Source organism: Panicum virgatum, chromosome 5N (assembly GCF_016808335.1).
Source record: "Panicum virgatum strain AP13 chromosome 5N, P.virgatum_v5, whole genome shotgun sequence".
NCBI lineage: Eukaryota > Viridiplantae > Streptophyta > Magnoliopsida > Poales > Poaceae > Panicum > Panicum virgatum.
The window spans coordinates 55,019,693-55,088,777 of record NC_053149.1 but is presented as its reverse complement, the minus strand read 5'-3'; the positions used below and the strand labels follow the sequence as shown (position 1 = coordinate 55,088,777).

Below are 69,085 nucleotides of genomic sequence, written 5' to 3'. Positions count from 1 at the left end.
GTGGCAAATGTGCATTGACTTCACAATTTTGAACAAGGTGTGCCCGAAGGACGAATACCCACTACCACGAATTGACACCCTGGTCGATGCAGCAGCTTGCTCGGAGATGCTCAGTATGTTGGATTGTTTCTCAGGTTATCACTAGATATTCATGAACAAGGCAGATGAAGAGAAGACCAGTTTCACCACCCCCTTCGGGACATATTGCTACGTGAGAATGCCGGAGGGCCTCCGCAATGCCGGATGCACTTTTAACAGAATCATCAAGAAGGTACTGTGAGATCAACTGGGGAGGAACATCTCCGCATATGTCGACGATGTCGTTGTCCAAAGCAAGAGGAAGGAGGATCATATCCAAGACCTTCGCGAAACATTCGCGAACCTTCGCCATCATGGTTTGAAGCTGAACCCGGAGAAATGCATCTTCGGAGTCCGAAGAGGCAAATTATTGGGATGCATAATAACCGAAAGGGGAATTGACGCAAATCCGGAGAAGATAGAAGCCATCAGGCGGATGAAGCCGCCAACTACAAGAAAGGGGGTGCAAAAGTTAACAGGCAGGTTGGCTTCGCTTAACCGATTCATATCAACATCTGCGGAGAAGTGCCTTCCATTCTTCAAGGCGCTGAAAGGCTCAGTCAACTTAGAATGGGGCGAAGAGCAGGCGAAGGCCTTCGAAGTCCTCAAGCAGTACATTGAGAAATTGGCAGTCATGTCCAGCCCTTCGGAGAAGGCGGAGTTGTTGTTATGCATCTCCACATCAGGCGCAGCCGTCAGCACCGCTCTCGTCGAAGAGCGCATGGTCGAAGGGGCATTAACCCAGGCGCCCATATACTTCGTCTCCGAAGCCTTGAACAGATCGAAATTGCTGTACTCAGAGATGGAGAAAATGGCATACGCGGTAGTCATGGTAGCTCGCAAACTTCGTTACTACTTCCAGAGCCACAAAATCAAGGTTTCAACCTCTTTCCGACTCCGGGACATGTTTGAAAACAGAGAAGCCTCCGGCAGGATAGGCAAATGGGCTACACAGTTAGCCGAGCACACTATTGACTTCGTCTCCAGATCAGCTATCAAGTCACAGGTCTTGGCAGATTTCATCGCAGATTGGACTCCAGCCACACCTTCGCAAGAACAGCCGAAGATAGAAGCAATATGGCAACTTGAGTGCGATGGGGCTTATCAGAGAGACGGAGCAGGAGCTTCGGCTGTATTGACAACACCCTCGGGCACACAACTGAAGTACGCGGTAAGACTTGATTTCAATGGGTGCACAAACAATGTCGCAGAGTACGAAGGCCTTCTCTTGGGTCTTCGCAAAGCAAGAGCGCTGGGCGCGCGAAGATTAACGATCAGGTCTAATTCAGAGTTGATCACAGGTCAAATAAACAAGTCAAACAGGGCTCTCAAGCCAGATTTGGCGAAGTACCTGGCAGCAGTGCGAAGCATGGAGAAATACTTCCTCGGGTTTAGTATCCACAGTTTCTCCATAACGAAGAATAAGCAAGCCGATCAACTAGCGAAGGCAGCAGCACAGTTCGATCCATTACCTCCAGATGTGTTCTTCGAAACTTTAAAGCAGGCCTCCGTCAATTGTGCCGAAGAACCAGCCAAATTCGTCAATGCCATAACCAGTGAAGACTGGAGGGCCACCATAATGGCCTACCTTCGCGGACACTTCGTCCCGGAGGATGAGAAGGAAGAAAAGAGGATGGCGCTCCGGGCCAGGAATTACAGAATCATAGGCGAAGAGTTATACCGAGGGGGAGTCTGCACACCACTCCTAAAGTGCATCTCACGAGAAGAAGGCAAACAGCTGCTTGAAGAGATACAAGCAGGGATGTGTTCTTCGCACATCGCAACGAGGGCCCTGGTTGGCAAAGCTTTCCGTGAAGGATTTCATTGGCCCTCGGCGGTGGCGGACGCTCACGATGTGGTTCGCACATGTCCAAATTGCCAGAGGCATGCCCCATATAGCAAATTCCCACCCGACGAGGTGCAGCTACTTCCTCCGGTATGGCCCCTCGCACGGTGGGGCATTGATATTGTTGGACCATTGCATACAGCTCCAGGAAACTACAAGTACGCTGCTGTGGCGATAGAGTACTTCTCCAAATGGGTCAAGGCCAAAGCACTCAGGGACATCACAGCAGGAGCCCTACAAAAATTGTTTTGGCAAAACATCGTATGTCGCTTCGGGGTCCCGAAGGAGGTTACAGTGGACAATGGCAAGCAGTTTGACTTCGCAACTTTCCGGGAGTTCACCACTCAACTTGGCACCAACTTACGCTTCGCGTCGGTCTACCACCCGCAGTCCAACGGCGCGGTGGAAAGGGCCAACGGTATCATCTTCGCAGGCATCAAGAAAAACATCACTGAGCTGCTGAAGGGGAAATGGGCGGATGAGCTACCGAGGGTCATATGGTCTCATAACATAACAGAGTCCAGGACCACGAAGTTCACCCCGTTCAAGCTACTATATGGCGAAGAAGCCGTAACACCTGAGGAACTCAAACTCAAATCATGGAGAACAGCCGAAGGGGCAGAAAACGCCGAAGAGGACATCAAGCCCTCAATCGACACAATTGAAGCTGGCAAGATTCAAGCAGCAATCAACTTGGGAAAATACCAAGAAGAAACGCGAAGGTGGAAGAATAAGAAAGTGAAGCCCAGAGACAGCAAAGAGGGGGACTTGGTGCTTCGAAGAATACCGAAGGCCAAGCAAAAGGGCAAGATGCACAGCAAGTGGGAAGGCTCATTTATTGTCGAATCTATGGCAAGGCCAGAGGCCTGCAGGCTCCGCACGCTAGAAGGCACCGAAGATCCTTATTCATGGAACAAGGACATGCTACAGAAGTACTACGTGTAGGAAGTGTGTAGAAGCCACCGGAGGGAAATAACAGAAGGGGCTTGTAGGGCAAATTTTTTCTTTTTGCATCTTTCCTTTTTCTCATGTGTAAATCCACACAATATACCGAAGGGCCCGTACTCTTTTCCTCACGGGGGAAGCTTTCGAGTGTCCACTCGGGCGCCAAAGGTGTGAGGTTTTTAATGAGGCGGAACCCTATGTAACCCCTTGTGAAATATAAACAAGGCCCCCACAAAAGAGTCTCGAAGGAACAGGCACGCTGCAAAGGCGCCGAAGCGTCTATCCCTCTTCGTCAAGGCGAAGAGTGGAGTCATCGGCGCGAAGTACAAGCCATAACACTTGAAAGAAGTAAGCACGAGGCGCAACCCCGATCAGGGGCTTCGGTCCTCTTAGCTTCACTTCCAAAGAAATTAACAAAAATCCCATCGCATGAAAGCGAAGGGTGGAAAGTCCTGTCGCGCAAAAGCCGAAGGCTAGGCGCGACCTCTCCAGCTAAAGAGCCGAAGGTCCCCAAACAAAGTCCTTACGTGCGAAAGCCTAAGGCGGAAAGTCCTGTCACGTGAAAACCGAAGGCTGGGCGTGACCTCTTCGGCTAAAGAGCCGAAGGTCCCCTAACAAAGTCCTTACGTGCGAAAGCCTAAGGCGGAAAGTACTGTCACGTGAAAGCCGAAGGCACGGCGCGACCTCTACGGCTAAAGAGCCAAAGAACATTGTGAAAGTCCTTACGAGCAACGCCGCAGGCAAGGCGTGCATAGTTAAAACAAGAGGCCGGAGGGGCTAAAACCCCCTAACAGTCATCCTCCCCGCCAGTCGAGCGAAGAGGGGGGTGGCGCTTCGCAAAACAGATACACACACGACGCCGATGACGATGAACGAACCAAAACGCATTTGCGACCTCGCCCGCGCAAAAGGGGGGGTGGCGCTTCGCAACAGTACATCCATGCATAGCCGAAAGACAAACGGGAAACCGGCATGCATCCATTACAAACAAGAAACTTTGATTACATCTGTAACATTGTTACAATAAGGCACCTCGCGAAAAAACGAGAAGACCAATAAGTCACATTGTTACATCCGAGTTTTCTTCCTCGAAGACCATGCGGTCCACCTCAGATATAACTTCGCGGACCGCAGCATCCATTATTTCTTCGTCTGTCCGTCGAAGAAACGCCTCGAAGTCGTCGCCTGAAATCGAGGGCAATGCAAATTAACTAGAACTCTCGTCGAAGATGCCTTTGCGACGATACATGAATTCATGTGGCGACATGTAACACCCTAATTTAAATTTCGGTATTTATTAATAAATTAATTGGCTTTAGTTAATTTTTCTAAGGTTTATTGTGTTTAGTTGGCATTTAATCTAATTTTTGTTCCTAATTAATTAAAATTTATCATAGGTTTAAATTTTTGTTGCATTCATGCTGGTGCATAATTTTATTTGAGTGTGGTTTGAATTCAAATACAAATTTGAATTCAAACTTTGTTTGAATTAGATTAAGAAATGAGAAGAATAGGAAATAGGAAAGGAAGCCCAAAACCCAAGACCCAAAACCCTCAACCAAACCCAAACCTCACTCTAACCCGGCCCAAGAACCCACCAGCCCAAGCCCAGTCAAACCCAGCCAAACCCGGCCCGTTCCTCCCTCTCCCTTCCCGCGGCCCAAACCCAGCGAGGCCCAGCGCGCCCCGCTCGGCCCCGTTGCCCGCTCAGCAGCTTCGGCCCAGCCCGCACGCTGCGGCCTGCCTCCGCCCGTTCCCCGCGCGGCCCAGTGCCCCACCCTCTCACCCGCGTCACCCCGCTCGCCAGCGCCCGGCCCGCATCGCGCGCGCCTCGCCCGCCCGACCTGCCGGTCCCACCCGCCAGCGGCACCCCGCTCGCGCTCGCCCCGTCTCGCTGCGCCGGGACCCCACCGGTCAGCCCCGTCTCCTTCCTCCCGCATCTCCCGTGCGCCCGTCACGCCGAGATCCCCGGCGGGCGTTCCCTCTGGGCACGCACGCCTAGGATCCCCCCCCGGCCCTTTAAATCACGCCGCGCCGCACCCTCCTAACCCTAACCCACCAGACGCCATCTCTAAACCTAGCCGCCGCCGCCCTCCGAGCTCCGAGCGGAGCAGAGCCCCGTGCCACCGCGACCACGCCGCTCCGCCGCACCGGAGTACCGGCCAAGTCGCGCAGGAGCATCGCCGTGAGACCAGGGTCGTCCCCGAGCCTTTCTTCTCCGCCCTCGGCCCCGCTGCGCCCGTGAATCCTCGTGGAGAAGCGCCGCCGGTCCACGCCGCGCCGCCGTACCCCGCCTCCAACCCCGCTGCGCCACTTTCCCGTCCAATTCAGGGCACGGTGAGCACCAACCCGTTTTCCCCGCCCCTTTTGCACGCAGTTCCGTAGACCGTAGCCCTCTGTAGCGGCCGGTGCACCCCACGCCGGCGAGCTCTGTTGCGCAGAGCCGCCTCCACCGCCGCGCCCCCCTCCCTGTACCCCGCAGCGCCCCGCCGAGTGCCCCAGAGGCTTACGCGTGCCACGGGCATGCTCCACGGCCAAACCCCGGCCCAAACCAGTCCTAGAATCCCCGAAACGCCGAAGTCCGGCGGGCTCCCAAGCCGCGCCGCCGCGGGAAAAGTCTCCCCGGCGAGCTCCGCCGCCGCCCCTCACGCGGATCAGATCTGGGCCGTCAGATCTGGGGGGAACGGTCCAGATTAGATCCAACATACCTCTTCGTCCTGGGCCTTTAGATCTAGATCCAACGGTTTCGATCTGTCCTTACCGCTTCAGCCCGGCTCTTTTTCTAAAGAGACCCTCCTCTGTCCTAAATTCAACCCGCAGTCCTGCTCAGTGTTAAAGTATTCCCAAAAAGGCCCAGAATTTTACACGAAGCCCCCTGGTTTTTCTAGAAATAGAACCCGCCGTCCAACACTTGACTTTTTGCGTGTTAGCCCCTGAGTCTATGGGTTAATTGCGCATAAGTCCCCGGTTTTTGCCCAGAAACCCCCTGGAACTTCAGTTTTCTTACAAATAAGCCCCTGAACCTTGTTTTTGGCCTAGTTTACGCGTTTTAGCTCCGTTTTTAGCGTTCTTTATATCCACGCGATCGTTGTAACGTATAGAATAGTTCTAGAATAGTTTTGTGCGCTGTTTTTATGTATTGATATACTGTTTCTTAGTTTTTTGTTAATGTTTGCTTGTATGCTTATTTTTGTGCAATGTTTTGGCCATGTGTTCGTGAGTAGACGTTGATCCATCTGAGGAGCCTCAGTACCAGTACCCGGAGCAGCCGTCTTCGGATCAGTTTGAGCAGCAGCAGGAGCAGTACGAGGAAGGCAAGTATAACATGAACAACCTATCACCTTTAAATACATTTTCATACTGCATTTTAATACTATATGCCTATAAGGATTTCCTAGCCACTTTATATCCTTTATATATACCTTTGGGTTGCATTTTGGTTAGTTGTGCTAGGTTGCTGCGCTATAACACACTCTGGTCCTTTTTAATTAATTTGATTAATGGTTTACTTGAACTTAATTCTGAGAGTGGCACTCTGTGTGGCTTGAGTGGCTCACTTCTCGTTAAAAGATGTTTTTTTTTAGAAACATGGTTTAGGGGGCCAGCACGGTGCTTACTGCCTGGTTGGCCACTCTCCATAAGGACCGGTTCATAGAGCGACAACCTGGGACAACAGCGCTACCACAAGGCTAGAATGGGATAGACTTGGCGTAATAATTAGATCTTTTTGGTTTGGAGTAACTTACCTGCGGGGCAAGAGTAGTAAGCTTCAATGGTCCCTGCTCCTCCGGCTTGGTCTGTGCTTGGATTGCGCTCCTGTGCTTGTACCCCCGGAGGTGGGCCCCATCGTCGCCGACCTAACTCTCGCGGTTACGCCTTACCAACGAGATTCTTTTTAAAGGCCTCGTAGTGAGTCGCTGGCCATCTCACCTAAGGAAGTGTGATGAACAACTGGCGTAGCTCACGACTTGTGGGTAAAGATGTGCAACCTCTGCAGAGTGTAAAACTGGTATACTAGCCGTGCTCACGGTTATGAGCGGCCCAGATCCTCCTTTTGATTAGTGAAGTTATCTCCTTCCGACGAGGGAGGTGCTTCTCGGGGTTACCTTGGTGGCTTGGTTTTTGGTTTGGTTCTCAGTAGTAGTATAATTAATTCTGATTAATTACTATGTAACTGGGTTAATGGTAATTCATCAACTCGTAGTAAATAGCTTTAATAAAATTTTGCCAACACTTAAAAGCTAATGCAGTTGAGTCAGCCAGCCTAGAGCCTCATAGTTTGTGTTATACTTGTTGAGTACAAGTTGTGTACTCACTCTTGCCTCTTCTCTACTTTTTCCTCTTGGCTACGCTACTGCTGCTCAGTTCCTGCCGACACGAGGGAGTTCGTCCAGCGCTACCAGGACTACGAGGACTTCTAGGTGCTTCGTCTCCCAGTCGACGTCCCTGTGGCGCCCTGCTTCAGCTTCGGAGAGCTTTATTCGTATTTTGTACTTCGCTCCCGCTGTATCAGACATTTTGTCATTATTGTAATAAATAAACATTCGTATTCGCTTTATTATGTCTTTTTACGTGATATGTGCTATGATATACTGTTCATTCTGTTGTATATACGTGTGACTTGATCCTGGCACGTATATGATTGCTCGGTTTATGCTCTTTTATAAACCGGGTGTTACAGAGTGGTATCAGAGCCATATCGACTGTAGGACGAAGCCTAGATAGAACTGGTCGAGTTTTAGGACTTCTTCTCTCCAATCCTTGACTGCTGAAACTATTTTACTATTATACCCCTTGACTTCTATGACTTTTTACCCGTCTTGCCTTGATTTCTCTCTCTGAAGAATAGTTTCGTAGATTTTGGCCTGAATCAGTCATCTGACCACCATGAGCATAGCTAGGTGACCTTTTTAATAATAATACGATAGCACGTTCTGCGACGCGTTGTGTTAGTCGAGTCTTTTGCTAAACTCGGCTAAGTCGTGAAAATTGTCTGCTTGTTATTATGATACATGCTTGATTTGGATTTTTGAATGATTGCATAGTTTTGTAGTATAAATTTGTTTAAAGAAAATCACTCAGATGTTAAAGTTAACTAATTAATAAAATGAGTTAGATCGTTGGGGGTAAAACAGTCAACTCTATCCTGTCTACTTTATCATGGCTGAGTCTTTTTCCGCAAAGAGTTATCATATCCATCTGAGTTTATTCCTGCAATATCCTTACTCGTGAAATCTTTTGTTCAAATCAGATGGTGAACACCAGGAGCACCGGTTCAGGTTCTGGCCAGCAGCAGGGTCAGAACAACCAGGGTACTGGGATCCCGATGCCGCCGCCTTTGACTCCGGAGCAGTACTTCCAGCTCCTATTGCAAAGCGGCCCTACCGTATGGCACCTATAGAGCATGAAGAAGTTAAGAAGACTATTGATGAGTTGCTAGCCAAGGGCTATATCCGTCGCAGCTTCTCTCCTTGGGCTTTTCCGTTGTTGCTGGTAGATAAGAAGGATGGCTCGAAGAGGATGTGTGTGGATTATCGTGAGCTGAATGCAGTCACTATCAAGAACAAGCATCCACTGCCCCGTATTGAGGATCTCTTCGATTTGCTTCGAGGTGCTCGTATATTCTCGAAGATTGATCTTCGTTCGGGATATTTTCAGCTGAGGATCCGTCCTGGGGATATTCCGAAGACGGCATTCACCTGCAAGTACGGGCTATATGAGTATACAGTCATGTCCTTCGGCTTGACTAATGCCCCGGCTTTCTTCATGCATCTGATGAACATGGTCTTCATGGATTATCTGGATGTCTTTGTGGTGATTTTCATTGATGATATTCTGATCTTCTCCAAGACAGAAGAAGAGCACGAGGAGCATCTGAGGCTCGTGTTGCAGAGATTGAGAGAGCATCAGCTGTATGCCAAGTTCAGCAAGTGCGAGTTCTGGATTGACGAGGTTCCATTCCTCGGTCATGTTATCTCTCAGGGAGGCATTGCTGTTGATCCGAGCAAGGTGAAGGATGTGCTCGAGTGGGAGACACCGCAGACAGTGAAGGAAGTCAGATCTTTCTTGGGCTTAGCAGGATATTATCGGAGGTTCATTGAGAATTTCTCCAAGATCGCGAAGCCTTTGACTTCTTTGCTAGAGAAGAATGTGGCTTTCGTATGGACTGATGAGCGTCAGATGGCCTTTGATGAGCTGAAGAAAAGGTTGACTACGGCACCAGTCCTGACTCTGCCAGACCAGACGAAGAGGTTCACGGTATATTGTGATGCTTCGAAGGATGGTCTTGGGTGTGTTCTGATGCAGGAGGGCAGAGTGATAGCTTATGCTTCACGGCAGTTACGCCGGCATGAGCTGAACTATCCTACTCATGATCTTGAGCTAGCCGCAGTTGTGCATGCTCTGAAGATCTGGAGGCATTACTTGTATGGGCAGCGGTGTGATATCTACACTGATCACAAGAGCCTCAAGTACATTTTCACGCAGAATGAGCTGAACATGCGGCAGAGGAGATGGTTAGAGTTGGTCAAGGACTATGATCTGGAGATTCACTATCATCCGGGCAAGGCCAATGTTGTAGCAGATGCTCTGAGCAGAAGAAGTTATGTCAACATGGCCGTGGCTTTCCAGATGTCTCCAGAGTTATGCGAGGAGTTCGAGCAGTTGAGTCTGGGCTTCTTGCATCATACTTCCAGTGCAGCGTTTGAGGCAGTACCGACTCTAGAGTCAGAGATCAGGCAGCATCAGAAAGATGATGAGAAGCTGCAGGAGATTCGTGAGTTGCTCAAGAAGGGCAAGGCTCCTCATTTCAGAGAGGATGATCAGGGTACCTTGTGGTACAAGAACCGGATCTGTGTTCCAGATGTGAAGGATCTTCGGAAGTTGATTCTGAGTGAGGCCCATGATACAGCTTATTCTATTCATCCGGGCAGCACCAAGATGTATTATGATCTGAAGGAACGTTTCTGGTGGTATGGGATGAAGCGTTCAGTGGCAGAGTACGTGGCTATTTGTGACACCTGTCAGCGTGTCAAGGCTGAGCATCAGAGGCCAGCAGGTTTATTACAGCCTTTGAAGATTCCAGAGTGGAAATGGGAGGAAATCACTATGGACTTCATTGTTGGATTGCCTCGTACTCAGAAAGGGTACAACTCCATTTGGGTAGTAGTGGATCGATTGACGAAGGTTGCTCACTTCATTCCAGTGAACACTACTTACTCCGGAGCTAGACTTGCAGAGTTGTACATCTCTCGGATTGTCTGCTTGCATGGTGTGCCGAAGAAGATCATACCTGACAGAGGGTCTCAGTTCACTTCTCGGTTCTGGGAGCAGCTCCATGATTCGTTGGATACGAAGCTGCGCTTCAGTACGGCTTATCACCCTCAGACAGATGGGCAGACAGAGAGAACCAACCAAGTGTTGGAGGATATGCTGAGAGCTTGTGCTATCCAGTATGGTACTAGTTGGGATAAGTGCCTGTCATTTGCTGAGTTCTCATATAACAACAGCTATCAGGCCAGTCTGAAGAAGTCTCCCTTTGAGGCATTGTATGGCAGAAAGTGCAGGACTCCTCTCTATTGGGATCAGATTGGTGAAAAGCAGCTCTTTGGCCCTGAGATCATAGATGATGCAGAGCAGATGGTTCAGGCTGTGCGAGAGAATCTGAGGATTGCACAGAGCAGACAGAAGAGCTATGCTGATGGCAAACGGAGGGATCTGACTTTCAGTGTCGGTGATTATGTGTACCTGAAGGTGTCCCCGATGAGAGGAATTCGCAGGTTCAATGTCAAAGGGAAGTTAGCACCTCGGTATGTGGGGCCATTCAAGGTGCTAGAGCGGAAAGGCGAAGTTGCTTATCGCCTGGAGTTACCTCTCAGCCTCTCAGGAGTTCATGATGTTTTCCATATATCTCAGCTGAAGAGATGTCTGCGAGTACCCGAGGAGCAGGCACCCCTGGATGGAGTTGATGTCCAGGAGGATCTGACTTATACTGAGCATCCGGTGAAGATTCTGGAGACATCAGAGAGGGTTACTCGGAACAAGCGCATCAAGATGTGCAGAGTTCAGTGGAGTCATCACAGTGAAGCTGAGGCTACATGGGAGCGAGAAGATGAGTTGAAGAAAACCTATCCAGATCTCTTTGCTAGCCAGCCCAGCTAAATCTCGGGACGAGATTTCTTTAAGGGGGTAGGGTATGTAACACCCTAATTTAAATTTCGGTATTTATTAATAAATTAATTGGCTTTAGTTAAATTTTCTAAGGTTTATTGTGTTTAGTTGGCATTTAATCTAATTTTTGTTCCTAATTAATTAAAATTTATCATAGGTTTAAATTTTTGTTGCATTCATGCTGGTGCATAATTTTATTTGAGTGTGGTTTGAATTCAAATACAAATTTGAATTCAAACTTTGTTTGAATTAGATTAAGAAATGAGAAGAATAGGAAATAGGAAAGGAAGCCCAAAACCCAAGACCCAAAACCCTCAACCAAACCCAAACCTCACTCTAACCCGGCCCAAGAACCCACCAGCCCAAGCCCAGTCAAACCCAGCCAAACCCGGCCCGTTCCTCCCTCTCCCTTCCCGCGGCCCAAACCCAGCGAGGCCCAGCGCGCCCCGCTCGGCCCCGTTGCCCGCTCAGCAGCTTCGGCCCAGCCCGCACGCTGCGGCCTGCCTCCGCCCGTTCCCCGCGCGGCCCAGTGCCCCACCCTCTCACCCGCGTCACCCCGCTCGCCAGCGCCCGGCCCGCATCGCGCGCGCCTCGCCCGCCCGACCTGCCGGTCCCACCCGCCAGCGGCACCCCGCTCGCGCTCGCCCCGTCTCGCTGCGCCGGGACCCCACCGGTCAGCCCCGTCTCCTTCCTCCCGCATCTCCCGTGCGCCCGTCACGCCGAGATCCCCGGCGGGCGTTCCCTCTGGGCACGCACGCCTAGGATCCCCCCCCGGCCCTTTAAATCACGCCGCGCCGCACCCTCCTAACCCTAACCCACCAGACGCCATCTCTAAACCTAGCCGCCGCCGCCCTCCGAGCTCCGAGCGGAGCAGAGCCCCGTGCCACCGCGACCACGCCGCTCCGCCGCACCGGAGTACCGGCCAAGTCGCGCAGGAGCATCGCCGTGAGACCAGGGTCGTCCCCGAGCCTTTCTTCTCCGCCCTCGGCCCCGCTGCGCCCGTGAATCCTCGTGGAGAAGCGCCGCCGGTCCACGCCGCGCCGCCGTACCCCGCCTCCAACCCCGCTGCGCCACTTTCCCGTCCAATTCAGGGCACGGTGAGCACCAACCCGTTTTCCCCGCCCCTTTTGCACGCAGTTCCGTAGACCGTAGCCCTCTGTAGCGGCCGGTGCACCCCACGCCGGCGAGCTCTGTTGCGCAGAGCCGCCTCCACCGCCGCGCCCCCCTCCCTGTACCCCGCAGCGCCCCGCCGAGTGCCCCAGAGGCTTACGCGTGCCACGGGCATGCTCCACGGCCAAACCCCGGCCCAAACCAGTCCTAGAATCCCCGAAACGCCGAAGTCCGGCGGGCTCCCAAGCCGCGCCGCCGCGGGAAAAGTCTCCCCGGCGAGCTCCGCCGCCGCCCCTCACGCGGATCAGATCTGGGCCGTCAGATCTGGGGGGAACGGTCCAGATTAGATCCAACATACCTCTTCGTCCTGGGCCTTTAGATCTAGATCCAACGGTTTCGATCTGTCCTTACCGCTTCAGCCCGGCTCTTTTTCTAAAGAGACCCTCCTCTGTCCTAAATTCAACCCGCAGTCCTGCTCAGTGTTAAAGTATTCCCAAAAAGGCCCAGAATTTTACACGAAGCCCCCTGGTTTTTCTAGAAATAGAACCCGCCGTCCAACACTTGACTTTTTGCGTGTTAGCCCCTGAGTCTATGGGTTAATTGCGCATAAGTCCCCGGTTTTTGCCCAGAAACCCCCTGGAACTTCAGTTTTCTTACAAATAAGCCCCTGAACCTTGTTTTTGGCCTAGTTTACGCGTTTTAGCTCCGTTTTTAGCGTTCTTTATATCCACGCGATCGTTGTAACGTATAGAATAGTTCTAGAATAGTTTTGTGCGCTGTTTTTATGTATTGATATACTGTTTCTTAGTTTTTTGTTAATGTTTGCTTGTATGCTTATTTTTGTGCAATGTTTTGGCCATGTGTTCGTGAGTAGACGTTGATCCATCTGAGGAGCCTCAGTACCAGTACCCGGAGCAGCCGTCTTCGGATCAGTTTGAGCAGCAGCAGGAGCAGTACGAGGAAGGCAAGTATAACATGAACAACCTATCACCTTTAAATACATTTTCATACTGCATTTTAATACTATATGCCTATAAGGATTTCCTAGCCACTTTATATCCTTTATATATACCTTTGGGTTGCATTTTGGTTAGTTGTGCTAGGTTGCTGCGCTATAACACACTCTGGTCCTTTTTAATTAATTTGATTAATGGTTTACTTGAACTTAATTCTGAGAGTGGCACTCTGTGTGGCTTGAGTGGCTCACTTCTCGTTAAAAGATGTTTTTTTTTAGAAACATGGTTTAGGGGGCCAGCACGGTGCTTACTGCCTGGTTGGCCACTCTCCATAAGGACCGGTTCATAGAGCGACAACCTGGGACAACAGCGCTACCACAAGGCTAGAATGGGATAGACTTGGCGTAATAATTAGATCTTTTTGGTTTGGAGTAACTTACCTGCGGGGCAAGAGTAGTAAGCTTCAATGGTCCCTGCTCCTCCGGCTTGGTCTATGCTTGGATTGCGCTCCTGTGCTTGTACCCCCGGAGGTGGGCCCCATCGTCGCCGACCTAACTCTCGCGGTTACGCCTTACCAACGAGATTCTTTTTAAAGGCCTCGTAGTGAGTCGCTGGCCATCTCACCTAAGGAAGTGTGATGAACAACTGGCGTAGCTCACGACTTGTGGGTAAAGATGTGCAACCTCTGCAGAGTGTAAAACTGGTATACTAGCCGTGCTCACGGTTATGAGCGGCCCAGATCCTCCTTTTGATTAGTGAAGTTATCTCCTTCCGACGAGGGAGGTGCTTCTCGGGGTTACCTTGGTGGCTTGGTTTTTGGTTTGGTTCTCAGTAGTAGTATAATTAATTCTGATTAATTACTATGTAACTGGGTTAATGGTAATTCATCAACTCGTAGTAAATAGCTTTAATAAAATTTTGCCAACACTTAAAAGCTAATGCAGTTGAGTCAGCCAGCCTAGAGCCTCATAGTTTGTGTTATACTTGTTGAGTACAAGTTGTGTACTCACTCTTGCCTCTTCTCTACTTTTTCCTCTTGGCTACGCTACTGCTGCTCAGTTCCTGCCGACACGAGGGAGTTCGTCCAGCGCTACCAGGACTACGAGGACTTCTAGGTGCTTCGTCTCCCAGTCGACGTCCCTGTGGCGCCCTGCTTCAGCTTCGGAGAGCTTTATTCGTATTTTGTACTTCGCTCCCGCTGTATCAGACATTTTGTCATTATTGTAATAAATAAACATTCGTATTCGCTTTATTATGTCTTTTTACGTGATATGTGCTATGATATACTGTTCATTCTGTTGTATATACGTGTGACTTGATCCTGGCACGTATATGATTGCTCGGTTTATGCTCTTTTATAAACCGGGTGTTACACGACAGGGGCTCTTCATCCACCGGCTCCGGTTTCGGTTCACGGAGACCGGCGGGAGCGCTATACGGCCTATCGGTATCGAGAATCCGTTTTATTTCGCGACGAAGCGCGCGGTCAGCAAGGATCTTTGCATGTTTTTCTGGATCACGCTGAAATTCGGCAAAAAAACGCTTCGTATCAGCGTTCCGAAGCTCGTAAACACGCACCCTATTTGTCCAAAATTCTTCAAATGAAACCGAAGGGTAGCAAATATGGAACTTCGCCCAGGACGCACCAGCAACATAGAAATTCCCTCGCTTCAGCTGGCGAGGCAGCACGCCTTCGGTCACCTGCGCAGGGGCCAACACAGAGTCCTACACAAGCACCGAAGGTGTTAGTTTCCAAAAAATCATAATTACAACACAAAAGTGGACTGTGACTCAACCACGGCCCTCACACCTCGCCAGCTACAGGATGAGAAGAGCCCCCCGTGGTTTGGTCTTCGGCCGCCGGGGCTGGTCGGTAGCCCCACGACCGCCACCGGCATTTCCTCCCTCGCCGCCCGCTCCCTCGCCGCCATCATCGCCAGAAGGCAGCGTAGCGCCTCCGCCGGCGTGGTCGCCACCACCTTCAGCATCAGAAGTTGGAGCTTCGGCAAGGATGGGCTCCGCAACAGCGTCGGCTTTGGCTTGAAGCTAAAAAACACGAATTCTCACAGATGTTAAGATGCATTTCAGGGCGAAGAAAAGGCGCATAAAAAAGAAGACGAAATTACCTAGGCCTTCATTCGTTCAACTTCGCGACGCACGATCGCGCGGTCTTCGCCCTTGAAGAAGTGGTCCATGAAATTTTTGGCAATGTTCTTCGCAAGAGCGGGCAGCGCCTCCGGGCGAACTGCATCTTCTCCGGGCCAGGGAAAACCTTCGTCGCGGAGGCAACGGAGCTGGCTTTCGTCACAGTGCTGGCGCTGGCAGCTTCGGAAGGGAACAAGCTATACACCGCAGCACTTATCGTGCGAACGGCGACAACAGCACTTATATCCTCGTTGAAATGAGCCCCAACGTCCAGCATAGCAATACATGCTCGGAGCCACTTGAAGAAGTCATCCACCCCGACGGTGTCCCCCGAAGATACATCAGGAGAATCAAGCCCGTACTTCTTCAGGATGTCCGGAAGCTCTTTCTGAAGCTTGGTCGCCCCAGCCCTCACCGACTCCTTGAAGGAATGGAAACGTTTGTGCATAAGAGCCTGCCATTTTTCAGCATCGTTGGCGAGCAACTTCGCGGCCTTCGTGGAATCCTCCGCCTTCACCGCCCGGTCAGGTCCCGCCAGCAGCTCCGTGGTGAGGGTCGCCTTCTCTTCGGAAGATTTGTCGAGGCGTCGTTGCAGTGCTTCTTTTTCTTCCTCCAGAGCAACCACCTTCGCCTCCAGATCTGCGACGGCAACCCTTGAGCTCTCTTCAGCCGCCAACTGTTGAGCAGCACAGCGTGCATGTAAGGATCACCGGGGTGTCCGACCCTAGAGGGGGAGGGGGTGAATAGAGTCGCTAATCGCTTTCTATCCTAGGGCTCAATCTATTTGCATAAGATAAACCTAACACGTCCTACACATGCTAGTTATGACTAAGGTTTATCTATGCTACTCTATACTTACCCCTAAAAGACTTGCAAACTATAGCCAATCCTAATCAAACTAACTAGGAAAGTAAAGGCACGCAAGATAGAGTAAATGCGGAAACATAATACGGTAAGTAAAGAGGTAAGGGAGAGAATATGCAAACTCCCATGAAGACACCAAGACACACGATTTAACGTGGTTCAGTTAGGACACCAAGTCCCTCCCTACGTCCACGGCCACTTGTCCAACACGAACAAGTGTAATGCCGAGTCTCTCCGCTTGATCACCGTCTTGTGTTCGCCACCAAGGCTCCCGGCAAGCAAAGGCTAAGTGACCCCAAGTCACCAAGACAAGGCCACCACCACCGTCTCTCTCGAAGCGTCACCCACGGCACCGTCTTCACTATCGGAGCTTCTCACAAAGAGGGGTCTCCTTCCCCGCACAAAGTGTCGTTGCCTCTCCACACTAAGTCGGAGGGTCACACGACGAGTACACAAGATGCTTGCCGCAGCAAGACTTTCACTCAAGCTAGTTCTCTCAAGAACTAAGCCTAATCAAGCACTAAGCACTCTCACAAGTGTGCTTAAGCCTATATGATGTACAATGAAGCTCTATGGTGGTTGGAGGTGTTCTTCAAGTGTAGTAAGCTTTCAGCAACTCCAGCATTCTCAAATGACCCTGCCTTGGGGGTATATATAGCCCACACACCCCAAAAGAGCCGTTGGGAAAGGCTGACAAAATTTCTTAACGTCGGTTAAACCGACGCTCCAGGTTTTGTCAACACCGATTCAACCGGTGAGTGTACTTTCCCTTCTTCTAGCCGTTACAGCTTCCAACGGATACTCGATCAATCGACCGACGCTCTCAAAACTAACGTCGGTTCAACCGGTGCATGTAATCTCAGAAACCCCCAAAAATAGAGTCTCTGGACAACTGCACCGACGCTTCAGAAACCATCATCGGTTCAACCGGTGTACTCTGCTGATTTGGCCTTCTCTGAGTCTGTTGCACCGGTGAGTGTAAAACACCCAACGTCGGTTAGTCCGGTGCCAAGTTCATTGCACCGATGAGTGCAATTTGCTCATCATCGGTTTAACCGGTGATAGCAAATTGTCTTTGTCTTGATCTTTTCGACTTGAATTTGTTCACGGTCTCTTCAATCCTTGTCCCTTGGAACCACCGTAGATGCAGCCCTTCGGGCCTAGCTACGCTTATCTTCTCTTTGTCATCACTTGAACCTAAAAGCCTGAGAATGGTCATCTTAACAATCAAATTAGTCCAAGTGTTGTGTGTGTCATCAATCGCCAAAATATTATATTGAAATATGGCATGAGAAGCCATTTTCGCTACAGCGCAGCCACAGAGGCCTTCAGCGATAAATCTTGCGCACTCTCTAGCATGGTCGTCAGTCCACTCGCCATCAAGTCTTTTTCCATTAGAGGGAAGCAAAACGAGCCACCCGCCTCCGCCAGTAGTTCACGCTCACGGTCCCGGCTCTCAAAACAAAGGAACTTGACGATCTTGCCGCCAAGTCGCACGGCCGTGGGCTTCGCTCCGAGCTCCGTGGCAACAGCTTCGGGGTCAGCATTGCGGATGAAGAAGCTCTGCTGTCCGACGTGCTGCTTGACTCTTCTCCAACACTCCCGTTCGTCCCAGAGCTGGACGCAGTGTTCTGCTCAGGCAATTTCTCGGCATCTTTGCCGGAGGCATAGACTTGGGGCGGTGCAGACGAGCGACGGGGGGAGTCGACGACGATGTTCACCTCCTCGTCGCCTTCCTCGTCATCGCTCTCCAGAGCAGTGCTGAACTCAAGGTCCAGGTTCGGAGGGACCGCCCTCAAGGGTGGCGCCTCGGCAGTCGCGCGGTTGCTGTCTTCGCTCCCATCGTCTTCGGAGTCCCCCTTGCTTTGCAGGGGAGACTGAGGCAAGATGGCGTCGATGAGCCGGCCTCTCTTCTTCGGCTCTGCGGGTGAAGATGCCTGTTTCTGTTATGCCTTTTACAGAGACTTCGCCTTCTCCGGGCCGCCCTGGCCCTCAGCAAGCTTCAACTCGGCCGCCCGCTGAGGAGCAGAGAGGCCCAACGCGTGGAACACCCGGTTCCGTCGAGCCCCGCTAAGATTCCCTACAAGGGCTTTGTACTCATCCCTCGAGACCGACCCGACCATCTCGTCGGCCCGGCTCTCGATAACAACAGGGTCCACCCCTGCATCGCCGAAGACGCACAAAGTGTAAGCAAAAGAGCGAAGCGTACACCTCCATAACAAGAGATTAAGCACGAAAACTCACGGTCGGTCCGAAGGCTGAAGACGGTCGCGAAATCAGGTACCGGAATATCTTCGATCCAGCGGTCCTCGGCCAACCAGCTGGAGATGTCCCAGCCGACCCTGACGGGAAAGCAGCCGCACGCGACGAACTCTTCGATGATGTCGCGCATGCTGAAGGTCTTCGATAGTTTCCGCAGCAGGGCGATAAGAGCCTCATCTTCGGCTCGGACATGACAGGCGGCTTTCGGCACATCGCCAAGAGCAGCAATGCGGTCGACGACGAGGGGATGGGTCTTCATGATGGGGTCCAACATCACCTTGTGATAGAACCAGTAGGATGACCAATCGTTGGCCCACTTGTTCTTGCTCGCGGGGTCTGGACTCGGAAGGTTCTTGTGAAAGGCGAAGGTATAACAGCCATATTGGGGAATGGCTGATATCTCCGCACCTTCAGTTGATTGCACAGAAATCTTCTTCGGTTGATAATGCACCCTGAAGGCACGAGCGAAGCCTTCGGCGCTTGGAGAAAGGCGGCAGGTCTTCGCCAGCCACATATACAGATTCAGTCGCACGATCGAAGTAGGTGTCATCTGATGCAAGTACACCTTGAATAGACGAAAGATGTCCACCACCACGGGGTCCAAGGGCATCCGAAGGCCGGCGGTGAACAAGTCACGGAAGACAATAACTTCGTCGGTGCGGGGATGAGCAACAGTCTCACCCGTCAGAGGAGCGCGGACATCGTCAGCAGAGACGAAGCCTCGACGAGCCAAGTCATCGAGGAGGGACGGAGTCATTTTCGACAAGCCGAGTACGGTGGTCATCGGACCTCCTGATTAATTCTTCTTCGGACCCATTTCCGAAGATCTAGATTGTTCCGAGGCCGCCACTCTTGAAGTGTATTACCAAAAGAGTTCGAACAAAAATGAGCTCCGATAGAACCTCCGCGAGATGACAAACGAGGAGGTTGGAAAGCAAAGGCAACCTGAAGTAGCATTGCGCAGTCGCGACGCCGCTATTTAAAAAGTGGGGGGGGGGAGCGCGAGACCTAGCACGTGCGGCGCCGCGATGTGGAAAGATGGCAGCGCCCTGCGCTACGCGTCTAAGATTAGAGAACCAAGGGGCAATTTTGTCTTTTCAAAGCATAACATTTTTAATTCGATAATTTGAGCGCAAACTAACAGTTTAATTCTGAAATCTTGCTCCCTCGGTGAAAGTATAACATTTTTTGCAGGAGAACACGGGCTGTGCTTCGCCGGACACCATCGCGGCCCCCAGCCCGAAGGGTGGCGCTTTGGGGCGCTAAAGGCGCCCACGGGGTCGAAGCCGCGCCCCTCCCGAAGATCGGGCCGAGGCTCCGAGAGGCTACTGTTGGGGACACCACCTTCGGATTGGATGCCGAAGGTTCGCGAAGACCAGACGGCGTATGAAGCCATCTTCACTGGTCTTCGGGTCGTAACCCAAAGACTCCCGAGGGCCGGTCGACGGGAGCGTCACGGCGGAGTAAGCAACGAGCCACGTAGCCCTCGCTCGTCTTCGGGTCGAAAGCCGAAGACGAGCGAAGACCGGGCGATGCGAGAATCGGCGAGGAGTAAGCGACAGGCCACGTGGTCCTCGTCGAGAAGGCCGAAGAGGACTATCTGGAGTTGTGGGCCCGTCTGAGCTGTGGTGCACTCAACTTGTATTAGGGAAATTACGTGTACGTCCAGAAATATTCCAGGAATATGACCGTTGTAAGGGTGTAGAAGATTAATTGTACATTGGAGGTGTAACGCCACCTATAAATACCCCCTGTAATGTTCATTGAGAGGGATATTGAATAGAGAGAGAATATTTACTACTTGAATTGTGTGCTTGCTCATTATTATTGTAGTGTCCGTCCGTTCCGGAGACACTCTCCACCAACAAAGATTCACCGGCTAAGGTGAGCATGTTTGTCATTTTTTTTTGTGTACGTGTTGTGCTCAGAATTAGACTAGGGTTACTATTCTACACTTGAAAATGAACTTGTGATTTGCGGTTAGAGTACAAAATGGATTACTGACGAGTACTTCATCTGCCTCTTTGTTCGCCCCGCCGTGAGGGCGAGAGGATTCTTGGCTATCAGCCCTATCTCGACGAGGGCGAGAACGTCCACCGTCTCCACCCCGCCGTGAGGGCGAGAGGATCCCCTCGTCACCACTCCGCCGTGCTCCTTCTCGACGCGGTGCTTCGGAGGCGGCGGCCGTGGCGGCGGCGGCATCTGAGCCCCAACTCACGCCTGAAGGAGATCGATGTGCTATCGGAACGAGGGGTACGAAGTTCGAGGAAAGCGGTGCGGTGATGAGCGGCGGCGGCAACCGGCGGCGAGGGTTCGCAACTATTGGATTGGATTGGTAGCGAGCTCGGAGCTAGCGTGCGTCCGTGGGCCGTGGCGTGGCGCCGCCTGCAAGGGTGCAAGGCTGCGACTGCGAGCCCGAGCGGCAGCGTGGGAGGAGGCGCTCGACCAGACCCGTGGGGTGGGGCGTCGGGGTATACACAGCCGCCGCCGGTTTGGAGCCGGTCTCGACCCGATTCCGGCCTGTCCCCCTCAAATATCTGAATTATTTATTGATTCGAGTTCGCAGCTATTTTAGCGTGACAAAGTTTGATTCGCGCCACGTGATTGCCTCTGCAGTACTAGGTTAGTGGTTTAAAAAATATCAACAAAAATTTAAGGAACGGGTAGAACTAAACATACACTAGGGCGTGATTGCCTGGCTAATGCTCACATGATGCACCCAAAGTAAATAAAAGATCACAACTTCAGAAAAAAACGAGAGCAGCAGAAGCACTCGCATCTAATACCTCCGTGCATGCTCGCACACTCATAGATAGCACTCCCATTGCATTACCATGCCTTGCCCGCTACGGCCTACAGGGCATACGGCCGCGACGCCTAGCTAGTTCTACTTGACGCGTCCCTCGTTGGCCTTCCTGAAGAGCTGCGCCTGCGCCGCGGCGGCGCCGTCGTCGCCCGAGCTGAGCGCGGCGCCGAACGCGTCCTTCACCTCCTGCGTGGTGAAGGAGAACCGGCCGCCGCTCACCATGGAGTTGAGCAGCGACGCCGTGCCCTCGCGGAACAGCGCGCCCACGCCGTCCTGGCGCGTGTTCGCCAGCGCCTCCGGCACGGTCAGGTCGCGCCCGAACGGCACCGCCGCGCTCGGCCCGAACAGCCGCACCAGCGGGCACCAGAACCCGAACAGGCCCCACACCAGGCCCGGGTGCGTCATCCAGTAGCTGCATGTCAAGGCAAAGACGCACACGAGGATCGAGTTAGTACTGGCAGCAATGCGTGCATGCGCACGAGGGAGTCGACCACGTACGTGCACGGGCCGGTGAAGGGCGGGGTGTTGGGGTCGTAGGGCGTCGGAGTGGTCGGCGTGGGCGTCAGCGGAGAGTACGGCGTCGGCGGCGTGCTGATAGGCGGCAACGGCACGTCCGGAGTCGGCGTGATGCTGGGCGTCGTCGGCGAGGTGTCACTGGACGGCGAAGGAGGGCCGCCGTAGTACCCGCCGCTAGGTGTGGACGGCGTCGTCGGGGAGGTGTCCGAGGACGGCGAGGGAGGGCCGTAGTACCCGCCGCCGCCGCCCCCGGGCGTGGTCGGGGAAGTATCACTGGACGGTGAAGGGGGAGCACCGTACCCGCCGCCACCGCCAGGCGTGCTTGGGGAGGTGTCACTGGACGGTGACGGGGGAGCACCGCACCCGACACCACTACCGGGCGTGCTTGGAGACGTGCCGCTCGACGGGGACGGGGGAGCACCGCACCCGCCGCCAATGCCTGGAGTGCTTGGGGAGGTGCCGCTCGACGGCGAAGGAGGAGCACCGTACCCGCCGCCACTGCCGGGTGTGCTTGGGGAGGTGTCGCTGGACGGTGAGGGAGGAGCACCGTACCCGCCGCCACCGCCAGGCGTGCTTGGGGAGGTGTCGCTGGACGGTGAGGGAGGAACACCGTACCCGCCGCCGCCACCAGGCGTGCTTGGAGAGGTGTCGCTAGACGGTGAGGGGGGAGCACCGTACCCGCCGCAGCCACCAGGCGTGCTTGGAGAGGTGTCGCTAGACGGTGAGGGGGGAGCACCGTACCCGCCGCCGCCACCCGGCGTGCTTGGAGAGGTGTCGCTGGATGGCGACGGTGGAGAACCGCATCCGCCGCCACTGCCGGGCGTGCTTGGGGAGGTGCCGCTCGACGGGGGAGCACCGCACCCGCCACCACTGCCGGGCGTGCTTGGGGAGATGCCGCTTGACGGCGAAGGAGGTGCACCATACCCGCCGCCGCTGCCAGGAGTGCTTGGAGATGTGTCGCTGGACGGCGACGGCGGAGCACCATATCCGCCGCCACTGCCAGGCGTGCTTGGGGACGTGGCGCTGGAGGGTGACGGGGGAGCATTGTACCCACCACAACCGCCAGGCGTACTTGGGGAGGTGCCGCAGGACGGGGTCGGAGGAGCACCGTATCCACCACCGCCTCCAGGCGTTGTCGGTGTGGTTGGGGAAGTGCCGATGTCCGGCGACGGCGGGTTGTTGTAGTAGCCACCGCCACCGCCACCGGGCGTGGTCGGCGAGGTGTCGATGTCCGGCGACGGGGTGCCGACGGACGGCGAGGGCGGGTAGTAGCCACCACCACCACCACCTGGCGTGGTTGGGGACACGCCGGTGGATGGCGAGGGTGGGTTGTAGCCTCCGCCACCGCTCTGTGGCGGCGCCGGCGAGCAGTTCGGAGTCCCGTGTGAGCCTGCAAGGAAAGAACACGCGCATCAGAACGCGCGTTTCACGTCGTGTCAGTTGAAGTGATGGATAAAGAGTTAAAGACCGAAGGAACGAAGTGGAAGGCCATTCGGGGCCTGCATACTGTGTGGATCGGCGGGGTTCTTCCGGGCGCCGAAAGGCTCGCCCTCGCCTAGACGGCGCGCTGCATTCTTCCGGCCGCTGAGAGGCTCGCCGTCGCCGAGACCGCGTGCAACGGCGGCGGACGCCAGCAGCAGGAAGCAGCACACGAACACAAGAGCCGGCCTGGCCATCTCCACCATTTGCAAGGAGGATACGAGAGCTAGCTTGTTGGAGCCTTTTCCAAGTACTGAGTGTGGTGTCTCGTTATATAAACAAGCTCCCGCCTTCTCTCTGACTCTCTCGCCTATAAAATTTAAAAATCTGCACAGGGCAAACCGACAAATGACGATGGATCAGCACATGCTGCAGCAAATGCGCTGCAACTACAAATCGGGAAACTAGCAGTCCCGCTTTCTCTATGTTTTTTTTTTGAGCTCACTGAAACGGAAATGGGCCGTAATGTCACATCTTCATGGGCCTGCGCAGTTCCACCTTTATGGCCCGAAATGTCCACGAACAGACGAACTCCATGCGCTCCGGCCGGCCCGCAGGACACCCACCGACGCGCCACCACCGACGAGAGTCCCACCGACGACGACGAGCCATGCCCTGCCGGCGAACTCTTCCAGGCGGCTCGCGCCAGTGCAGCATCACAGTTCACGGCCATGTGCCGGTCGTGCCGTCGTGTCGCCGTCGCCGCGACGAGCGCGCGCACGCGGAGCGTCGAGGGCTGCTGTCGGCCGGCAGCGGCAGGAGGGCCACGGTGATGGGGGCGTACGTCTGTGCAGCTAGCACGTACATTGCGGGCCTCGCTCTCGCCACGCAAAGCGCGCAGGTCGCCAGTCTCCTCCTTGAATGCGGGCTAGCTACCGCGCTGCACAGTTCACGAATTTACTTGCTCTCACCTGCCATCGCTGCGGCTCCATAAGTTGGATGCTTGGGAGCCAGAAGACCGGCGAGCGCGGCGTCAGGGGCGGCACCGGATGCCAGAGCAAGCCATCTGTCGCGCGTGCGCGTCGGCGGCGTGGCGGGGCGACACGGGTGTGGCACTTGTCATTACGTCGCCCTGTACGAGCTCGAGCGGCTTCAGAGGGGGAAATCAATGGCGTGTGCAGAGGTTGTTTCACCCTGCTTGCGCGTGGAGTTCAGCGGCTCACCTATCCAAAGGGAAACTTGAGGTGTTCCTCCATGAATATGCCACCTTCAAGTACTGGTGGTATGCATTCGGAGCCGGCTGTGTGGGCAGGTGGCAATGCCGCAATGGCAATGGTCAGATGGAAATTCCTCTTTCCGGTCATCTTAGAACTTGGATGCAAGCAGAGCAGTATGCCAGTATTTTTTGTTGACTCTAGAGTCTACGTAGAGCGAGTGCCTTCCACTAATTAAGCAAGTACAGGCTCCATGGTTTGTGCTTCAAATGCTACTAGCAGATAGTCTTTCAGGTTTCAGCAGTCAAGCGCACTTGTTTTTCCTCTGGCAGGCTTTCCAAAATCATGTGGTTCTCAAAAGCACGAGAAGCACGTCTGGATCCGATTCTACTACGAGTAGCATCATCATCGGTCAACATGCAATTTGTCAAGGCGTAAACAGAATAGCACGTAAATTATCCAACACTAACAAAAACACCACGGGAGTGCGGCCCAGGCCCACACGAACGAATGTGTGGCCAGCAAAGTGGCAGATTTTCTATGGTACTTGGGGCCGGCCCAAAGAAAGGTCAACAACTGGACATGCGGCCCGACTGCCCGATGAGTTCTCCACGTTCCGCCGTTCTTCACTAAACATGCTGGGCACGGGTTTCTTCACTAAACTCTGATCGAATCAAAAAAAGAAAAAAAAACGAGAACACTTTGATTTAGCAGTACTAGTACTACTTAACCAAAACGTAATTGCTAAACAGAGGCCGTTACACAATCTCGCCAGTCGCCAACAAATAGGAAGATCCAGAGTTAGTTGTTAGACTAATTTAAAGCAACATCGGGAAAAGATGAATTCCGTGAGATCGAAACCAAGCTGAACTCGCCGACAAATAGCAAGGTATAGCTAGCTCCGGTCACCGGGCCATCCAAGCTGAATTCACTGAGATCGAAACCGACAGGGTAACGCAACATCCATGCCCTTTTCCGCTCGAGTTCCACAGCAAGCCGACGCGGCGACGCCACATGCGTCCCGATTCCAGGAGCTGCTGCAGGCCCAGCACGCAAAGGCGCGTCCCTTCAACCTGGCCCTTATGATTACGGCAAGGACGGACGCCTCCTACGCAAAGTGGCCGGTGCGCTTCGTGGAAGCAGCAGCAGCTCTCTGTGCTCTCTGCTCTGCTCTTCTGTTGCAAACTGGCTTCACCTGCTACCTCCCAGCTCGGTGGCCTTATTATCCAAGCCATGCGAGTTTATAAAGCTCGACCTTGATCGAGTTCCCTTCACACTTGCACATCATCTTGTACTGCACGCACAGCATGCTAACACAGCCTCACACCTCATCAAATCGGTGCCACCAAAATGAGGGTCTGTAGTAGCGACGTTAGCGTCGTTCTAGTAGCCTTGGTGGGTCTCGCAGCGTTCGTAGTAGCCGCCGCCTCCCACGGCGGCGTGTTCTACGTCGGCGACCAAGACGGCTGGGTCGGCAATCCGGCGGAGAGCTACGGCCGCTGGGCCGCCCGCCACCGCTTCAAGGTCACGGACACCCTCGGTACGCAAATGTGCCTCAGTTTTGTCACAACTCATCCGTGTGAAGTATCTCTATAGCTAGCCACATGAATTTGATTTGTGTCGTGCATCTTTATTTGTTCCTAGTTTTCAAGTACAAGAAGGGCGCGGACTCCGTGATGGCCGTGGACAAGCGCCACTACGACGCCTGCGACGTGAGGGACCCCATAGGCAAGCGGAGCGACGGCGACTCGGCGTACGTGTTGGGCACAGCCGGGGCGTTCTACTTCATCAGCGGCGATGTTGGCCAGTGCAAGAAAGGCCAGAAGCTCACGGTGGTCGTGGCGGCTGAGACGGCGGAACCGCGCGTAGGATCGCAGGCTCCCTCCCCATCTCCAGCCCTTGTGCCGTCTACCTCTATAGCAGCATCTCCGGATTACTACACGACACAGCCTTCTCTAGGATCCCCATCTTTTAAAGGTTTACCATTGTCACCTGCGCTATCACCAACGGATCCACCTCTGCCATATCCACATGCCCCACCTCCAAATGCTCCTTCATTAGTGCCGATTCCGTCAAACTATACATCTCTCCTCCCATTACCGACTCATAAGTCATCACTACCGCCTGCACCGTCACATTTACCACATGAACACTCGATGCCAGCACTGATACCTCCAACCTTATCTCCAAAACCACAACCACGCACGTTTTTACGTTCACCATCACCAACGAGTACAATGGCTTCTTCCCCGGTATCAAGATCGGGAACAAAAACCTCATTGTCTCCATCTCCATTCCTACCGCCAAATCGTCAACCGCATGCTCCACCTCCAACCATCTCCCCAACACACACACTTAATTCACAAAAAAATTCTAGCACAAAGTCTTCTATAGCAGCATCTCCTAAAATGCAACCTCCTGCAGCAACCTTGACGCATCCATCGCCCTCCTTCGTCCCTCGGCCACCACCATTGAAACAACAAAATACAAGGGTAACTCCAGCACCAGCACCATTACAGAAGTACCCACCACCATCGACTCCAGAACCAAAGTCTATTATTACGGCGCCACCAATACATTCACCATCTTCCTCCCATCCTCCATCATCACCTTCGAAACAAAAAAATTATAGGTTAGCTCCAGCACCAGCACATATCCACCAACCATCGATGGCTCCAGAATTGCAATCCCACACAATGTCACCGACAGGTACACCATCATCCATCCTCCCTAAATTACCCACTCCAAATCCAAAAACCCCTAGGGTCGCTCCAACACCAAGATCATCACAAACCCATCCACCATCACCAGCTCTAAAACCAAAGTCCCCTACGATAGCACCAACACATTCACCATCCTCCTTTCTCCCTCCATCATCACCTTTGAAATCACAAACACCTAGGGTTGCTCCATTACCTGGACCACATACCTGTCCATCACCATCTCCAGAACAACACCCCCATAACATTGCACCAATACATCCATTGCCTAATTCCTACCCACCATCATCACCTCCAAACCCACAACCTATTAAGGCGGCACCGGCACATTCACCTTCCTCCTTCCCTTCATCATTGGCTCCAAAACCACAAAAAGCTAGGATAGCTCCAGTGCCTACGCCATCACATACCCACCATCACCATCTCCAAAATTACAATTAAAGCCATCGCATGCACCCTCTCCAACTTTATATGCGCCTTTACCACCTCATACAAATGCTAAAGTCTCAGCCAATCTATAGCCATACTTTTCCACCGACTTCATCTCAAGTTTCACCTTCACCATCTACTCATAGTTCTAAGGACTCACCATCATCTATCCATGCCTATCCACCATCTTCACCCCGTATTTCTCATCCTCCATCACCTTCAACCTCTAAGCCAGCCCCTATGCATAGACCTTCTCAAGCCCCCATGCATCTTCTTCATCCACCTTCACCCTCTCCTTCTGTGGTACTTTCATACTCACCCTCTCCGCAACCATCTTTAGCACCATCCCAATCAAGCATCCAATATCCATCTATTCCTGGTCTAGATGCCGATTCACCCATATCACTGTCACCGGATCAACAATTGCCTCCTTCTTCCTTAGTGCCAAACCAAGCGCCCAGACCCTCACACGATCATCCAATCTCAGCATCATCTATGCATACTAGAATGTCAATACTAGTACCCTCTATATTAGTTTTGATATTAACTTATATACTTCTGTAGTAGCACAACATGTTATGTTTTGTTTACTAGCGATCACGGCACAAAATAAATGTTCCTATCTTTATTTTCTGACCCATTAGTTCTGTGTTCGATCATGATGGTTGTGTTAATAAGGCATACTTATATTTGAAGGTAGACCTTGCACAAGCGCTCCATGTATCTATCATGATTATGGAGGCAAGTAATTGTTTCTTCTTTTGAATAGGAATGGCTAGATTTTCTAGGCCATAATTTGGTATCTAAGAATTAACATGCCCACAAAGGCGCGCAGCAATGTTATTTCTTATGACAATTGGTGCATCTGTATTTACAATTAGCATGTATAGTAAGTTGAAGAATCTCCACCGGATATAGGAGCATTGGTTAGGGGGAGGGTGTCACACGGCTAACTGATGTTTGATTGTCGCTTTCTTCTGCTGCATATGTTCATGCTATGGACCTGGGCCCGAATTTCATGATGCTAGTCAATTTGGGCCCGAAGTTTTTCAGCTGTAACTTGAAACTCGGCCTCTTTTCAATAGAACACACCCTTTTGCCACGAAGACATGGATCACAAATTCACAACGGTGGTCATGCTAAGCGTCTGGTGTACTAGCAGCGGCAGTACGATGATATGTACACTGCCACCGACACGTACACAAGCGCTCGAACTGAAAGGCCGGAGAAAGCCCACAGTGCCGATCATGCAGCTGCAGGCATGCAACCGCGCACCAGCCACCGGGAGAGGAGACTAGACTACTGCACGTACGTGCTCCGATCCGGCCGCACAATTATTCGGCGTTGCACGCAGTGGCAGGCAGGGGGCGCCATGTGCGCAGGCACAGCGCCGCGCACCACCACGGACACGGAGCTAAAGCTAGCTAGTGCCCTAGCTAGCCCGAGCGCCCAGCGTTTATGGCCGGTCTCGCTCTCGCCTGCCGGGTACGTAGTGATTGCTCGATGCGTAGCCTGCACGAGGAAGCCCATGACCCCATGACATGAGTGGCGAGAGGTGGCCACCTCAGGACGCACGCAGGGGTAGACGACGATGGGTCGCGTCGTTCAGCTGCAGTCCTCGCGTCGCGTCAGTCACAGGATCGGAGCAGCGCGCGGCCGAGGGGCGAGAGCCCGATAGCTGCAACTGCTGCGGCCCAGTGAGCAGTGACCGTGGCGCGGAGTCGTCTTTCTCTTCCCTGTACGCACGTAGTAGGCGAGCTGTAGAAGCGTAGTGTAGGCTCTGGGAAAGCAGGCAGCAGCCACGCCGTGCGCTGGTGGTGGCGTGGTGCTGTGGCGTGTAGCTGTGCGGCCGCTGCCTGCCACTTGCCGTCGTCCTCGTTCTCTCGCCCTTCGAATCCTACAAAATCCCATGGAAAGACGGGCCCAGGTGCTTCAATTTCACTCACTCCCCCGCCCGATCTACCGGCCACGGGCGTCCGGCGTCGTACGTACGTCAGTACGTGCCGTTCCGGGACGGCGTTCTTGCTTGCCGCTCCTGGCCCAGCAGTCATGTACTGCAAGCTGGCCGCGATAAACTGGTGCCCTAGCTCGAACGGGAAGCTGGAGCTGGAGTCTTCCAGGATCAGTGGTTGTCCGCACAAGATCGAGAGAGATGGGCGGGGAAGGAGGCGGGGTCCGGGAGGGAAGTAGTACAGGCTAAGGTTGTCACAGAAACTAACAATAGCTAGCAGCCGTGTACAATGTATGGGATCGACCAGCTGCAGCTCATGTGGATCTCGGTCGGATCGGCACGCGGATGGTCGTCGTGGACCAATTGGGAAAGCACTACTCCGTCTACAACACCGAGTGTGCGAGAAAAGAGAAAACGCTGTGCAAGCCATTGTAAGGGTTCTAAAAAAGGGAAAAGTCTAATTTTCACCGTTGAACTATCGCAAAAGTCTGATTTTCAACCTTCAACTACGAAACCAGACAACATAGGCCATCCAACTGTCAAAACCGGGCAAATTTTGCCCTTGGGGTGATTTTGAAGATGGTTTTGCATTTTCTAAAAAAAAAATCTAATTAGATTTAGAAAATCAAAACTAATTCACTTTAAATCAGAAAAATATGAAACTAGTACCAAAATTTTTCTAAAAAAGTAACCTATCTATTATTGCTCCATCTGAATCTTAGTTATTAAAAATAATAGGCATAACTGCAAGTAGACAAATATTATGAACATAAAAAAATTAGTCACAAGTCATGTGACAATAGATAGGTTATATTTTTAGAAAACTTTTGATACCAATTTCATAATTTTTTGATTTAAAATGAATTAATTATAAATTTTTAGTGTAAAATTGAATATTTTTAATTCTTACAAAATGGAAAACCACCTTCAAAACCACCCCAGGGGCCAAATTTGCCCGGTTTTGACAGTTGGATGGCATATTTTGTCCGGTTTCGTAGTTGAAGGTTGAAAATCGGACTTTTGCGATAGTTGGAGGGTGTAAACCGGACTTTTCCCTCTAAAAAAAGGTATGGAAAGGCACATTATTATATATTCTAATGACCGTCGTTAGCGCCACCCCCAACACACACTCGTCGCATTAGATGTGTGCGAAATATATGCATACAATTTTGAATGGTGTCACGACCTTAGGATCGCCGCTGCTTGGAACACAGGAATGGAAAACTAATATATGTTGAGAGAGAGAGAGAGATGGAATTGAATTTTTTTTTGAGAAATACACACGTTCACTTACCACTGAAGCAATAACATCATTAATTCATATAATAAATCTAGATAATATAGACTTGAATCCAAGTTGGCAGGTTGCGCCGCAACTTCCCAACAAATTTCCTACAGTACCAATCACATCGAATCTTTGGACATATGTATGGAGTATTAAATGCAGTTGAAAAAATAACTAATTACACAGTTTAACTATAAATGACGAGACAAATTTTTTAAGCATAATTAGTCTATGATTAGATATTAATTACTAAATAACAACGAAAATGGTACGTACAGTACCAAATTCAAAAAATTTCACGGACTAAACAAGACCTCAGTATACAAACACATAGAGCAATTAGTTGTCATATATAGTGGCCTAGGAAAAAAATAACAATAAAATATAAATGCACGGTAAGAGTTGTTTTCAAGTTTTCACACATCAATTAACGCCCTACAAGTACGAGTGTTATGGTAACATTAGACATAACAAATGAGTTCTAACCTAGTTCTTGTTTTTCTCAATTTGCATAGCCAAGGCCAAATAAACATACAATTTTGCAGTGTATCCTCCTTGTAGACCACACAATCTCTTACATCTCTAATTTGAGATTGTATCTATACACGACGGTTATCGCTTCCTCAATGCATCTATAATTGAGAAAAATAGGCTAGGCCATCCAAGCCCAACACTAGTTTTAGGCAGAGAGCTTGACGCTGTTTTTGCTGGCTCAAAACAGCTAAATCATTTACCGCTGAAGTAGCCAGTGAAGTACTAGCTAGATCGGCACGTAGCCGCTGAATTTTCAACCTAGGCATTTGCAGTCGCCTACTCGGTACTCCCTATCATGATCTTTTGCAGGAAGTTCTCACCAGATTGTGGTATTTATGGAAGGCTAGAAATGATTTCAGGTTCAATAATAAGGCCCCGTTTGGGAGGGCTTCACCGGCGGCTTCACGAGCGGCTTCAGGTGAAGCCCTCCCAAACGTTTGTTTCAGGACCGGCTTCATGTGTGAAGCCGGTTCTAAAGCCGTCGGCGGCTTACACAGGCAAGGTGAAGCCATGAAATCGTGGCTTCACGCGGCTTACACATCAATCTAACAAGTGAAGCTGTTTTGCCAAATATTTTCTAAAACGGCTCCAACTCCACCAGAAAAGCCGTTCCATCTGAGGAGCCAGAGCCGGAGCTGTTTTTGGAAGAGCCGAAGTCCTACCAAACGGGGCCTAAGAAGTGGTCTGTTGGTAAGGTTACACACGAAGTTAGGGCTGACATTCAATCTTCTAATTCAGTGGCCTCTCTAGCTGGCTCTTTAAATTGCCATAATAACCAATCCAGGGGTAATGTTGGTCATTCAGACCCATGTTTTCTTTCCCATCAATATTCTACTGTAATTTTTCCTTTACAGGTTCATGATCCATCTTTGGAAGAGCATCAACAAGCCTTGTTCTACACAGATGCAGCTTTACCTCCTGATGGGTTCTCAGATGCTAATCGTAGGGCAGGTTTGGGGATTTTTGTTTGTTTTGCAGGTTTTCAACCCTCAAAGTCTATATACATTCGTGCTAGGAGGAGAGTAAATTCAGTCCTCATGGCTGAATTGGCAGCTCTGGTCTTGGCGGCAAAAGTGGCTGAAACCCTTGAGTTAAGAAATGCAACATTCTACACTATCTTGTTCTACAACTTCAGAAGGGAGAAGCTCAAGCTTTTTGGAGTCTCAGGCCGCTGATCTCTCAATTCTTGTGCCTCCAAGATAGATGTGTGTTTAAGGTGGGAAAGATTAATAGACAGGAAAATGAGATAGCACATTGCCTTGCTATGCAGGCAAAAGCTATGTCCAATCATACCTTACCTTCTTTTTCTTGTCACTTTTTAAATCACGGGATTGCTTGTGATGCCATCACAGCACTTCAAGATGTAACATGGGGTCCTGTTGACCTCATCGATGTAATATGCTTCTAATATATATTGATGTTCTTATCAAAAAAAAAAAAGGTCGGAGTGCAAACAAAATTTACAGCACCACATGCACGCATCATCTATCGGGAACCATGCCCAAAGCAAAGAAACACCGCAAAAGATAAAAACGCCCAGAGGTCGCGTCCTCCTACTGCTCGATTCGTCGTCCATCGGAAGCGCGTACTCCTACCTCTACCTGTCGTCGTACCAGAAGCCACTACTCTACGTCGCGCCGGAGCAGCACTAGTACAACGTAGGATGAAGCAGCCAGCTGCGGCAGAGGCTCCTGCCGCGCTGATCGATCGACGACGACGGCCTGATGGATGGATCCACTGCCCATGTTCCCTGCCCCTCGACACGTCCGTCTCCGTCGTTTCACGCACGTCGTCGCTGGCCGGGCTCCATCGCTCCTCCCCCTGGCCCCTGCATCTGCAAGGCTGCAGGCACAGCCGCGCAGGCAGCCAGCGACCCACTAACCAACCAATCGCGGACGGCCACGCACCACACCGCCTGACGCAAAGACGAAGCTACCTGGAGCACGTCGAGGGGCTAGACCATCATGTCTCGCCACTGCGAGCAGCCGAGCACTTGCCCTCGTCGCCCCCCACCCTCACCTCTTTAAAGCAAAGCGACGGGCAGCGCAAAGCACGCACCGTCGCCTCGCCGGCCTCACCTCACCTGGTCGCCTCCCCCTCCCAAAGACCCAAACTGTTACATCCTGGGCGCGAGCTGCCGGCCGGGCTGAGAGGGGTAGTACTGTAGTAGTAGTAGCTCGGCAGCTCTAGCTGATCCCCCGCGGTTTCCTTATTCTCGCAAGGGCCGGCGCGGCGGCGGCGGCGGGCACCGCCGCGTTTGCGAGTTTGGGAAGGGCAGGGAGCGAGGGGGGCGCGATGGGGAGGGGCCGCAGCGAGATAAAGCGGATCGAGAACCCCACGCAGCGGCAGTCCACCTTCTACAAGCGCCGGGACGGCCTGTTCAAGAAGGCCAGGGAGCTCTCCGTCCTCTGCGACGTCGATCTGCTCCTCCTCCTCTTCTCCACCTCCGGCAAGCTCTACCACTACCTTTCGCCCACCGTCCCATCGTAAGGCAGCAATCGCTCCTGATCTCGCATGCTTAGCTACCATTGCCAGTGCGTGTTTGTCCACGCTTAGCCGCAGCTCTCGTGCTGATGCCTCTTCCTCGATCTCGCAGCGTCAAGGATCTGGTCGAGAGGTACGAGGCCGCGACGCACACCAAGGTCTGGACGGACATCCGCCAGGTGAGCACTAGCTAGTAGCCTAGCTAGTACCATGCGTGAAGAGTTCCCCGGGGCCATACGTTCGAGCTACCGATCGAGGCTGCTCTCGATCGAGAGGTAGATTAACTAATGGTGGCTTCAATTTGGCGCGCACGCAGGAGCGGCGCGCGGAGCTGGAGAAGGCGGAGCAGATGTGCGAGCTCATGGAGAAGGAGCTGCGCTTCATGACGGTGGACGACGGGGAGCAGTACACGGTGCCGTCGCTGGAGCTGCTGGAGCGCAACCTGGAGGCCGCCATGCACAAGGTGCGCTCCGAGAAGGACCGCAAGATCGGGGGCGAGATCACCTACCTCGAGAACATTGTACGTACACCCAAGCCGCATGGGGCCTTGTTGAGAACCTGAAGATTTTTGTTCTTGCTGCACCTCCATCTCGATCTGCTTTTTTTTTTCTAAGCTGGTTTCGCTTTATATATACTCGCGCTTCATTCTTGTGATCGACGAGGCGTCTCTGATGACTGCTCGATTCTTCGTGCAGATCAGAGGGCGGCAAGAGGAGCGTTATGGATTGTGCGACAAGGTAAGCATCAAGTAATCGTACTTAAGTCACTAGTCTGGTAACTAGCTACTATTTCATTTTCACTGTGTTCCCTTGAATGCAAATAGAGAACTTGCTAATGAATATCACACGACGCACGAGTCTATCTGCACAAGATAGGCTGTGTTTAGATCCTCAAAAAGCTGATAAAAAGGGTCATATCGGATTCTATAGCACACTGTAGCACTTTTCGTTTGTTTGTGGTAAATATTGTCCTACCATAGTCTAATTAGACTCAAAAGATTCGTCTCGCAACGTACATAAAAACTATGCAATTAGTTTTTTTATTTACCTACATTTAGTACTCCATACATGAGGCAAAAGATTTGATGTGATAGGTGAATAGTGAAGTTTGGAGAGAAAAATTTTGCAACTAAACACAGCCTGTGTTTAGATCCGTAAAATTGTGGCAAAAAGAGTTACATCGGACACTGTAGCACACTGTAGTACGAGTCACATCGGACACTGTAGCACACTGTAGTACTTTTTGTTTGTTTGTGGTAATTGTTGTCCTACCATAACCTAACTATGCTCAAAAGATTCGTCTCGTTGTGTACATCAAAATTATGCGATTAGTTTTTTTATTTACCTACATTTAATATTTCATACATGAGACAAAAGATTTGATGTAATAGATAAATAGTGAAGTTTGGAGACAGAAATTTTGGAACTAAACACAGCCATATTCCTTAATCCCGAATCCAGGGCCAGATTCTCTGAACTCCTCGGACTATACGACTATACTGAAGTACTGCACTAGTCCTGGTCTCCTGGATGCCTGGATAAGTCACAGCTTAGAATCACTGTTCGATAGTTAACCAGCACCCGCTATTTAGTTTGCTGGTATTTTGGGTTAACGTGTGGTTCCTAAAACGACTTTCAGAACTAACAAAACTATTAGTACAAAGAAGTAGTAAGCTGATGACTTGTAAGCTAGAAATGGTAAGAACATTCCTAGATGCACAGTCCAAACAGCAAAGCAGTCTCCGTAAATCTGCCTACCTAAACAGCAACACGTGAGTCCAGCCTCATCATTTTCAAGAGGGTGGAACTGTTTTTCTCATTTCCTTTTCAGACGGAGAGAGAATAGGACTTGCCTGAATGCCTGATGCTCTGATACTGGCGTATGTACATTATACAGGCCGTAACAAGAACAGACATTTCTTTCATGCCTCCACAAACCTCTGTGAAATAGGGCGATTCCGGCCCATCACAACCCGTAAACCTCGTAAACACAAAAAAAATGTCACATCAAATATTTTGACATATACATGGAGTACTAAATGAAATCTATTTATAATTTTTTTGCATAGATGGGCTGTAAATCGTGAGACGAATCTAATGAGTCTATTTAATTCATGATTTACAACAGTGATGTTACAGTAACCATCCGCTAATTATAGATTAATTATCATCATTAGATTCGTCTCGTGATTTACAATCCATCTGTGCAAAAAGTTTTGTAAATAAATTTTATTTAGTATTTTAAATTAGCAAGATTTCATCAAAAAAAAATTACGCAACAAGGCCTCCCTACGGAAATAGACGAGGAAATGGCTGCCCATCCACTCGGAGCAACCGGCTGCTCCATGCCTCCATTACAAGCACGAAAGTGACGCAACGGCTGCCCCGCTACGACATGTAGGCCCATCCTTACAATCCCTTCAAGCTGAAGGCGGCATAGCTTTCGCTTTGCTACAGTGTCACAAGCAGCTGCATCATGCTATGCACAGGTAGCTGACGGGGCCTAGATGGAGTGAACTGGTAGCTAGTCTTGGCTTTGAGAGCACATCGATCGATTTTCTTTGCCTTTGAGAGCACATCATTTTCCCCTTGCTTTCGGAGATTTAATTTTGATATTATGTGCCTGCTCCTTTGTTTTCCAAGGAATTCCTGATTTTCTTAGTGTGCCCTTGCAATTCAGTTCCCAATCTTTTTATGGTATGGTAACAATTTTGTCTGCAGCTTGCTCATTCTCAGGCCCTGAACCACGACGAGGAAGCAGGGTCGACCTCGCTGAGCAACGGCCTGGAACTCAAACTTGGTGCGTTCTGATTCCTACCTCGTGAGACATTGAATTTTGCAGGCAGCGTGAGCTTCGATTCAGACCAAGTGTTTTCAGTACCTAACCTGAAACTTTCTGCGTGCAGGATTCAACTAGCAATGGATGGAAGGTGGAGGATGGATGATTGGGAAGACTATGCTCTGTTTCTAGTACTGTTTTGAGTTCCAGAGTCGAAATCATGTCAGGTTAACAGATTCTGCTGTCTTTCCAGGCCGTGAGAACACTAATATCACAGCTGTATGCCGGCTGTTTCAAGAAAGTCGAATTCTTCTGTAGTTGGCCTAGATCTAGTCTCAGGCAGCATGTCATCATGTATTAGGCAGACAATGGGAGAAATTATCTTTACTCCTGAGCTATTATTCCTCACGTTCGTCTATATCCCTGTTATTGGCGAAGAACAAACATCATCAAAGGGGAACATCAGAGATCCAACATGGCAGGAAATCTAGGAACAAGACTTTACACCGATTACTCCAAGCACACCAGATTAAACTCTGAAGGTTGAATCGAACGAAAACGATCGTACGCGGCGTTAGGAGCTCAGCAAGAACGTAGCAATATAGAGATTGATAATCACATCTCGAAGATCATACTCGAATGATCTCATCACTGCTCCAAAGATTAAACAACAGAGGCAAGAAAGAAGGCAAATCACAACGACAAAACAACTCGAATAAAAGCAAGCTACGAAAAACGAAGAGGAATCGAGAACCGCAGGAGATTAGGGTATCAAGGATTCCGCCGCAGAATGCCTCCGCCGGCTTTGCTTCTTTGCCAGGCAGACCCGGCCTTTTAACGGCGGCTATGCTATCATTGCTATGATCAGATAGAAAACCCTAGGTTCCGTGAAACGAAAACCGTCAGATCTAGATGGCGATGGTTGAGATCTACATGCCAAATTGGTTTTCGCAAATTTTGAAATTTGAAAGATGTAGATGTATAATTTGTTGCCATTAAAAAGAAAAGGACAAATTTCATAAGCAACGGCACATCTGAAATATAGTGCTACTGCCATTCGAAATTTTTCGATTTTAATGTTTAGAAATAATTAAGATTTGAACTTAACATTTGCCTGTTCTACAATATGGATGTGCATACGACTATGCAAAATTTCAAGATTTGAACCTGTTTGGTGTGCTTTTGAACAAATGAGCTTTGACGGTTTAGAATATTATGTACATTTTCACTAGAGATGATGCACTCATTTATCACGAATATTCTGTACATTTTCACCAGAGATGATGCACTCATTTATCACACCCCTTTGTTTCCCTAGTCCATAAACGCACTCATGAATCATAATAGTGTTTTTTCGGGGTACAAGGTACGTATACAGCATAGCAAGACAGGTTTCTCGAGATTAGAAGCAAATCCAGTGGTGGGTCTGGAGTTGCCTGAGCCCCTCCTACCTCTAGAAATCCCACGAAACTCTCTCCTACAAATTTGAGGAGGAAGGAGAGAAGGGGAGGAGAGAGCAGAAGAGCCTATCTCGCATCTCAATCCTGCATCCGCCACTGCTCGAGCTAGAAACACATTCACATTTTTGTACGGAGACAAGAGTTCAATATAGATATACATGCACGCGTGTGTTCTGATTTTTGACATGGCGGCCAGAGATCATCATTCCGCGTCTGCCCTCTAAGATCTATTGTTCCGCCGATCCGATCTCTGGGGAGTTTGACTAATAAGGGGTTGCAGCGCCACCACCACGAGATGCTCAGATCCGCAGTTCTGTGGTGCGCAGGAAGAGGCCGGCAGCAAGCCTCATCGAACCGTGTTTTGTAAAATTTTACAAAAAAAAGACAATGCATGTATAAAGTACTAAACGAAGTTTACTTGTGAAACTTTTTCATGAATAAATATAATTTTTCGAGACGAATCTAATTAGCCAAGTTCCACCAAAATTGGCAACAGTGATACTACAGTAACCACGTCTAATTATCTTTTAATCATACGGTCTAAGGCCTCATTGGTTACAGTAACTGCTGCAGTACCATAGCTGTGGAATTGGTTTTGTAATTATACATCATTTAATACCTCTAATTAATGGTCAAAGGGCCGAAAAAATTTTCTGGAAAATTTTACAACCTCCATCCAAACCCGGCCATCTGTTGATAGTCTGATGGACTGCGGGTATAGTGATTTTATTTTGTTTTTTTCTGAACACAAAGTGAGACACACGTCGAGTTTTCAAAACGCTACTAGGGCCTTGTTTAGTTGTCTTCAGAATTCTAAAATTTTACAAAAAATTTCATCACATCAAATCTTTGAACGCATGCATGAAGTATTAAATGTAGCTAAATAAAATAACTAATTACACAGTTTGTTTGTAATTTGCGAGATGAATCTTTTGAATCTAGTTAACCCATGATTGGATAATAATTACCAAATACAAATGAAAGTGTTATACTCTAAAGTTTACGCAACTAAAACTGGCTGTCGACCGTATTACTCCGAAGTCTGATCACTGAGCACTTGCCAACGCTGCAAGTGTGTTGCTCCTACTCCTGGGGTTCGGGGGTGTTTAGTTGGTGAAAGAGTTTAGATTTGGCTACTATAGCACATTTCGTTGTTATTTGATAATTAATGTTCAATTATAGATTAATTAGCATTATTATATTCATCTCGTAGAAATCAGTTAGACTATGTAATTAGTTATTTTTTAACTACATTTAATATTCCATACATATATTCGAAAATTCGATGCGACAGGTACTGCGCAAATTTTTTAGAAACTAAACGCAGCCTCAGACTTCAGAGTGGTCGTATTTTCCACTGGTGAAACGGTCAGCGTCGCGATCGATGGGTTTACGTGTGGGGAGATCGCCGCGCACCAGCTAGCACCTGACACCAGCAAATTGCCCATAAACTAGCGACGCATTAATGGCCGCGCGGAGCTGCTGCCGGGACGAGGCGCAACCATCATTACGGTGGAGTCAAACCAAGTCTCGCCCCCGCGCGCATCCTCACGAACGGGTCGATTTCTTTCAGTGCCCCAGCCTTCTCACACAGTTCACGACGATCAGGGCGGCTCTCGATGCCTTTTACTACTTTTGAATAGCCCCGGAACGAGCAATTCCGAGGGTAAAACGAGGCGGAGAAGTACAGTACGTTGCGCAGCGCTCGTGGTAAAAACTTCCCCTCGAACGGACCCGATTTTTTACAATGTTACTGTTCTCGGCATCAGTTCCAGACAAGCCGAGATGACAAGGGGCAAGCTGGCGAAGCTGCTGCTTCTCCAGAGGAGCACTGGGCTCCTCGTCCCTGCAATAATCCAGCAAGGCAACAAAGTCATTAACTGCGAGCGGAATCTGATTTGATCTGAACTTCCGCGCTGTCCCTCTGGTCAAACGCCAGCGGGCGGGGCCACATGGCCGGAGATCGCCCTATAAATCACGCCGTGTCCGAGCAGCCGAGCACACCTCGCTCACCAGTCACCACCCACTGCACTCCTCCCGACTTGAGCTGAGCTAGTGCTTAACCAAGAGCTCAGCGATCTGCTTTGTCGAAGAGCGTGCGGCGCCAAGATGGCCGCCTCGCTGAGCAGCCGGGCCTTGGTGGCCGGGGCGGTGCTCGTCGCGGCCGCGCTGCTGCTGCCAGCCCGGCACGCGGCAGCTGTCGCCGACGGCAAGGCCGCGGCGCCTTCGGGCTACGACAGCGCCAGCAAGCCGCCGTCGTCACCGCCCGCGGACACGGCCGCGCCACCGTCGCCGGCCTACGGCGCCAAGCCGCCGTCGTCCCCGGGCGACATAGCCATGCCGCCTTCGGCCGCCGACAACTCATCCGCGCCGCCGCCGCTGTTGCCCCTCGTGCCGCCGCCGAAGCCGCTGCCCTTCGTCATCGTGGAGGGCGTCATCTACTGCAAGTCCTGCAAGGGTGACGGCTACAACTCCGGCATCAACGCGTCGCCGCTGCCAGGTCCGTGTCGCCAAAGCTCAATCGGCTCGAAGGCACGCAGCCATTGCCGACCCCGCTCCGGGTCGATCTACGCATCGTATTGAGAAATTGTTTGCGCGCGCGTGCATGCAGGCGCGACGGCGATGATGGTGTGCTACGGGCGCAAGGTGGTGAACGCGACGGGGACGGTGACGGACGGCAACGGCTACTTCCTCATCATGTTCTACGACATGCAGAACTTCAACGCCAGGACGTGCAAGATGTACCTGGAGTCGTCGCCGACGCCGCAGTGCAGCAAGCCCTACTACCCGCCCAACCAGTGGATCGGCCTCTCCCTCGTCAGGGAGACGAGGACCATCCCGCCGGCGGGGCTGCAGGGCATCTACACCCCCACCAGCGTCCTCTTCTACGCCCCCGCCGCCAAAGGCCAGTGCCCCTACTGATCGGCGGCGATCGACCAGCAGCTCAAAACCGTCCGACACCCATGGGATCCGTCGAGACCTCCGGCGGCCGCCGACGATCTGCGTCGTCCACGTTCGGCGCCGGCCGGCGGACGCGCGAGACTGCGTACGTTAAGATGATCGATCTTGGTCGACCATCCAGGCAGTAAGTAATAAGTAGCTAGGCATTGGGTTCTTAGCTAGCTTAATTTTTAGCTTCTAGTATGTGAGTTCATCAGTTGTTCTAGTTCGATCGGAGCATGAGTAGTGGCGATGCTTTGGTTACGGATTGGCGTCGGTGTAACATTGTCCTGTCTTTGACTAGTCGATCAGTTCTTTAATCGGTTCTCGAACTTGTGGTCGCGTCGTCCCTTCGAATTTCCTATTATCTGTTGACATCTGAAGCTCGCTCTGCGCTGCGCAGATGCATGCTCGATCTGAGCACTAGATCGGATTTGGGATCAGGCATCTCACATCTGAATAGGAGTCTTGATTGGAACTTGGAAGCTGTCCGGGGATCCGTGTAAGTATGATGGGGCGGTTAATCTGCAAGATGGCCCGTAGTACTATCTAGTTCAACCCACAGATCTTCTAGAGGAACGCACACTGCTGCCAATAAACTTGTAAGAGCTCACGTGCAAGCGGTCTAGTTAAGCGTGCCGAGATGTTAGTGTACCGTAGTAACGCTGAAAATTTCATCATCCTAGGGGTTATTTATTTGCGCTTTAGTCTTGGTCTCCCAGCAGGTCGTTTTACCTCTTCCATTCACACTACTAGAATACCCCCCTATAGCTATGCTATATTTAGGGTTAGACATATTTTATTTTGTATCTATAGCCATATAGACACGCTTTCATAAAGCGTGTTAGAAGCGTCTTCGCATAGAGATGAATGCATTAAGCGTGTCAATATAAGGAAAGACATTTCATAGACACGCTAGATGCATGTGTGCACACAATAATACATTTTAATAGAGACATATGTAAATCGTGTCTATTGGTGTTATTACGCAGTATAGTAACACTTAACTACATGCTAAAAAATGTAGACACAATCATGTGAAGTCAAGCAAGAAGAAAAAAATCAAATAGAATGTAAAAATAAATAGTTGGGGCTAGGAATCGAACTAGTGACCCCTAATTTCCAAACCAAACATCCAAACCACTACGCTAATCAAGTAATTTCAGTTGTGAGTCATATAGAATATGTTTTGTATCACCCCAAATAGCATATTTATAGGTCTATGAAATGTTTTTTGATATGCTTAAAATCGTGTGTACCATGTACACACAGTTGAAAGCATGTCTATCAATTTGATACATTTTAAGTATCATGTCAAGAAGCATCTTTAGGTCCATATAGACAATTACTTGTTGCACTTTACAATGTATCTAGATGATAGTAACGATTAAAAGCGTGTGTAACACCGTGTTAAATTGAGATGATTTTCAAAGTGTGTCAAAAAAAACATCTTTACAAACCTTTTGACGTTGAAAGTGTAATAAAAATCATCTCAAGTTGCCGCGTTTCTAAAACCGTATCAATATGCATGTGTACAATCCAGTGTAGAAACACTTTTAAGTGGCGTTACAAACAAAACGTACCTAAATGGGGGGGGGGGGGGGTCTAGTAGTGTCACAAACTATATTTCTAGGTGATAGAAGTAAACTCCCAGTCATTCCGCGCATAAGACTGAGAAGTACAAATCCACAATAAAGCAAACAAGAGAAGCCGATGTAGGATTTTCCTCAGTAACCTAGGAAAATCTGAAAAGACTGCATGCCATCTCAGGGATTTATATAGCAGCAGACAGCTTCTCCTTTTCACAGGAGTATGAAAGGAATCGGGTGCTTGTAGCCTAAAAGAGGGAGAATGTGAATTAAGCAACTTAAAAATTTAACCTATAGTTCCAACTAGTTTGCACAATATTTAAACTAAAATGTGCTATTTAGATATGCGATAATGGTTCTTCTCGTATGAAACCTTCATTCCAAGAGAGCTTTGCAATATATAGTCAATCCTAACTTGATGCAACTGTAAGAAAGTAAAGACCCACAAGTTACAAGTATGAAATGCAGAAACGTAAAGAGGAGATGAGAGAAAGCAAACTCTCGGCACAAAGATGTGTCTCGTTGTATCGGTAAGCAAATGCTACCCCTAGTCCATGTTATTTAAGCACACAATCAAGATTATCGCTTCTCGACCACCAAGCCTCTTTCGGGAACACCTTGACTCGGCACCAAGGTTACACCACCAAGGCTTGACAAGTTAACGGTCATCTTGGCTCCACTTTCCACTAAGTAGCTTCTCCACAAAGGATGTGGTCTCCACGTTCCTCGCACCAAGCCATCATCGCCGCTCTATACCAAGCCGGAGGGTCGAATACTTGCTAGCGAGCCACCAAAGCTCCAAAGAGCCGGCGCACCAAGATACAAGTTTGAGCAACTTTCAATCACAGCACACAAGGTACAACACCTTGCTCTCACACTCAAACTTGAGCTAGTCTAGCACTCTCACTCACAAAGCTTATGCTAAGTACTAAAGATTTTATCACTATGCACTTGGATGGCTTGGAAATATTCTGTAGTGTGGGTGTGTCTTCCTTGGACTCCAGCAGTCTTAAAATGCCCGGGGTGAGGCCTTTATATAGCTCTCCAATTCGAAGTAGCCGTTACTAGCCGTTATACCTTTTCTGCATAGACCATCAGTTTAACCGATGCTATGTGTTAGTTCAACCGGTCACAGTAGGCTTAATACTAGCCGCTGGCCTTTCTGACACGCTGTCCAGTTGACTCAGCAGCCATCGGTTAAACTGATGCTCGGGTATCAATTTAAACGGTCACATCCGAATTTTCTTCTGCAGCCAACATGGGCACTATCGGTTAGACCGATGTTTTGCACCGACGCACCGTCGGTTCAACCGGTCGTGAAGACTTGGTTCATGCGTCCTTGGCATGCTCTCTGGACGATGCCTAGGTGAATGCACCGATACTCCTTGCTGCATCGTCGATTCAACCGGTGCTACTGAATTTCTTCACTTCATCTCCATATGCACTATCTAATGCATCGATGATTGGGCATCGTTTTAGCCGGTACTTGGTTGTCGGTTTAAGAGGCGCATGCATTCAGCTTCCTGTTGTCTAACTTGTCGCGGATTGGACATCTTGAAAACGGATTGGACATATTTGATTATATCCATGGAATCTAAAAATTCTACAAACTTAAGCTTACAACTTTGTTAGTCTAATTGATTATGTTGTCACTCAATTACTAAAATCACAAACAATGGTCCAATAGGACCATGTTAAGAGTCAAAGGCTTATGGCCTCCCTGCTTGTGACCCGTGAGTGAAAGAACGATTTGCTTATCTGAAGGCACAAGCACCATGGCCGTATGCACATTTTTACAGATAAAGCAGACCAAAAACTCCAGTTGCCACTTCTGGTTATTTTTTACTATATCACTATAATGTTTTTTACTTCTAAATAACTGCAAATGCAAACGTTCGTGCTAGTCGCTCCGAGAGACTTGAAGCCAGATAGACATATTTCACTACAAGCAGCCTATCCTCCGGAACAGCACTTATTAGTTTGCTATTTCAAGTTTATATGTTCATGTGAATATTGTATACGAAAAGTATGTTACTGGAGACCGTATACCAGAAATCCAAGAGCAAGATTCTTGTTTGCTGACTTATTCATTCAATTCATTTCAAAATAAAGTATTTCCTAGACAACGCTGGAGAGTGCAGTAGCTAATGCCGCGTTGTGTTAACTTAAAGCAAACCAAGACAGGCCCATAAGCTCGCTAAGCCCAGCCTTTCATGCTACCATCCTGGGCCTAACTATAAGGAACATTCCTGCATGTATGCACATTTTGTTGAACTAAATATTTCACGTTTTCTTTTTTTTTCTTTTGTGACTAATGTTTCCCGTCTTATATTAACAAACGTAAAGCTCCTCCTCCAAGCAGACTCCTGCATAAATGAGCACACTTCCTACGCACCAATGTCTGATGAAAACGGCTAAATTTTCAGGCACCTGGTGTCAACGGAGAGACAGAAGCTTGTTCGAACGTCGGGGGAAAAAATGATACGGAGGAAGGACACAATTCTTTTTTTTTTCGGGAAGGAGACAATTCTGACAACATCAGATCCTGATCCAAAGGTCGTCTGAAACATGCCCAAAAATCAAGCAATTGTAACTGGCCCTGTTTGCTTAGAGCTAGCACACATAAGCTACAAGAGAATCTTGCATGCATGAAATAATAAACGACGTATATTTGCAAATCCTTTTCACAGATTGGTGCAACTTTGCGTGACCAATCTAATAAGTCTAATTAATCTATGACTAGTTACATTAATGCTACAGTAACTATCCTCTAATCATGCGGTCAAAGAGTTTTTAGATTTGTCTCGCGAAGTAGCGCAGGGGTTGTAGAGTTAGTTTCGCAAAGTTCTTTTATTTAATATTCCTAATTAATGGTAAAAAATGGTTATAGTATCCTATGCTACAAAACCAAACATGACCAGTATCTCCCATGAATGAACGAATGAATAAGCCTCTCCCCTGAAAAAGTACTACAATGCAATTTTATTGCTTGTAACGCTAGACAGTAAAAACGTTCAGGACGGTAGAAAAAGATATAAACAAAAACGTCTCTCAAATGTACTCACGGAGTTAAAGTTAAGGGAGAAGTCCAGTTTACACCCCCGAATTATCGCAGAAGTCTAATTTTCAACTTTTAACTACAAAACCGGACAACAACGGCCATTCAACTATCAAAACCGTGCAAATTTGGACCTTGGAGTGGTTTCCAAAGTGGTTTTACATTTTGTGAGAATTAAAAATATTCAAATTTAAACTAAAATATTTATAAGTAATTCAATTTAGATCAAATAAATATGAAAGGGGTATCAAAAGTTTTCTAAAAATGTAACCTATCTATTGCCATGATACATCTCAGTAATTCAGATCAAATTTTTTTATTTTCATAATATTTGTTTTCTTTTAGTTCAGCCTATTATTTTTTAATAACTAAGCTTCAAATAGAGCAATAATAAATAGGTCACAATTTTAAAAAAATTTGGTGCTAATTTCATTTTTTATTTAAAATAAATTAGATCTTATTTTTAGATCTAATTAGAATTTTAAATTTTTTTAAAAAAATACAAAAACCACTTTGAAAACTATCCCAAGATTCAAATTTGCACGGTTTGGATAGTTGGATGATCTATATTATTCGGTTTTGTAGTTGAAGGTTAAAAATCAAAATTCTACGATAATTCGAGGGTGTAATTCGGATTTTTCTCTAAAATTAAAGTGTACCCGCGCTTGTTTATAGGGTCGAGTGTGGCGCGTATATACGGTGGAGTCACCAATTGATCGAGCGGCAGTAGCACAAAGGAACAAGTACACGCACGAGCAAGCATGGTTGAGATGAAGTCTCCCTATTCGTTTGGGCCACTAATAGAAAAAAAATGGCTCATTCATCCGCGCCCTCATTTTGGTCCAATACTAACATTGCTTCGAGGTCATTTTAGTATCGGACCAAAATTTAAATGTCCCCTGAGCTATTTTAGTACCAGCCCAAGCCACCAGCCGGTACTAAATGTCATCCTTTAGTAACGGCCGGTGTCTTGGACCGGTACTAAAATGGCCTGGCCATTTAGTACTGGCTCAAGATACTAGCCGGTACTAAAAGACGATATTTAGTACCAGCCGGTGTCTTGAGCCGGTACTAAATGGCTCTCTACGGGTTACTTCAAAAGGAATGCATCTTCTATCTAATTACATCTGGTGCATATGTGAGATGGTAAGAAATCTGCGCGCGAGGCTGGAGGTCGTGAGTTCGAATCCTCGCGACCGCGCGTGCGCATTTGTTATATATGCGGATGAAGGCAGCCGATTGATGAGCTAGCTAGCGATCATCCGGCAAGAATATGAAGAACGGATCCATCGATAAATGGGGACACTCTACCATCACCAATTACATTGCTCAGAAACAGAACAACACAACATACAAAGTCAGGCTACATCGATCTACGGATCGGAAGTACACGTGCCCTGCATGCTAAACAAAGATCGATCGAGATGGCCTGCCTCGCGGTCTGCCTGTCGCTCGCGGTCATCCTGGCCTTGGGCTGCTTGCCGTCCCGCGGCGAGGCCATGGGCCTGCCGCCCTGCCCCAGCCGCCGCCGGACCTCAACTTCACCATCTCCGTCGAAGGCGTCGTCCGCTGCAAGAGCTGCCGCTACGCCGGCTACGTCCGCGCCATGGACGCGTCGCCGCTCCCCAGTACGTACTTATATAGCTGCGGCTGTGTGACCCGTCATTGTTCGAATGTTCGTGCATGCGCTCCGATCATCTGCCACGGTGCCTTTATTACATCATGTATGCGACCCGGCCGGCCGGCCGGCCTCTTTCATGCGTGCAGATGCCGCGGCGCTGCTGCGGTGCCGGCGCGGCGACGGGCGGGCGCTGTCCGTGTGGAACGCCACGGGCGCCGACGGCCACTTCCTGATCCAGGCGGACTGGGCGTCGGCGCCCTTCAAGAGCAAGGACTGCAAGGTGTACGTGCCGCGGTCGCCGGCCAGCGGGTGCGCCGCCGCCGTCAGGCCCGCCGCCAGGAAGGGGGCGCCGCTCAAGTTCCGCAGGTTCGTGCCGCTCCCCGGCCAGCTGCAGGCACGCTACTCCGCCGGCAACTTCACGTTCGCGCCCGAGGAGCCGGCCAAGTGCTAGCTGCTGGATGACCATGCAGTAGCCGATTCTGGACGTCCAAGAACGGAATAAGTCAAATAGATGTTCCATAGTGGTACATGTTTGCAGTGGAATAATTGACGATGTAATAACATACATTGATCCAGTCAACCAGCGAAAGTTTCTTTATACGACTCCAAATTTTTGGCAGGTGTCTCCTCCACTTCTCTATGTTAAAAGGATGAATACAAACATGAAACAACACGACCCGGCCCATGTCTGACCCTTAAGGATGCAATTTTCTTAGTCAGCTAAGCCACTTTAGTTTATTTCTCCTCACTAATTATTTACGCACAATACTATTCTAATTAATTTTATCAATTTCTTGGGTCAACCCAATGATCCAAAATATATATAACTTTACATCCCTACAAACATGATTACGATCACGGTACTCCGAGCATGGTTTACAACGCTTGCTAGGTGTATCAACACACCTTGATTGCCAAGGAATGTAATCTGGTTTCTAAATAATCAATATTTATCTATCCTTTTTAACAAAAAAAACTAATATGGTAGCTAAATTGATGGCACGGCTGTAATATATGTGTCGTGTTCAGGAACGAAGCTGTGTATAGATGAAAAACTATGATTATATTCAATTTTTTACCATATTCGAACCTTTCACAACACAACTCTATACACCTACTCCCTCCGTTTCAAATTATAAGTCATTCCAAGAATCTTGGAGAGTCAAAAATTTTCAAATTTGACCAAAAATATATAACAAAATAATAACATTTATGATAACAATTAAGTATCATTAGATTCTTTGTTAGCTATATTTTCATAGTATACCTATTTGATGTCATAAATTTTTGTATTTCTCTTTATAATTTTGATCAAACTTTGAGATGGTTTGACTCTCTAAAATTTTTGAAATGACTTATAATTTGGAACGGAGGAAGTACAAGGCAAGTGCTCCCCTTCAATTTACTCGTTTGCCACTGGTCGTGTCGCGTTCCTCGTTCCGTCAATTGCGCCTCTCATCATCACACAGACCGACGGCGAGGACGCCTCTCCCCCGGCGGCAACCACGGACGACCATCTCATCATCAAGGTCCATGAATCAGCCCACCACTAGCCCTCCACTCAAGTACACAACTTTTAGGCCCGTTCTGTATGTTCTCCATTTAGGCCCATCAAGAGCACTATCTTCTCACTACACAACTTTTTGTTTTGTTTATGAAACAGAATGAAATGAATGAATTCATCGCCACCTCATTCCTCACAAGCTAATAGCAGTGCAAGCATGCATGATGAATGGAGGGACTTGGATTTATCAAGCCCGTGTGATAAGGCTGTAGGAGGACGAAACAAGATTGACATGCATGCTTTATTACCAAATAAGCGGAGATAAAACAACAACAACAACAACTAAGCCACCAAAGATTCCAAGGGCTCGAGTACATATTTGTATGTGACGAATCCTTACCCTTTCTTTTTTTTTTCTGGATGTGATGACTGAGTTGTGGCTGAAAAGTTTGTCGAAAAAAAGAAGTTCGTAAAAAAAAAAGTTGTGGCTGAAAATTTGATTTTTGGCTTTTGACTTGCGCGCCTGCGTCGTGGGCGGCGATTGTGCGATCACGGTAGGTCATCACGAGCTAGCGATCCTCAATTGAACCAAGACATCCTTCTGCCTGCAACCGCCCATTTGCTGCGCGCACGAGCAAGAGAGCTGAACCATGCGTGCATCGCGGCAGCGCACGGCACCATATATACGCTGTCAGGCGGGCCTGCCTTCCTCTTTTGGTTTCCAGCGAGCTTCTGTCTTGTAATTATCAATTAAATTGCTTCATTGGTGTGGGGGGATTGGTGCCTAAACTTGTAGAATAATTCAGTGTCTTCTCGCAATCGATGTTTTTTTAGTCTGTTTGGATATACTAAAGTTGAATGTTAAACTTTAGCACCTATTTACACTCGTACTATTGTTAAAGTTTTTAAATCTTAGTTAAAGTTTAGGTCACCCCGTTAACGCTCCTATTTAGATATAGTAGTGCTAAAGTTTAGCAATCCAAACGCCTCCTTAATCTTTCAGTTGGAGTTAAGCAAGTACTGTACCTGCAGCATTATCCACTTGGTAGCTAGTATAAAGTGCACGAGGCGCGATCACGGATACGCAACTCGCTTGCAATGACCGCACCCCCCACGCACGTGACTGGTTTCTTCCGAGTCGCTCTGATGAGCCGGCCGGAATCTGCTCTCTGAGTCTCTCTCAAAGCGCTAGCAGGCTACAAATTGCGCTGCTCTTCCGCGGCTTCCTTCCCATGATCGCTGCTAGCTAGTACACCATAGTACATAGCTTCCTTCTCCCTGTTCGATAATCGACACACTTATCTCCGATCGGTGTTCACAGTAATGGCGCCTACTCTCGCGACAAGGAGCAGGAGCCTCGTCCTGGGCTGCGGCCTCGCCGTCGTGATCCTCGCCGTGGGCTGCCTGCCGTCCGGCGGCTCGGGCATGGGCATGCCCCGGCCGCAGCCGAACCTCAACTTCAACATCGGCGTCGAGGGCGTCGTCTGGTGCAAGGGCTGCCGGTACCCCGGCTACGTCGAGGTCGAGTCCAGGGACGTGTCGCCTCTCCGGAGTACGTTCCTTCTTCTTCTTCTCCGGCCATTATTAATTTGCTAAAGTTCTAATAAATGTATGCGATCGCCGCCTTGTTTGTGTGGTGCCGGCGGCACGGGCGGCGGGCGCTGTCGGCGTGGGGCGCGACGAATTCGCGCGGCTACTTCCTGATCCAGACGGGGGCGCAGGCGGCGCCCTTCACCAGCAAGGACTGCAGGGTGTACGTGCCGCGGTCGCCGGCGCGCGGGTGCGCCGCCGCCGTGAGCCCCGCCCGGATGAAGGGGCTGCCGCTCAGGTTCCGGAGGTTCGTGACGCGCCCCGACGGGCTGCATGCCGATTTTTTTTTATTTTCAACCTTTTATTAATAATATCTAAATTTTAATCCAGTTGTCATTTTATTTCCGCGCCATAGCCCGTTTGGTCGCGCCATCCGTACTGACGCGACAATTAGCCTCTGTCGCGCCAGTCCGGTGGCGTGACAGAGCCGCCACGCTGGCGGGGCGACCCGTCCCGGCGCCACGTCCTTTTTTTTCTTCTTCTTTTTCATTTTCCTTTTCTTTTCCATCCTCCCCTGCTGTTGCTTTGCTGCTTCTATGCCAGTATATGGTGTCGCCTCACCTCTCCTCTCCTCACAAGCACATAGACGCTGTCTATTTTTGTATTAAAAGGAAAAAGGGTTGGTCCAATTTACAAAATCTAGCTCCTCTCCTTGGACCAGAGTGAGGGCTGCAGAAATGCCCATTAGTTTGAAAGCAATCTTGCAAAGCAATGCCCGATTAGGGCCCCTTCGGTTAGCTCATTCCGGACATGGAACGAGGGCTGGAACTAATCCAGCTGATTGAGGGCATGGAAATAAACCTGCTCTTCCAGCTGGAATCATTCCACACATCCATTCCTAGCTAAATGAACGGACCCTTACTGTATTGTCCACATTGATTTGAAAAATATGCAGAACTATATCAATATACCATACTGTTATATAGCATAAACTCTGATCAGATTTTTAGTTCAAAAAAAAAACCATTGCATAATTTTAGGTCACAAGATATCCATGCCTTAATAGTGCTAAAAAGCCCGATTTTCAACAATAGAAAGTAAAAACCATAGCTGTGAAGTCACAAACAGTGAAGCCATTAACAAAACTAGTAGGAAAAGCACTAGTAGTGCATTACAAGCACCAGGAGTCCATCACAAGCTCAAATAGTCCATTACAAGCACCAGTAGTCCATCACAAGTTCTAGTTGACATATTTAGAATAACTCGAGGCACATAGTGCAGCTATTGCTTCATCTACGGTGGCGGCGCTGGTCGGGAGGGCTGAAAGGATCATTGCGGCGCCGTTGCCTTCCAGGGGCTGTTGGGAGCACGTTCCCGCTACCAACGTCGGTGTGGTCACGAGAGCGCCGTTGTCGGCGAGGCGGAGGAGCATCTTGTGGTGCCTGCAACAATAATTTAAAGTTTCGAGGCATCTTTAAGACCAATGTTTTGTACATCATGGAGTCTAAGTTATATGATTTGAATTACTCATGCTGACCTGGCTCGATTCGCCCTGGGTCTGCGTTGCTGGGGGGGGCGTCAAACATCCGTGACATCCTAAGCACCTGGTATCTTGGGTCATCATCTTCTGAGTTCTCTTCCTGGTCAGACTCTTCACTGGATTGGGGTGATTGGATAGCTTTTCCCCTTGATCCTGCATGTGATGCCGTCCTCGAAGTGGACCGCGACTGACTTCTGGAAGCGGAAGGCAAAGGAGTAGTAGCGGTCGCGTTACCGTAGTGAATCGGTGTCCGTGTGCTAGAACTAGGGCCACGTGCACTCGAAGCTCCTGCACCAGGTGCCTGTGGACCGAACTCCTCGTCAGGGCGAGCCATGCAATTAAGCTTCGCGACCATCCGCCTGCAACTCCGGCGAACCCTCTGTGTTCAACCGAAAAATGTAAGACAATACACATAGGAAAGTATTACAAAGATGGTGACAATATGACTAAACAAAAAGACGGTTACCTCGACAAATGCCCTAAAGTGGCCCCCTCCATTGTCTCCTTCGCTTGCATGAGCCATTGCCACGCCTGCCTCGTTAGCGAGATGCCCGAGTTGTTGTGCCTGATACGATTGAGTTAGTCCTAACATAATTGAAACTGTGAATACGTTTGTAAGAACCATAAACATTGAAATAGCATTATGTACCATGTAGTTATGCAAAGCGCCCCTTTCGGGCTGCACTCCACCGCGAGTGATGTCATCGTACTCGTCGATGACGTCATCATCATCCTCGGTGTCCGCATGGTCTTCTATAGGCTCAGTTGATCTTGGCGGCTTGATTGAAACTCTGGTGACTGAATGGAACCAACGAAGGTATTCCTTGTAATGGTTGTGCCTATGTGCTAGCCCACTTTCCGAATCCATCCTTTGCCTCTGTTCCCACTGCCCCAGAGGCACTGCGTGTTTGACATGCCAATCATTCTCAGTGTAGCGTTTCTTTCTGTCAATTCTGACATATGAGCGGTATATTAGTGACATCATATTTGGTAGGACAAATAAAATTCGAATTAAATACAACTTATCGATGCAATGCCTGGGATGTCGAAATTGCCTCCGGAGGGAAGTCTTGCAATCTTGAGAACTGCCTCTTAACACGGTGCGGTAAGTGGAGCTCGACTACGAAGTAGAAAATCAAAGGCACACACGTCCTCCATAGTTCTGCATCTCTTCTGCAAATGTCACTAAGTCCCAACTCCTCCAGCTCGTCTCGACTGTACGGTGTCCAGAATATCTATGTAACACGCAAGCATTAGATATTGTGAGGACAGAAGCATTTATTTAAAAACCCCGGATGCAGATTAGTACCTGATTTTGTGTGAGGCAGTCTAGGTCGTCCATGTAACGCATGTAGCGGCGCAAAGGATCCCCTCTGACAGCTCCAATGTTCTTCTAGCAGTAAGAAATGGTGGGCCTCGACTCAGGATCATGGTGCGGCCACGACTGCAAACGGAGGAAAGTTAGGGTTAAGAACAAAAAATAATGTGCGCTAAACTCAAAATTTAATTGTAAGCCAAGAATTACCTCTATTTCTCCACGGTATGGCCGGCCGACTGGAAATCGCTCCCAAATCCAGATTTGCAGGAGGTGTGCACAACCTCCTAGGTTTGAGTCGTTGCCAGCACGCCGACATGCGTCACAAAGCTGCCGGTAAAGCCAAGCTAGTGTTGCCGACCCCAGCTGTACTGAGCAATGTTCTCCCACTACTGTCCCAGAATTGGAAGGACCATCCATGAGATGGTGTTCCCGGAACCATCAGGAAACAGGAAGCCCCTAACAGGTGCCACAACCACACGCGAGCATACCGCTCTACAGCCTCCTGAGGTGCTCCCTGAGGACAATGGTTGAAATTCTGCTTCAACCAAGCCGAGCTAACCCCTGAGGTCTTCCTGTCCTTGACTCCCTCAGGTGGTTTTGGTGGCCAAATCCCAATGTGTGCCTCCACCATATCCCTCCAACAATCAGTCTGAATCATGCCGATCACTACATTGCTCTCTAAAGGTAGCCCGAGAATCATCGCCACATCTTGCAAAGTGGTGCTGACCTCCCCGCAAGGTAAATGGAATGAATGTGTCTCTGGCCTCCATCGGTCCACAAAAGCAGTCAGAAGAGGTGCATCCACAACTGGGAGCCCCGCACAGACAACACGCGCCAGAGGAAGCATCCCGGCCCAGCGAAGGTACGGCACGTACCTCTCATCCCACCGAAGTGGGGAGTGGGTACGTGCGCGGATGAAAGCATCTAGGCCCCTAATTCGAGTTTTGGTAATTAATGACAACAGTTTGTGGATTAACGATTTCAGTTGAGATAATGAGTATAGGTTGATCCACGGATGAAAGAGATTTGATTGTGAACGTATGGAGTTTTGGAGATGATGAGCAAAGCTCGGGCTCAAGGCAAAGGTATAAAATAGGGCTTTTGTATTTTACCGGTCACAAGGCGTTTAGTGGATGAAAAGTGACCGGATTTGTTGGATAGATAGCCGTACTATCAAGAGGGGTTGTGTACTCATGCTTGATGGGTCTTTAGTGCCATTTTGCTCAAAATGTCTAGTTGCATGCATGAGGGCTAACGACGCTTTGAAAAGATTTGAAAAAGACTAAGTTTGAGAGCTGACTGAGTAACGGCGGACAGTCCGCGCCCTTTCCAGAGAGCTTGCAGAGTCTCTAGTGGGCTCACGGACGGTCCGGCCCAGGTGGGCGGACGGTCCGCCACTGTTTTTCAAATGTGTACCAGAAAGGGTGTCTGTCTGGTGTGAGCTTAAAAGTTGAACGGCGGACAGTCCGCCCATGGGGCGCGGACGGTCCGCCGGCTAATCTCAGGTTTGTACCAGAGAGGATGTTTCTCTGGTTTGGGCTCAAAAGTTAAACTGCGGACGGTCCGCTGCTGAGGAGCGGACGGTCCGCAGGCTAATCTCAAAGTTGTTCCAGAGACGATGTTAGTCTCTGGTGGTGTGGAACTCTTGACTGCGGACGGTCCGCCACTGGCGCGCGGACGGTCCGCCATGGCTTAACGGCTAGTTCTGACATGCATTTATTGCACTCTGACTCACTGGTTTATAACGGCGGACAGTCCGGTTTTTGAAACGCGGACGGTCCGCGACTTCGCAGAAAAGAGTGTAACGGCTAGTTTTTTGAGGGGTGTCTATATATACCCAATGCCCGGCCATTGGGTGTGTCTCTTGGCCATTTGGACAGCATTCTTGACACATTAGAGCTAAGGCATCCCTCTCACACACACACTTACTTAGAAATTGCATTCTTGAGAGTGTGAGAGCTTCCTAGTGCATTGCATCAAGAGTTTGAGCTTTGTGGCATTAGGGAAACTTCAAGCAAGCGTCATCAACTTGTTACTCTTGGGAGTTGCCGCTCCCTAAACGGCTTGGAGAAGAGGATTTCGTGGAGCACCTCCAAGGAGATTGTTGAGGAGCCCCGATTTCGGTTGTGAGAGGTTTTGTGCTCACCTCACCGGAGTGGTGAAGAGCAACTCTAGTGGAATCGAGGTGTGGAGCGGTTTCTTGATTCAAGCCGGCTCAAGATCAAGAGGTTCTTGATAGAGGAGCGGTTGATTCTTGGAATCCACCTCAACGTGGATTAGGGGTGACCGGCAAGTCATCGACACCATGGGATAAACTCTTGTGTCAAGCTTGGTTACTTCTCTTGCTCACTTTAATTGTTGTTTTACTTTGAGAAATTTACTTTACTAGAGCTTGATTTATATCTTGTCACCCTAGATTGCAAACCCATCTAGAGATAGTAGTAGCATAACATAGGGCTTTCCTTTGTTACTAATTAAATTTCTCTAGTGTTATTGGTTTTAGTTTTTAAACCGCCTATCCACCCCCCCTCTAGTCGGTGTTCTTGATCCTACAAGTGGTACCAGAGCTAAGTACTCCATTAATTGCGGATTTAACCATCTTGGAGTAGAACAATGACTAGTGATCATGGGATTCATGTTGGGAAGGCACCGTTCTTTGATGGGAACAATTATGATTATTGGAAGACTAGGATGTCGGCTCATCTCAAAGCCATGAGTAGAAAGCTATGGAGAGTAGTAAGTGATGGATATGTCATTTTGGACCCAAAGAGTTTGACACCCCTAGATGAGGAAAATGAGACACTAAATGATCAAGGTGTTAATGTGCTCTTTAGTGCTCTTGATGTGAATGAATTTAATAGAGTCACGAGCCTCACAAATGCAAATGACATATGGAAGAAGCTCATGGAAATTCATGAGGGCACATCAACCGTGAAGGAGGCCAAGTTGTATTTGCTTAAAGGGAATTTTAGTGAATTCACCATGAAGAAAGATGAGAGTATAGCCGAGATGTTCAACCGGCTAAATGACATTGTGAATGACCTCAAGGGACTTGGATTTGAGGTACCGGATGGGGATTTCAACCACAAATTTCTTAGATGTCTTCCGGAAAGATATGACACAATTGTGACCTTACTTGTAACGTCAAATGTGAAGACCGCAACTCCCACACAAATATTGGGAGAAATTCTGACCCATGACATGTTCAAGAAATCTCAAGATGAAGCTCATGGTGGAGAAATTGATGTGAAAAAGAAAAGTGTGGCATTCAAAGCTCAAGATAGCAAAAATGAAGAAGAAAGTGGGTGCCAAGAAGAAGAATCGGATGAGGAGATGGCTCTCTTTGTCAAGAGATTCAATAGAATGATGAGCAAGAAGAACTTTAGCAAGAGAGGTCAATCATCAAGAAAAAATTCTTTTGTGGACAAGACTTACTTCAATTGTGGTGAAGTAGGTCATATCATTGTCAATTGTCCAAACAAGAAAAATGACAAGAAAAATGATGAAAAGAAGAAGTTCATCAAGAAGAAGAAGAATGGCCAAGCTTATTTTGTTGAATGGGATTCCGATGCAAGCTCCGATGATGATGATGATGATGACAAGCCATCCAAGGGAGTTGCCGGGATCGCCATCAAGGAGGCTCCATCACTATTCTCTACACCACATTGTCTTATGGCAAAGGGTGGTGCAAAGGTACAACAAAATGGTGAACTTGATGAACTTTCATATGATGATCTTGTTGAAATGCTTAATGATGCCGATGAATTTATGACAAAAGAAAAAGCTAAGTTGAAGGACTTGAAGTTGAAGTTTACTTCTCTTCAAGATTCCTATGAGGAGCTAAAGACTTCTCATGAGAATCTCAAAGAAACTCATGAGAAGCTTGAGGAAGCTCACAATACCTTGCTTAGTCATGAAAGAAAAGCAACTTTGAGCATTGGTGTTAGTTGTGATTTAATTGATGGTAAATCTTGTGGCTCTAGCTCTAATAGTTCTCTTTGCACCAAAATTGACAACCCTTCTTGCAATGAATCTCTCATTATGGAAAATGATTTGTTAAAGAAAGAGGTTACTTGCTTGACTAATGATTTGAGAAAATGCTATGATAGTAGAGCAAAGTTTAATCATTGTTGGGCAAACCAAAAGTTCACCTTGAACAAGCAAGGGTTTGGATATATTCCTAAGAAAGGGAAGAAGGCTTTTGTGCAAACCAAAACTACTTTTGTGAAGAGTAGTGGCAAGCCATATTGTGAAAAATGCAAGAAGGTTGGTCATGTTGAGAAGAATTGCACCAACAAGAAAGTCATATCCTTTGATTCAAGTTACATGCTTATGAAAAATTCAAATGGCAATGTTAGTGCAAAATTTGTTGGGATACCTATAAATGGTGCTAAAAAGAATGCCATTTGGGTGCCAAAAGTCTTGGTCACTAATGTGGTCACTAACGTTCAAGGACCCAAGAAAGTTTGGGTACCTAAAAGAGTTACTTTCTCTTTGTAGGTGAATTACAAGTCCGGAGGAAGACATTGGGTGCTTGATAGTGGATGCACTCAACACATGACCGGAGATCAAATGATGTTTTCCTCTCTAGATGAAAATGTGGGCGGCTATAGTGACATCATCTTTGGTGACAATAGCCGGGGCAAAGTCAAAGGAGTTGGCACAATTCCTATCTCAAGCAATCATTCTCTTTCAAATGTTTTGTTGGTTGATTCTCTCAAGTTTAATCTCTTAGCGGTCACTCAACTTTGTGATTTTGGATATAAGTGTAGTTTCACTAAAGATGATGTTGTAGTGACTAGCTTGGATGGAAAAGATCACATCTTTATGGGATTTAGACATGAGGATGTATACCTTGTGGATTTTGCTACTAAAGAGGTAAACTTGTCCACTTGCTTATTCACTCAATCATCCTTCGGTTGGTTGTGGCATAGAAGGCTTGGTCATGTTGGAATGAAGCAACTCAACCGACTTTTGAAGCATGATTTAGTAGTTGGCTTGAAGAATGTGAAGTTTGATAAAGATAAGCTTTGTAGTGCATGTCAAGCCGGAAAGCAAGTGGCAAATACTCATCCCACTAAGAGTGTCATGTCAACCGAGAGACCATTGGAATTATTGCATATGGATTTATTTGGTCCTACAACATATAGAAGTATTGGTGGAAATTGCTATTGTCTTGTGGTAGTAGATGATTACTCAAAATATACATGGGTTTCCTTTCTTCATGACAAGGCCGATACATATGACACATTCAAGAAATTCTTTACAAGGGCCGAAAATGAATTTGAGCTCAAGGTGAAGAAAGTGAGGAGTGACAATGGAAGTGAGTTTAGAAACACAAGAGTTGAGGAATGGTGTGAGGTGAAAGGAATCAAGCATGAATTCTCAACCAAGTACACTCTGGAACAAAATGGTCTTGTTGAGAGGAAAAATAGAACCTTGATTGATATGGCAAGATCAATGCTCTCCGAGTACAATGTTTCGGATAGTTTTTGGGCCGAAGCAATCAACACGGCTTGTCATGCCTCAAATAGATTGTATTGCCATAGATTTCATAACAAGACCCCATATGAGTTGCTCATTGGAAGGAAGCCAAATATATCATATTTTAGAGTGTTTGGTTGCAAATGCTATATTCTCAAGAAGGGAACTCGGTTATCAAAGTTTCAAAGCAAATGTGATGAGGGTTTTCTTCTTGGATATTCATCTAATAGCAAGGCTTATCGGGTCTACAACAAAACTCATGGCATTGTTGAAGAAGTATATGATGTTGAGTTTGATGAAACAAATGGTTCTCATAATGAACAAGAAAATCTTGATGATGTGAGAAGTGATGGTTTGAGAAATGCAATGAAAAATATGTCAATTGGTGATGTTAGACCAAGAGAAGAAGATGAAGATGAAGATGGTCCTTCTATCTCTATTAGAGTTAATCCTTCAACTTCTATCTCAAATGATCAAGCACAACAAATTGTACAAGATTCAAGTAATAATGATTCTCAAGTACAAGATCAAGTTGGTTCATCTAGTGCACCTTCTTCATCAACTCAAGAACCCATTGTTCCTCAAAGAATTCATCATGTTCTTGCAAAGGATCATCCGGTGGATTAAATCATGGGTGATATTAGTAAGGGTGTCCAAACTCGATCTCGCATTGCTTCATTTTGTGAACATTATTCTTTTGTATCTTTTCTTGAACCTAACCATGTAGATGAAGCATTGAGAGATCCGGATTGGGTGAATGCTATGCATGAAGAATTAAATAATTTCACCTGGAATCAAGTTTGGGATCTAGTTGAGAGGCCCAAGAATTATAATGTTATTGGCACTAAATGGGTCTTTAGAAACAAGCAAAATGAAGATGGAATGGTTGTGAGAAACAAGGCAAGATTGGTAGCTCAAGGCTTCACTCAAGTCGAAGGTTTGGATTTCGGTGAATCTTTTGCTCCCATTGCTAGATTAGAAGCTATTAGAATTTTATTAGCTTATGCTTGCTCTCACAACATAAAACTTTTTCAAATGGATGTGAAAAGTGCTTTCTTGAATGGCAAGATTAGTGAACTTGTTTTTGTTGAGCAACCTCTCGGTTTTAAAGATCCCAAGAAGCCAAATCATGTATACAAGCTATCTAAAGCTCTTTATGGTCTTAAGCAAGCTCCACGAGCTTGGTATGAAAGATTGAGGGACTTTCTAATCTCTAAGGGCTTCAAAATTGGTAAGGTTGACACTACTTTGTTCACTAAAGATATTGGTAAAAATTTGTTTGTTTGTCAAATTTATGTTGATGATATTATCTTTGGTTCAACTAACCCAAGTTTTTGTGAGGAATTTGGTGAAATGATGTCTAGGGAATTTGAAATGTCCATGATTGGTGAATTGAGTTTCTTTCTTGGACTTCAAATCAAGCAACTCAAGGAAGGCACCTTTGTGTGTCAATCAAAATATGTGAAGGATATCTTGAAGAAATTTGGTATGGAAGATGCAAAACCAATCAAGACTCCTATGGCCACCAATGGGCATCTCGACCTAGATGAGGGAGGTAACCCGGTTGACCAAAAGCTTTACCGTTCTATGATTGGTAGTTTGCTTTATTTGACCGCATCTAGGCCCGACATCATGTTTAGTGTTTGCATGTGTGCACGATTTCAAGCCGCACCTAGAGAATGTCATTTGACCGCCGTCAAAAGGATCTTGAGATACTTGAAATATTCTCCTAATATTGGTTTGTGGTATCCCAAGGGTGCTCATTTTGATTTGGTTGGATTCTCGGATTCGGATTATGCGGGGTGCAAGGTTGATAGGAAAAGCACCTTCGGTGGTTGTCAATTTCTTGGAAGATCTCTTGTATCGTTTGTAACGTCCCGAAAACTCACCAAATTAAATCGTGCGCTAAATTTATTTCTCGTCGTTGAGCTCGATCCCTTCTTAAAACCCTAACCCCAGCTTTTCGAGAACTTCCCTGTTCCGCCAGATCTTCCGATTCCCCAAGGAGCCGACACCCGTATCCCGCACCCTGTTTTCCCCTCGACGAAGCTCCAGTGAGCTTCGGCCGCCTCCCATGGCGGAGCAGAGGAAACACGACCTGTTGTCGTGGTGCCTTGCTGCTTTATTCCTGCCTCCCTCTCCTAAGCTGAGGTAGCCCATGGCCCACACGCAAGGTTGCTGGCCCAAAGCTACTAAAAGCACCAAGTCACGCAGCATTTGAACCACCTCTCCTATTTTATATTATTTTTTTTCGGAATTATTTCACAGCCAACAATGCAAGCACAGTATTTCCACCATCCAAACTCCAATTCCATTGATTCTTTTTCCTATATTCCTATAAAATCATATACTAACCATTGTACCTATTTTTTTTATATACAGTTCAGATATTTCCATAAATCATAATCAAGTCCTTTCCCTCCCACAAATAATTACAAACACATCCCTGAATCCCGGTTTAGCCCCTAACCGCCTCTTTAACCTATCATTTCATGCGCCAAACGACCTCGGATCAACCTAAAACTTTACCACGCCTCTCTTAACTTGGTTCCGGCCATGCCATTCAGAAACCACTCGAAAATATTACTCTGTGCTCCATATTTTATGTGTCTCCGATTCGAGCTCAACGATAGATCTTTATTTTTCTGTGTTTTGATTGTGTGATGGTTTGTGTGCGCTGTAGACCACGGAGTGAACGAAGGAGAACCCGTTGACGAGCAGTGCTGTGAGCAGGTGAACGAGGACCAGTTCCGCGACCCCGAGCCCGAAGGATAGGACTTCCCCGAAGGCTACGAAGACGGCAAGTTCAATCCCATCCTTTGATGCATGTTTCTGTCCTAGTTTTCTATAAACGCAACCCAATGGCCTGTTTTAAAAAGTTGCATATGTTTTACTTGCATGAAAACACGGTTGGATAGCCACCCCTTGATTTGTGATGACCATTCCTTGACCACCTAGACTAATGTCTGATTTTGCTTGGACGTTAATCGATATTAGAACGCTTAGGACTTTACTCATAACATAATTTATTTGATAAAGAAAATGTGTGTGTGTGGGAAGGGATAAAATGTGGATTTTCGAAAGATGAGTATGGACGGGATGGACGGCATTTCTGTGTGAATTGCCGATTGGTGTGCTTATGCCTGTGTGGCAGGGCAAAGAAGGGAGATATCCATTTTGTCGTGTCTAAGGACCGAGTTGGTGTGTCATCTCACCTAACTCCATTATCGTGCAAACCACTCGACCGTTGAATGGGCAACGGCGTAGCATAAATCCCACTAGTTGGTGTGGTAGCCATCAGGAGAGCTGAGAGCAACGGGTAACTAAGGAAAAGGGATAAGCCCCGAGTGACTTATGCCCGGTTATACCTAAGTGAAAGGTCAATGATCCCTTGGTGCATCCCGTGATGTCTAGTCAGGCTTAGCTATGGTGGGTAATGGCTATGTTGGGATCTACACCGACACGACGGTGTTCGAGTTGTGGTATCCTACTTGTGGGTAAAGTTGCACACCTCTGCAGAGTTAAGAATCTATTCGAATAGTCCGTGCCCACGGTATTGGGCGAGTTACGGTGTGGTCACATAACTAGTGTTTCCTTGGGATGGGCTGGTGTGAGTTGTTTTGGAATTATGTCCGGCAGTTGTGCCGTGTGCTACGACGGACGGGGAGTCCGGTAGCAGTTTTAAAACCTGAACTCTGTGTTACTACAAAAACTATTTTCAAAAAAAGGTTTTCTGTTAAATGAACCCCTGCATAAAATATCGTTTTTCTGCAAATTAAACCGTAACCTATTCTTTGATTTACCTATGCATATTATTCTGTTATAACCCCCTCCGTGGGTGTGGTTGGACTTGCTGAGTACGTTTGTACTCACCCCACTCTTACTTTTTACAGAGGAAGACCCAGACTTCGTACCAGACGACGTCGAGTAGGGTTATCGTTCTACACCCAACCTTGCCTGTGGAACCGGCCCTGTTGAGATGCCTCCGCTGTCGCAGTACTCTGAGCCTGTGGTAGACCCTATGTGGTTTGCGGTCTGGTGTTATGTCGTAGCTTGGTTAATTATTATTATCATCTGTATCGAGTGTCCTCCAAGGTTTGTACGGTTTTGAACCATCTGATGTAATAAATGTGGCATCAGCCTCCTGGGACTGGTGTTTTGTATCACATTTAAGTCTTCTCTTATGAGGGGACGCTTCAGGTGGTATCAGAGCCGTAGGTTGGCCGTAGGACGTGACCCGAGGAGCGAGACCCCTTTTCCAAGCATTTCCCATTAGATCCAACCCTGTTTAACCTCACAGACCGTTTTTATGCAAAACGGATTCACCTAATCTTTGTTTTTCAGATGGCTGAGGAAGGATGGACCCAGGGCGATTGCCAAGCTGCACCTGGCTTCCCCAGCCTGTTGATCAACGCCCTGGAAAACCTTGGCGTCACGGAACGCCCGAGGTACTACAGCAGAGAGTACGAGCATCATGGCACTCTCCGCTGCAGGGTGATCCTAGTCATCGCCAGAAGTGACCGCTACCCCGACATCCAGTCATGGCGAGTGACCGCTACAGGGTTTAGGCACCAGGACACCTACCCCTTAGCCGTCAGAAAAGCACTTCGTTACCTGTGCCGGATTTTCGAAAGACATCTCGCCCCCACACCAATGAGGTTCTTTCCGCCGGCCATCAGAACTCCAGTTTGGGAAGCTCGAATGAGAAGCCTGGAATGGCGCCGCCATGAAGAAGTCCTCCTGTACCAAGTAGGTACCTACCTAGCCTCCTTGGATCAGCTCTTTGACGAGCAAGCCAACTTGCTGAGGGAACAGACCCATCGAGCCGAGCAAGCAGAGCTCGCGCTAAGACTGCAGCAGATCCGAGCAGCCCAAGCCGAGGCAAGAGCCGCAGCAGCGGTCAGCAGTGAAGCAGTTGCTCAAGAGAGCCTCAGGCAAGCCCGGGACCAGCGCATGTTGGATTGGACTAGAAGTGGAACCCCAGTCCCGGCAATAGGAGAAGACCATGTTCTGCTCGGGACGCCCGTCTTTGGGTGGGGACCGCTCGTTGGAAACCCACTAGCCCCACCCGAGAATCCTGGGAGGTCTACGGCCGCCACCGCCAGAAAAGCCACAACGCGACCCCGGGAAAACGGAGATCTAGAGGACGGCGAGCCAGGACCACTCATTTCCCCGGAGGTCGTGAGTTCCCTTCCGAGGGAGGAACCCACTCAAGCCGATGAGTCAGCCTAAAGTGCTAGCGACCGTCAAGGGATGAAGCCGTGTGGTCCGAAGAAGATCTGTGCCCCTTTTCTTTTGAAGTTGTGTACCCAGGCATGTAGTACGCGGTTGGCCTTACCCGTGTTGTACCAACCCTTGCTGTAATAAAGTTGCTTGTGATGATTGCTTGTTGATTGAGTGCTTGCCGGCAGTAAATAGATACTGCCTTTTCAAAAATACGAGTTAAACAACTTAAACATCACCTAATCCGAATCTCACAAAAACCCTACCCAATCTGCAGATGGTTTCCCGGAGCTTCACGAGGGCCTCCCGCGTCAGGGACCCTGCAGCTGCTGATGCAGGAGTACACCCTGACGGGCAAAACCATCCTCAGGAAGAACAAGAAGTGAGTCAGGGCAGAGGAGAAAATCATGGTGCACAGCTGCCACCACCACCACCACCACCTTTCGTGGACCTGGCACAAGTAATCCATAACCAGACTCTCATACTGGAGACACTGGCCAATGCTCTAGTGAACAGGCAGCCACGAGAGCAGACCTTTAATGACAAGCTGACAGCTTTTTTTAGGGCCAAGCCACCCACTTTTGCCGGATCCAGCAACCCCTTGGATGCAGATGACTGGCTCCGCGTGATCCAGAGTTAGCTCGAGCCATTTGGGTGCCAGGATCGAGATAAAGTTCTTCTGGCTGCACATCAACTCACCGGGACTGCCTTAGCCTGGTGGGAGAATTACTGCGCTGCTGCCAGAGATGCCTCCACCATCACCTGGAATGAATTCGTGAGGGAGTTCCGCCGTTATCACATCCCCTCGGCCACCATGAAGCGCAAGGCAGATGAGTTCCGCGCACTTCAGCAGGGGAGTATGTCGGTGGAAGAATATACTCACCAGTTTATGGAGCTGTCTCGATATGCGCCAGATGAAGTGAACGACGACGAGAAGAAGCAGGACATGTTCAAGAAGGGACTAAACCCAGAACTCAGGACCCTGCTCACTCCTCAGATCTATCCTGATTTCAACACCTTGATGAACAAGGCAATCCTCAACGAGAAGGCTAAGATTGATGAAAGGAAAGAGAACAAGCGCAAGTTTCTGGAGAGTAAGTCTCGCCAGCAGGATCGTTTTCAGAAGACCAGAAGTCTCAGCTACAACGCACCAAGGTCCCAAGCCCCAATGCAGTACAAAACTCAGTCTCAAGTGACAGGACCACGGGCCCCTAACACACAGCCCAGAAGCCAGAACACCATGAGGGCCTCACAGAATAATGCGAGCCAGGTCACCAACAACAACAGCAACGTGAGAGCCTGCTTCAACTGCCGTGAGACGGGTCACTTCATCGCCGACTGCCCCTATGCCAAGAACAAGCCTGCTACTTCGGCTTTCTCCAACACAGTGAACGGACCCAAGCCAGTTCTGACCGGTGCCAACCGAGTGCCCCTCCGTGGCAACAGCAACAACAACAACAACCAGCAGAGGCAATCCCAGCAGTCTTTTGGACGAGCCCGTGTCAACCACATCGACGCACAGGAAGCTCAAGGAGCCCAGGGCGTAGTACTCGGTGAGTACCTAGTCAGCTCAACTCTTGCAACAGTACTATTTGATTCTGGAGCATCACACTCATTCATATCCTCGAGCTTTGTGGAGAAACATAAAATACCTACGGTACTACTAAAAACACCCCTATTAACCCGGACGCCCGGAGGAGACATCAGGTGTCAACTGGGTTGTCTACGGGTAGGGATCAATTTAAGTGGGGTAGAGTTTTTAGCAGACCTAGTAGTGCTTAAGTCAGAAGGGATAGATGTGATCCTCGGAATGGACTGGCTAAGCAAACATAATGGCCTCATAGGTTGTACGGACAAGGTAGTACACCTAACAAACCCAGAAGGAGTCCGAGTGACCTGCCACACCCGGGAAAGTGGAGCAAACCCGATGGTATTCAGTATGGAAGCCAAGAGCTTGGAAGAAGTCCCAGTAGTGAATGAGTACCCCGATGTCTTTCCCGAAGAACTTCCCGGTATGCCACCAGACAGGGACATAGAATTTGTTATTGACCTTGTTCCTGGAACCGCCCCCATGCAAAACTACCCAACTCACGATTTGGAGCTTGCAGCCGTAGTGCACGCACTTAAGATTTGGAGGCACTATCTGATTGGAAATAAGTGCGAAATTTTTACCGACCATAAAAGTCTGAAGTATATCTTCACCCAGCCAGACTTGAACCTGACACAAAGAAGATGGCTGGAATTAATCAAAGATTATAATTTGGAAATTCACTATCACCCTGGTAAAGCCAATGTGGTAGCCGATGCCCTAAGTCGGAAATCCTACGGGCCCAAGAATGACCATTTACGAGAGGAAATGGCACGATTAAATGTGCACATTGTCCCTCGAGGTTCTAGCCAAGTGCTAAATGTTCAATCTACTCTAGAAGGAAGAATCAGAAAAGCCCAAAGAACGGACAAAGGACTGATGGAAATCCGGAGGTAGACCGGAGAAAATAAGGCACCAGACTTTAGGGTGGATAATAAGGGAACGTTATGGTATAAAGATAGGATTTGTGTACCCCGGAAGGGAGACTTCAAACAGATAATCATGGACGAAGCCCATAACTCGGCCTACTCTATCCACCCAGGATCCACCAAAATGTATATGGACTTAAAACAGAAATATTGGTGGAATGGGATGAAGGCAGATATTGCACGATTCGTCGCCCATTGCGACACTTGCCAGAGAATCAAAGCTGAACAAAAGAAGCCGGCAGGATTGTTGCAACCCCTACCCATTCCGGTTTGGAAATAGGATGAAGTAGGAATGGATTTTGTAGTAGGCTTGCCTAGAACCCAGAAAGGACATGACTCCATATGGGTAATAGTGGATCGCCTTACTAAATCAGCTCACTTCATACCCGTACGGACCAATTACGGCGGAGAGAAGCTAGCCAAGCTCTATGTGGAAAATATAGTGAAGTTGCATGGTGTGCCCAGCCGAATTGTTTCAGATAGAGGGACCCAGTTCACCTCTAGATTTTGGAAAAGTTTGCATAAAGCTATGGGCACCAAGCTGGACTTTAGCTCCGCTTATCACCCACAGACAGATGGTCAGACAGAAAGGGTGAATCAGATTATGGAAGATATGCTGAGAGCGTGTGTCCTCACTTATGGCAAAGATTGGGAACAAAGCTTACCCTATGCCGAGTTCTCATACAACAACGGGTACCAAGCAAGCTTGGGCATGTCACCGTTTGAAGCCCACTACGGAAGAAAATGCAGAACCCCTCTGATGTGGTCAGAAGTTGGGGAACGTGCCCTAGTCGGCCCCGCACTCATAAAAGAAGCAGAAGAAAGAGTTGCCGAGATTAGAGAAAAGCTGAAAGCAGCCCAGTCCCGACAAAAGAGCTACGCCGACAAGAAGAGACGCGAAATAAGTTTCAGCCCAGGAGATTTTGTGTATCTCAAGGTATCACCCATTCGAGGAACCCGAAGATTTCAGGTACAAGGAAAATTGGCCCCTCGGTATATTGGACCATACCGAGTTCTGAAGAAAGTTGGAGCGGTAGCATACCGTTTGGAGCTACCAGAAGAAATGTCAGATATACATCCAGTATTTCATATCTCACAATTAAGAAAATGTTTGAGGGTGCCCGAAGTAGAGCATGTGCCAGTAGAAGCGATAGATCTACAGCCAGACCTGCGATACCAAGAAGTACCGGTCAAGATTCTAGACACTGTAACTAGGAGGACCAGAAACTCCGAAGTACGGATTTGCAGAGTTCAGTGGAGCAGACACGGAGTAAAAGAAGCTACGTGGGAACGCGAAGACGCTCTGAAGAAGGAATTTCCCCACCTATTTAGGAACCAGCCGAATCTCGAGGACGAGATTCATTTTAAGTGGGGTAGGTTTGTAACGTCCCGAAAACTCACCAAATTAAATCGTGCGCTAAATTTATTTCTCGTTGTTGAGCTCGATCCCTCCTTAAAACCCTAACCCCAGCTTTTCGAGAACTTCCCTGTTCCGCCAGATCTTCCGATTCCCCAAGGAGCCGACACCCGTATCCTGCACCCTGTTTGTGGCAGAACCGCCTAAATTATCCCGGCTCAAGTGCGTAAACCATCACCATAAAGGCAACATTAGCTTAAACGCACTTCAAACGGAACAATTTTTGGTCTGTCGGGTAACGTCCCGATACAACCACCGATTCTTGGATCGAACAAGCATACCCCGCACGAAGGCGAGTTCAGAGATATTACAACCACAATTTTACAACTCAGGCATAATAATGATTACAAACCAGTTAAACACATTATTACAAAGCCAACTTAAATAACAGTTATACAAGCTATGATTATAAGTTCAGAGTCTAAACAGCAGAAGATGAAACACGATGACTACAACACGTCGCAAAAGCATACCAAGCTAGCCCAAGCATGGTATCACTCGTCATAGTCATTGCCGGCCGAAGACGTATCCCACTCTACGGACCAGCCAGGAGGCAACGAGCAAGGATAGGTCAAGCTAGCGATCTGATCCTCAAAACTCATACCTGAAAAAGGGTTTCAACAGCAAGGCTGAGTATTCTAATACTCAGCAAAACTTAACCGACAACGGGTATAAGTAGCCCACCTTAGCTAGACTATGCAAGGCTTTGTAAGGCTCTGGTTTTCCTTTGCTGAAAAACAATAAAGAGTAGGTCCTTACTTTCAAGTTTTAGCTTCAAGATTCTAGTTGATTAACCATTCTATGTAAGCATCTACTATCCAATCATGGTGGAACTCCTAAGCAAACATCAAGATTAATAAGAATACTGTTGCTCTTATTACTCTGTGTGGCAGATCAATTAAGCAGTCTCATTTCATCGTGAGAGGCGGACGATCCTGAATCGAAATTCAACCTTGCAAGGATAACCTAACACACACGTTTGGAACACCGTCGGGTCGTTTCCAAACAACCGTTTGCCTTTCTTTCCGGCTCGTGGATAGGAACACTCTCCCCGACTACAGGGCTCCAAGGTCCACCCGTGCCCGGTCCACCCTTGTCCCTAGAAGTCGTAGTGTTGCGCAACATAAAATAAAACCTATCTCTAAGAGAGAGTGTCAGGTATATCCACTCCCCGGTCCAATCGGTTACTAGGCTTACCGCGTACCATATTTACGGCATGTGGCTAGTACGTTCAAAAACTTAACCGGCACTACCACACACCGCGACCTTAGTAAGTTCATCAACACAGACGGGGTATCACATAAGGTCATGATATCGAACACAACCACATCCGTCGTCCTTATATTGATAACAGAAAGTAAACAATCAATTCC

General features: G+C 48.7%; 7 protein-coding genes across 7 annotated transcripts in view; 6 read left to right on the top strand and 1 right to left on the bottom strand.

The window, feature by feature from the left end:
- Positions 1 to 2,869, top strand: part of LOC120674954 — a 3,216-nt gene extending 347 nt beyond the window's left edge. Inside the window, exons 1-3 of the mRNA XM_039956049.1 lie at positions 1 to 37; positions 146 to 271; positions 605 to 2,869. The exon at positions 1 to 37 is cut by the window's left edge and continues 347 nt beyond it. Coding sequence (XP_039811983.1) covers positions 1 to 37; positions 146 to 271; positions 605 to 2,869 — 2,428 coding nt within the window. The remainder of the gene's footprint in view (positions 38 to 145; positions 272 to 604) is intronic.
- An 18,172-nt stretch (positions 2,870 to 21,041) lies between these two features.
- Positions 21,042 to 23,438, bottom strand: LOC120675975 (sialidase-like). Its single transcript, XM_039957174.1, has 3 exons — positions 23,205 to 23,438; positions 21,680 to 23,087; positions 21,042 to 21,593 (listed from the first exon to the last, which is right to left on the bottom strand). The coding sequence occupies exons 1-3, from the start codon at positions 23,380 to 23,382 to the stop codon at positions 21,263 to 21,265; spliced, it is 1,917 nt and encodes a 638-aa protein (XP_039813108.1). The 5' UTR covers positions 23,383 to 23,438; the 3' UTR covers positions 21,042 to 21,262.
- Positions 23,439 to 25,580: 2,142 nt separating this feature from the next.
- On the top strand, positions 25,581 to 27,693 carry LOC120672251 (early nodulin-like protein 2). Its single transcript, XM_039952565.1, has 2 exons — positions 25,581 to 25,870; positions 25,975 to 27,693. Exons 1-2 carry the CDS (start codon positions 25,681 to 25,683, stop codon positions 27,489 to 27,491), a joined length of 1,707 nt encoding a protein of 568 aa, XP_039808499.1. The 5' UTR covers positions 25,581 to 25,680; the 3' UTR covers positions 27,492 to 27,693.
- Positions 27,694 to 33,202: 5,509 nt separating this feature from the next.
- Positions 33,203 to 36,919, top strand: LOC120676607 (MADS-box transcription factor 32-like). Its single transcript, XM_039957921.1, has 6 exons — positions 33,203 to 33,735; positions 33,846 to 33,912; positions 34,050 to 34,253; positions 34,429 to 34,470; positions 36,454 to 36,532; positions 36,639 to 36,919. The coding sequence occupies exons 1-6, from the start codon at positions 33,545 to 33,547 to the stop codon at positions 36,647 to 36,649; spliced, it is 594 nt and encodes a 197-aa protein (XP_039813855.1). The 5' UTR covers positions 33,203 to 33,544; the 3' UTR covers positions 36,650 to 36,919.
- Positions 36,920 to 39,994: 3,075 nt separating this feature from the next.
- LOC120675186 (pistil-specific extensin-like protein) lies at positions 39,995 to 41,243 on the top strand. The gene is made up of 2 exons (XM_039956291.1): positions 39,995 to 40,471; positions 40,583 to 41,243. Exons 1-2 carry the CDS (start codon positions 40,081 to 40,083, stop codon positions 40,891 to 40,893), a joined length of 702 nt encoding a protein of 233 aa, XP_039812225.1. The 5' UTR covers positions 39,995 to 40,080; the 3' UTR covers positions 40,894 to 41,243.
- Positions 41,244 to 43,758: 2,515 nt separating this feature from the next.
- Positions 43,759 to 47,665, top strand: LOC120674953 (non-classical arabinogalactan protein 30-like). The gene is made up of 3 exons (XM_039956048.1): positions 43,759 to 43,771; positions 47,055 to 47,186; positions 47,326 to 47,665. Exons 1-3 carry the CDS (start codon positions 43,759 to 43,761, stop codon positions 47,628 to 47,630), a joined length of 450 nt encoding a protein of 149 aa, XP_039811982.1. The 3' UTR covers positions 47,631 to 47,665.
- A 2,341-nt stretch (positions 47,666 to 50,006) lies between these two features.
- Positions 50,007 to 50,581, top strand: LOC120674952 (non-classical arabinogalactan protein 30-like). The gene is made up of 2 exons (XM_039956047.1): positions 50,007 to 50,232; positions 50,298 to 50,581. Exons 1-2 carry the CDS (start codon positions 50,007 to 50,009, stop codon positions 50,579 to 50,581), a joined length of 510 nt encoding a protein of 169 aa, XP_039811981.1.
- The last annotated feature ends 18,504 nt before the right edge of the window (positions 50,582 to 69,085 follow it).

What these genes read in the sequence shown, in the direction of transcription:
- LOC120675186 (XM_039956291.1), top strand. Translation starts at nt 40,081, where the DNA reads ATGGCCGCCTCGCTGAGCAGCCGGGCCTTGGTGGCCGGGGCGGTGCTC. An exon ending in CAACGCGTCGCCGCTGCCAG is followed by an intron (nt 40,472 to 40,582) that starts GTCCGTGTCGCC and finishes GCGTGCATGCAG; the next exon opens with GCGCGACGGCGATGATGGTG.
- LOC120675975 (XM_039957174.1), bottom strand. Translation starts at nt 23,382, where the DNA reads ATGGTGGAGATGGCCAGGCCGGCTCTTGTGTTCGTGTGCTGCTTCCTG. An exon ending in GAACCCCGCCGATCCACACA is followed by an intron (nt 23,088 to 23,204) that starts GTATGCAGGCCC and finishes CTTTCCTTGCAG; the next exon opens with GCTCACACGGGACTCCGAAC. An exon ending in CCCTTCACCGGCCCGTGCAC is followed by an intron (nt 21,594 to 21,679) that starts GTACGTGGTCGA and finishes CTTGACATGCAG; the next exon opens with CTACTGGATGACGCACCCGG.
- LOC120674953 (XM_039956048.1), top strand. An exon ending in GGACGCGTCGCCGCTCCCCA is followed by an intron (nt 47,187 to 47,325) that starts GTACGTACTTAT and finishes TCATGCGTGCAG; the next exon opens with ATGCCGCGGCGCTGCTGCGG.
- LOC120672251 (XM_039952565.1), top strand. Translation starts at nt 25,681, where the DNA reads ATGAGGGTCTGTAGTAGCGACGTTAGCGTCGTTCTAGTAGCCTTGGTG. An exon ending in CAAGGTCACGGACACCCTCG is followed by an intron (nt 25,871 to 25,974) that starts GTACGCAAATGT and finishes ATTTGTTCCTAG; the next exon opens with TTTTCAAGTACAAGAAGGGC.
- LOC120674952 (XM_039956047.1), top strand. Translation starts at nt 50,007, where the DNA reads ATGGCGCCTACTCTCGCGACAAGGAGCAGGAGCCTCGTCCTGGGCTGC. An exon ending in CAGGGACGTGTCGCCTCTCC is followed by an intron (nt 50,233 to 50,297) that starts GGAGTACGTTCC and finishes AATAAATGTATG; the next exon opens with CGATCGCCGCCTTGTTTGTG.
- LOC120676607 (XM_039957921.1), top strand. Translation starts at nt 33,545, where the DNA reads ATGGGGAGGGGCCGCAGCGAGATAAAGCGGATCGAGAACCCCACGCAG. An exon ending in CTTTCGCCCACCGTCCCATC is followed by an intron (nt 33,736 to 33,845) that starts GTAAGGCAGCAA and finishes TCGATCTCGCAG; the next exon opens with CGTCAAGGATCTGGTCGAGA. An exon ending in GTTATGGATTGTGCGACAAG is followed by an intron (nt 34,471 to 36,453) that starts GTAAGCATCAAG and finishes TTTTGTCTGCAG; the next exon opens with CTTGCTCATTCTCAGGCCCT.